The sequence below is a fragment of the Rhinolophus ferrumequinum genome, chromosome 11 (genome assembly GCF_004115265.2).
Source record: "Rhinolophus ferrumequinum isolate MPI-CBG mRhiFer1 chromosome 11, mRhiFer1_v1.p, whole genome shotgun sequence".
In the NCBI taxonomy this organism is placed as follows: Eukaryota; Metazoa; Chordata; class Mammalia; order Chiroptera; family Rhinolophidae; genus Rhinolophus; species Rhinolophus ferrumequinum.
The window spans coordinates 13,062,615-13,134,703 of NC_046294.1; the positions used below are offsets into that span (position 1 = coordinate 13,062,615).

The 72,089-nt window shown below is 35.8% G+C and overlaps 5 protein-coding genes and 1 non-coding gene across 6 annotated transcripts; 3 read left to right on the forward strand and 3 right to left on the reverse strand.

Moving 5' to 3' along the window:
• Positions 1-17,934: 17,934 nt before the first annotated feature.
• LOC117031171 (olfactory receptor 10AG1-like) lies at positions 17,935-18,879 on the forward strand. Its single transcript, XM_033121556.1, has one exon. The coding sequence runs from the start codon at positions 17,935-17,937 to the stop codon at positions 18,877-18,879; it is 945 nt and encodes a 314-aa protein (XP_032977447.1).
• Positions 18,880-30,550: 11,671 nt separating this feature from the next.
• Positions 30,551-31,336, forward strand: LOC117031040 (olfactory receptor 5W2). The gene has a single exon (XM_033121322.1). It carries the CDS (start codon positions 30,551-30,553, stop codon positions 31,334-31,336), a length of 786 nt encoding a protein of 261 aa, XP_032977213.1.
• A 12,877-nt stretch (positions 31,337-44,213) lies between these two features.
• LOC117029644 (olfactory receptor 4P4) lies at positions 44,214-45,152 on the reverse strand. Its single transcript, XM_033118868.1, has one exon. The coding sequence runs from the start codon at positions 45,150-45,152 to the stop codon at positions 44,214-44,216; it is 939 nt and encodes a 312-aa protein (XP_032974759.1).
• A 12,388-nt stretch (positions 45,153-57,540) lies between these two features.
• Positions 57,541-58,503, forward strand: LOC117029645 (olfactory receptor 4S2). The gene has a single exon (XM_033118869.1). It carries the CDS (start codon positions 57,556-57,558, stop codon positions 58,501-58,503), a length of 948 nt encoding a protein of 315 aa, XP_032974760.1. The 5' UTR covers positions 57,541-57,555.
• A 3,877-nt stretch (positions 58,504-62,380) lies between these two features.
• On the reverse strand, positions 62,381-62,509 carry LOC117031372 (small nucleolar RNA SNORA18). Its single transcript, XR_004424519.1, has one exon. It is a non-coding gene; the product is annotated as a small nucleolar RNA SNORA18 (small nucleolar RNA).
• A 2,422-nt stretch (positions 62,510-64,931) lies between these two features.
• Positions 64,932-65,864, reverse strand: LOC117031228 (olfactory receptor 4C16). Its single transcript, XM_033121655.1, has one exon. The coding sequence runs from the start codon at positions 65,862-65,864 to the stop codon at positions 64,932-64,934; it is 933 nt and encodes a 310-aa protein (XP_032977546.1).
• Between the last annotated feature and the right edge of the window lie 6,225 nt (positions 65,865-72,089).

A 72,089-nucleotide genomic window follows, 5' to 3' on the forward strand; every position in this document is an offset into this window, starting at 1 on the left:
CTCCGTCGGTACTGGGGCCGTCATGGAAACTCCCCTAGGAGACAGCATCGCAGTCAGCAAGACCTCAGGTTCTGGGGCCAATTCCATGGGACTGACACCCAGCTCTGCCACACCCCAGCGGAATGGCATTTGGCAACTAACTTGACCTCTCAGAAACTCGGTTTCCTCATATTCAGATGGAGCTAATAATTCATATCATCTAGGATGGCTGTTGTGGGATCATGTAAGAGTACAGTCATGCATCGCTTAACGATCGGGATACATTCTGAGGAATGTGTCATTAGGCGATCCCATCATTGTACGGACATACAGACTGCAATCATACAAACCTAGATACCTAGGCTACGGGTAGAGCCTACTGCTTAGGCTATAAGCTTGTACAGCATGTTACTGGACAAAATAACATGAGATTAAGTCAAGAGCAAGAGAAAATGATGCCATCAAGGGAGCAGTGAACACGAGACGTATGAGGCTGCTGCCAGCGGCACGCTGTTCTATAGCAGACTTTTGCTTTGTAAGTAGAAAGAGTACACTCTAAAATAGCAATAAAACGTATAATAGAGTGAATACATAAATCAGTAACATAGTCATTTATTATCATTATCAAGTATTATGTATTGTACATAATTCTGTGTTATACTTTTATAAGACTGGCAGCACAGGAGTTTTGGTTACACCAGAATCACCACAAAATGACTAATATGTTACACTAATGTTAGAATGGCTACAATGTCACTAGCTGATAAGAATTTTTCAGCTCCATTATAATCTTACATGATCAGTGTCATATATGCAATTCGTCATCGACTAAAACACTTATGCAGTGCGTGACTGTACGCGTATGTAGCACACTACCTGGCACTTAGTAGGTGCTCAGTACGTATCAAGTATTATTAGATCTCCATAGTTGCATGGCAGACTCAAGTGGGAGATTGGTTTACAAGGGCAATGCCATAGGATTTATTTCCAAAGTTATTTTTCATTTCTGTTCATTTCAAACATTTTTTATTAAATTTCAAGTACAAAGAATCATAAGACTTGGGATACCAAATGGGCACAATGTTCAGCCACTTGCTCATAGAGCCAATCCCTCTAATGATAAAGAGGGAACAACATGGTGGGTGCTCCAGTCAAGACTTATTCTCCCTTCCCGTCCATTCATGAGATTCTATTCTGACCCAGACTCTCACAGAGAAAATCATCATCATAATTTGCATTTTAATTTTTATGATTTGTATTACAAAACAATACCTACCTTGTGTTACTTGATCCTCAAAACATTCCCATTATATATTTATTATTTTTATCCCCATTTTACAGATAAGGAAAGTGAGATTCAGAGAGATTAAGTAATTTATCCAAATTCATACATACGCATTAGAGATACTTTGGAAAGTGGAAAAAAAAATGCAGTGAGAAATTAGAAATCATTAATATAATGGTGAATTTCTTTCCATTGTTTCCTTTCAATCATGCAAACATTTCTTATAAATCTCAATGAAATATATACATAATTTCATATTCAGCTTTTTTCTCTTAAATCTTTATTTAAGAATTTCCCCCAAGGTGATAATCTTTAACAGATGTTATTAATGATGCATTTTTTTTAAAGTACCATAATTCATTTGATCATTTCTCTATTTATGAGCTTTTATGTTACTCCCTATTTGTAAATGGGAGTAACTATAGTAAATAATATAATAAGTTTTCCTCTATAAATACTGGACAATTTTCCTTAAGTCAATTCCTTAAACTGGGATGGCTGAGGTAAAGGGCTTGAACATCTTTTAGGGTCCAGACAGAATCTCATGCAATATGAAGACAATGTCATTTCCTCTTCCAGGAATTAGGGAAGACACTGATAAAACAAGGATGATCATTAACTCTCAATCCAGACTACTTTTCTCCAACCTAAATATCTTCAAACACCTGCAAACTCTCTTCTATGGACCCATCCCTGTCCTTATTTCCTCCTCTCATTCTGTACAAATTCTTCACATCATCCTTAGGCCATGAACATGCCATTGGACCTCATGATCTGTGAGGACCTGAACAAGACTGAATTGAGTGCTAAAGGGACTTCCCACTTCCTACAGCTCATGATGCTACCATGTTTCCCCGAAAATAAGACCTAGCCGGACAATCAGCTCTAATGCATCTTCTGGAGCAAAAATTAATGTAAGACCCGGTATTATATTATATTACATTATATCATATCATATTATATTACATAAGACCCAGTTTTATATTATAGTAAAATAAGACCAGGTCTTACATTAATTTTTGCTCCAAAAGACACATTAGAGCTGATGGTCCTTCTAGGTCTTATTTTCGGGGAAACAGGGTATCACCAAGTGGAGCTGCCGTGGGTCAGGCACTGTTCATGAGCTTCACACATTATCCTAGTTCACTCATCACAACCCTCTATGATAACTGTTAATATCCTCACTTTAGAGATGAGGAAAAGGAAGCTCAAAACATTTAGTGTTTAAGTGACTCACTCAAAGTCACAGATAGCAAGCCCTATAACAGGAGTTACAACCCAATCTAGGAGGCATTGCATATATCACTGTCAGAGAGTTTTCTCCATTGCAGTAGTCCTTTACTACTATTTCCCCTACCTCCTCCCCTCACAAGGCTTATTTGCTACACCCTCCTACTTTCTCTAGTCTCACATTACTGTAAAACTTAATATTGGACTTGACATTACCCAAAGAAAGCAGCATGACACCATGAAAAGGGCACTGGTCTGGAAGCCAAAACACCTCAGTTTTACTCCCAACTTTGTCACTTGTATCTCAGTGACTCAAACAATTGCCTCCATCTGCTTGGTGCTGTATTTCTCCATCTACACAAAATGATGGTTGGAGTAAGCGCTGTGATTCTAAGCTGGAAAAGTAGAAATACACCCCAAAAATTAATTTCACTGATAATGATAATCAAGACTTGATGAATTTAAAAATAACTAGAAAGCAAATAAGTAGCTTTACAGCATTACTAAGTCTATTCACTGCTTTGCCTGAGGACTGATACAGGGGACTGAGGTTCACATGACATTTGTCATGCGAACTGAATTTGATCTCTTACCAGTTTTCAGATACAGTCTGTCTTGAAAGAGAAATTGGTAGTGCAACTAGGAACACTTCTACCTTAAAAGATTAAAATGTAAATAAGTTTTTTAAGAGTCTTTCAAGCTTCAGATATCAGAGGATTGATTCATTTAGATGAAACAAGGCCTTGTCAGGTGGACCTGGGCTTTGGGGAAAGGGTACCATGATCACACCTCAGTGAAATCCACTCTGGAATTGCTCTAATTTCCAAAATGTTAAGGTGGTGTCAGGGCCTACCTACCAGGACAGCTCATGGGAAAAGCTGGGGAACTCAGCAGCCCTCAGCCATGATCTGGGCATTCATGTAACAAGCCTCTAAATAATAACATAGGTGTGAAAACGCTCTCTGAGCCTGAACAGCTCCACAGGTTAAAGGAACAGTAACCACAGCAGTGCAACAGGTGCTTGCATTTATTCAGCAATGCTGTATGCCAGGCCCCATGCAGAACAGTTTAAATGCATCGTTTCACTTAATCCATTCAACATCACTTCAAAGAAGCTACTATGATTGTTCCTATTTTTCAGATGAGGAAAACGAGGATTAGAGCAAATGAGTGACTTGGCCAAATTCTCACACCAGTAATGGTTAGAGCCAGAAATGCAAGCCAGTGTGTCCAGCTTCAAAGGTGTGCTCTTAATCACTATAGGACACTCCTGATGAGGGAAGTAGGATCATCTGATCACCCAAAGAGGGCATGGCCTCAGCAGCTAAAGGGTGAGCAAGAAAATGGCTGAAGGAAGATTCTAGTGATGCCATGGGAATCTGGATTAAAAAAAAAAATCAACTCCCATGATGCATTTGAAGGCAGGAACCTGAGAAAGACTCAGATACTGTGTGGCAGGACTTTCATCTGGGCACTGAGCACAAGACAGAGAGAGCAAAGTAAGTGAGGACATCTATTTTCTATAAGGGTCCTCGGTCAGTTCTGGTTTATCCTAGCCAGAGATTCCCCAGTAGACCAAGACTACAGGAGAACTGACCTGAGGGAGCTCTACCCTCCTCAGGTGAGTGGTGAAAGTCAAAAAGTCCGGCCAGGAGACGTTCAAGCACAGAGGGTTCAGGGAAATTCATACGGAATCACCCCAGCCAACGCCATTGCCAGACGTGAACACCTCTGCTTTGGGAAGCTGGAGCACATTCATGGTAACCAAAAGTACCTTGACGCTTGCTAATGAGACCCCAGGAGCACTACATCCCAATTAAAGGAGTGGGCCATAGGGACAGCCGTACTGTCTTGGCATATTAACTTAGTGGTTCAGACAAACTTTACAAAACAAGGAAGCCACTGTTTTTATCCTGACTTTGGATTTCTATACTGAATCATCCCAAACACATTCCTTCAACAATAGTTATTAAGCGGCTACTATATAAAGTTTTGTGCCATCTATTTGGTGAAATAGCTGCTGTCAAATAGCTGTGGATTTTTTTTTGGTAGCAAAGACAAGTTTGAACAGAACTAGTGCTTTGATTACTACCTTATGTTAACATAGCACTTGGAAGTGTTTCCACCTGTGAAGAGGGTAAGACAGACAAGAGGCATAATATGGTGATTAAAAACATGAATTAAGGCTGACTTAGCCACCTGGTAGATACCTAACCTTTAACAAGTGGCTTAACATCTCGGGATACCATTTTCTTTCTCAGGTTTAAAGAAATCAATACACAATTCCACAATAATAGTTAGAGACACTAATACCACCACCACCTTCCAGCAAGTGGGAGTATGATTCAATTTTAAAAATTAGTAAAGACACAGATTTGAACAACATATGAACCACCTTAACCTAACTGATATTTATAAAGCATTACACTTTAAAATTAAAAAACATATTCTTTCAAGCATACGTGGCACATTCACCAAGATAGACCTCCTATCAGGCCATGAAACAAGTTTCATAAATGTAAAAGGAATGACATAATTCATAATGGAATTAAATTAGAAGTCAATAACAATAAGATATCAAAGAAAAAACAAACATTTTTAAAATGAACAACACACTTATAAACAATGCATTTGTCACGCAGGGCGGCCTGCGGGGTCTCTGCTCCCGCTCCCCACATAAGAACGCAGGACATGGTGAGGCCAAAAAGGAGCCATAAGTAGGGAAGTCATATCTCTATACTCTCGCTGGCGGCTGGGTTGGAGAAACAGGAAACAGGAGCCACACAATTCTCAACTCTCACTGTGCCGCTTGCAGGCTCAGCCACCATCTTCTTGCTAGATCCCATTTTTTGCTAGCGTAGCCACGACAGTTACATTAGTTGCTAATGGCTCACTGGTTACAGCTGACGGCCAACTAGCCACAGCTGATGGCCATCCAATCACAGTTGATGGCCATTTACTACCTGAGCCAGCACGTTTCCATGTGAGGCTGAGAGCCTGGAAACTGCACTCATGGCTTTGTCCCCACAGCATTGGTCAAAGAAATCATTTTAAAAATTAGAATACATTTTAACTGAATAATAATGAAAATACATGTGGAATTCTATGGGATACTGCTAAAATATTGCTTAAAGAAACTTTACAGTTTTAAATTCTTATACTGTAAGTGAAGAAAGTGCTAAAATTTATGAACTAAGTTTACACCTTAAGAAATAGAAAAAAATAAAGAGTAAATTTAAATACAATCAAAGTAGAAGGAAGGGCATAAGAAAGATAACAGAAATTAATTACATAGAAAACAAAAACTGAGGAAAAAAATCTGGACAAAAACCAGACTTTTATGAGACATAATGAGTGAATATTATGATCAACCTTAATTTTTAATATTAATGTCTCTTGTTGACCTAAAGTTATCAAATTCTACAATTTAGGTAAAAAGTGCAAATTTATAGAAAAATACAACTTACATAATTGACCCAAAAATGAAACAGGCAATCTGAATAGCCCTCTATTTATTAAACAAATTGAATTTATAGCTTACAAACATTACACACACCAAAAAACTCCAAGCCAAGATGGTTTCACTGGTTTCATCAAATATTTAAAAATAAAGAAAGAAAGAACACCAAATTTACACAAACGTTTTCAAAAACAGAAAACTTCCCAGCATAACTCTGCCACCAAACCCTGACAAAAAAAAAAAACTAAAAGAAAATCACGAACAATACTCATGAACACAGACGCAATAAAATCCTTAATAAAACATAGTTAAATCAAATGTATACAAAGGATAATATATCATGACCAAGTGGGCTTATCCTAAGAAAGCAAGGTTGTTTTAATGTTAAAAAATCAGAGGCGACTCAAGATGGCAACATAGGACCAGCCTGAACTCCCCTCCTCTCATGGACACACTGAATCTACAGTTCCCTATGGAACAATTTCCTCTGAAAACTAACTGAGCAACTCCTTCACAGGAGGAAAACGAGAAAAAGTTCACGTGCAAGCCGATAGGAAAGCGACACACTCCACATAAACCTCACCCCGGCGCAGGGACCCATGTTTAGCAGGGAACTCACAAACCAAGCGCTTCTCCCTAAGGAGCAAAGGGTTCATGCCCCACGTTAGGCACCCCGACTTTGAAGACCTGCACCTGAGAGACAGGCCCCCAAAACATCTGGCTTTGAAAACCAACAGGACTCATGTCCCTGAGACCCAAAGGGCTGTAACAAACTGAGATAAGGCTCTTACAGAGCCCGCATGCAGACTCACCGCCCCAGGGCCCAGCGCAGAAGCAGCTCTCTCAAAAGCTCCCAGACTTCACCTGAAAGGGAGTCACCTGCTGCTCTTATAGCATCTGCGGAGGGGCGGGGCCCTGCTGGGAGACTCTGGGTAAGGAGGCCGGTGGGGGACCAGTTTCCTGCTCTCCCTCTGCCCAGCTCCAGGGCCCAACCAGTAAGGGGAGGAGGGAGAGTTTACACACATCCGGTGCCCACGTTTTTGCAGCTCAGGGGAAACTCCTTGAAGATTTTATATTGAATAAAACGTGGAATATTAAGTGACTTTCAGGTGCACTAAAGATTTTTAAAGAGGTTTCTACTCTGAAAGGAAGATGTGAATTTGATTCCCTGATGGTGCAAGTGTTGGGTATGAAGAACATGCCTTCCAGAATTAAACAATTGTAAGAGCAAGTCTCCACGCTATCTATGTATTCTGTGATTTAAGCCAACATTATCTCAGTATTAGCTGAATCCGTGTAAAATAGGGGTCGTTAACACCTTCCCGAGGGCCCCTGAGACATGCTGCCCTGTCTGTGATAGCTATGACTATGCCAGCTCTAACACTGTGTATGAGTCTACAGGGTGGGTTTTCACCCACACACAAGAAAGCCATTTCCAGAAGGTACACCATGATAACTACTTATGTTAGTCATTCCATTGCAACACCTGGCTTCTCAGACTTTTCCAGAGAAGCCATATCTCTACCTGATGTCTCTGCTTTCCAGAAATGCCACTGAGTGTGGAGGCTGAGCAAAGATAAGAAGTGAGAGAACCATGATGATGTCTCTGGACATGGCTTCTCAGACTGCTGAACAGTCTTAACACCCGGAATTCTCGGAATTATTTAGGAATAATATAACTTTCACCCAATTCTTTTGATATTAAATTTACATATAAATATCAAAGCACAGAACTAGTTCTGTACAAGTCACACATTTTTTTAAAAAATTATACAGAAGATTCTGAATGATGCAAGCCTCATGGCACAGTGTGCAATCATAATAAAAATATGTCAGAGAGACATAATGCCAAAAGGTGAGGCAATTTCAGAGCGAGCTGTGTCAACATTGCACATTCAAGGGCGTTCACCCCAATTGGACAAGCTACATTTTCTGAGGCATGTCTTCACTCTGATTGAAGAAGTTCCTGCCATGACTCTCTGACTTGAACTTTAGAAGAAGTCTTGGCTCTGCTTCCCCTTCTCAGAATGAAGGTCATTTCCTAAAGTCTCCATAACCGAGCCACACCTGGCTATGACCAATCAAGAAAGAAGCGTAAACATAGTATATTGTAGTCGCTTTTGAACTTTCTTTAGAATTTGAATACCTTTTATCAACATAAACATATAAAAAAGATTTTAAAAAGGAGATAATCAGTTGTTTTGAAGTCCCATACATGTGTGTTTGGCTGCCTCCTGGCCTCTCCTGCTCTTCCTGCCCCAGTCCCTGAGGTCCCTGAAGAATTCTGGACTCCAAGTCATAGTTCGCAAACAACTGATATAGCACAAACATGGGGCTTTGATCAGTACTTGATCTTCAGTTTCCTCAGCTGCAAAGTGAGCAGCATTGTCCTGAGATTTAATTTTAGGAAATTTATTGCTGGATGCTCAATTCGTATTAGTCTACTTCTCATTAGCCTCTTACTTCGTATTAGCCTCCTACTTCTCATTTTATGATCTGAACGGTGTTCTCAAGAATGCTGCCATTTTCAATATTATGTCACTAAAAAAAAAAAAAAAAAAAAAAAAAAAAAAAAAAAAAAAACCTTTTCTTGTGCAACACACTGAATTTTGATCCCACGCATTAGGTATCCCTTGCAGCTCATGTCCAGGTTTTGCCTACATAAAAGAGGAGCCAGAGCTGAAGTAGCATATCTTCCTGCTTTCCTATCCTCCAATTCCAGATCTGGCATCTCAGGTTTTCGAGGACCCAGGAATACCTGTGAACACCCATAAGGCAGTTCATGCTATTTATATTTTTAAACTTTCCCTTTACTTTGAAGTCATTCCAGAGGGAAGTACCTGACAATAAGGAGATTATCAGGCCTCCGATTTAGAATTCAGAGACTTAGATGTATTTACGTTCTGTTGATCTTTAGAGAGAAGCAGAGGAATGCACAGAGAAGTCAGGGGCTTAGCAATCAGGCAGACCTAGGTTTACACTCAGGCTCTGTGAGTTACTATGTGACCTTGATCAAGACACTGACTTATCAAGATTCAGTCTCTTCATCTATAAAACAGAGATCTCGTACCAACCTCACCAGAGTGTGTTAGGATCAAATGAGGTAAAATATATGAAATCTCTTGGTTAATAGTAAAATATACACACATATACATCCTCCTTATTTCTTTATAAATATCAGTCTCGTGAAACAATATCAAGAGTGCTTACTGTGTTTTCTTAAGTGGTGTAACATTGGTATATTATTTAATAACTGAGATGAAAATAGAGATATAACAACAACAATGACTTCAGAAACTTAATCAATATTTATTGTTTTACTATATGTCATTTAGAGCAAGGTACAAAGATGAGTAAGATTTAGACCATATTCTCAAGAGAGTGACAGTCTTGGGGGGCAGGGAGGGAAATAAACACTGAAATACAGGTAGTAATGCTTCTTATGTTCTTATTGTGCAGGGTGTTAGTGCTGGGATGTTGTCATTCTGAAAATTCACATGCTTTTTAAAAAATTGAGAAATATATGTACGTGACATCAAAAGATACGTATTATATACATATATATAACTTTGAAAGCTTTTCTACAAAGATTACTTTCTATCAGATTGTAAGTAACTTCAGGATTTCATTATTTTTTAGATCTCTAGCAGTTTGTTTTACATGTCTTCATATTTGTTTGTAAAATTAATAAAGCATACAACATAAACAGAATATTGAATTAAATGACTATCTTTTATTTTGCTAAAATACTATGTTGCTTATAAAACAGAGATAGTTTTAGCAACCCACAAGCCCTACTTTTCTTGTTTCTGGTGACAGGGACACTTACTAAACCAGGTTATTTTTGGCAGCATCATCATATGTGATAATGGTCCAGGCTTTGGGGCAGACACCATTTTCCAGCAGAAGGAGTTTATAAGAAGACAGTTGCTCACTAAGTATTATGCTACGGATACCAGTGATACCAGAAAAGCCAAATTAACAAATAAATTAACAGATTTGTTAATTTATATAATTGAAGTACATGTACATGGATAGCAGGGATTGCAATAAAGTGTAAATATTGACTGAGTAGGTGGTTAGATATTTTTTATTGTTGTAAACTTCTAACCTATTCTTTCATGTATTTTAAATACATATATTCATTTTTAGAGGAAAACATATTTTTTGATGTGTCTATAGGAACAGATATTTAGGCCAAGCGTTTGAAAACCTGCCTATTTATCACTAGATTATTATTCATTCATATATTCTTTATTTTTCACCTACTTTCAACTCCACTTCCTTTATGTTCCCACAGAACTAAGGAGGTCACATATGATACCGTGTTTCCCCGAAAATAAGACCGGGTCTTATATTAATTTTTGCTCCAAAAGACGCGTAGGGTTTATGTTCAAGGGATGTCAGCCTGAAAAATCATGCTAGAGCTTATTTTCCGGTTAGATCTTATTTTCGGGGAAACATGGTAGTTGCCTTTCTCTTGCTATTATATGATCCAGCAATCCCACTTCTGGGTATACATTCAAAGGAAATGAAATCTCTTAGCTCTTACTCAAATGTTGCAGGAAATGATTCTGCTTGACCTATGTTTGGCATATCATTCACTGCTGAACCAATCAGCTGTGGTCAGGTGTGTGCAGTCATGTGATATACAATGACCATTTGAAACATGGTGGATGAGCGAAGAAAGTTCTTAGATAATTCATATAAGGGTGAGTAGAAAAACTAGACTAACCGAGGGGATTACTGCATAAATTATACAAATATCTAATTGCCAAGCTGTACACCTGAAACTGATATAAAATAATACTGAATGTCAACTGTAACTAAAAACGAGAATTAAAAATAATTATTTAAAAAAAAGTCATACTAAATATGTTAATCTAAGTGAAGAATAAGAAATCCTTATGACACTAAAATCTGAGGCCTTTAAAGAATTATCTAGGACAGGATCCCTGGTTTAGTGTGAGGCTCACTTCTAAACAATCATTCAGAGACAGGTGGCTTTGACATTTTCTGCTGGTGACTTCCATGGTTGCTGTGGTTATTCCAGGCCGGCCAGCCAAAGTATGAAGTAGAATTCCAGGAGACGTCCTCATAAGCAAGTGTAAAAGTGTAAATTAGCACACATTGTTTTCTCTCCTATTTCATTGCCATGAACTAAATCACATGATCATGCAAGTTTCAGGAGAGACTGGAAACACATCCTGGCTACTATAGAAATTAAAAAATGAAATAAAGGAGAACTGAATTTGGGAGACACATTTATCAGTCGTTAGTATGGTGCATAGTACAGTCATGAGAACCAAGGAGAGCCAGTGAAGGAAATTAAGGAGAAAAATGCCATGATTTGATTTATATCTTAGTAAAACATGATCCTTGAATTAAGAAAGAGAATAGTGATGAAAGCACAATAGTACTGAAAATGTAGAATATTTTTAATGTCAATTTAAAAAGATTATAAAGGTATGAACTTAGGAAGTTCCCATGAAAACAGAAATGAATGGAATTGATAGAAGACAGAGTTAGCATGATTTTGGTAACTGACTAGACATGTGGGTAAAAAAGATGGAGAAATGATAGATACATCATATTTTCTAATGTGGCCTGGCTTGTTACCACGAGTACACATCACTATTCAGCCCATAGTGTTGCAATTTGGCTAATTCCTTTTGGATGCCTCTTTCTTTACTATCATTAAGTGATCTGAGAGGTAAGGACTGTGACTGTTTTTCTATTTGGGAACAATATAGATCTTAGAAAATGCCTGAACACCTACTATAGTGCTTAGCATTTGATTCTATTTTTTTAATTAAAATTTATTGGGATGACAATGATTAGTAAATTTACATAGGTTTCTAGGATACAATTCTGTAAGTCTTTTGGGAATTCTATATTTTATTGTGAAATGTCCCTTCTCAGTAGGAACTTTTGATGAGGATTGATGTAATAGATTCAATTGTAATGTAGTGCGTTATATCACATACTGGAAACCATGTCATTCATCTGCATAGAGTTGTAACAGTCATTTTTAAAACCAGGTTGATAATGGATATTAATTAAAATTATGTGTACATTTAGACCTAGCAATGACTCTATAGAGAAATCATTTCTTAGAGAAAAATCACCTTTCATTGGGAATCTAATTTATAAATGATGATAGTACAATGATAGATGACAGTGAAAAAGAGTAGAAAGAAATAAAATTAGTTAATTAGAAACATTTCTAGAGGTTTGGAAATCAATTGATGAGAAGCAAGAAGAAAATAGAAACATTAGAAAATAAGTGATCTATGGAGAACCAATATAACATTCAACTATGTCCCATGTCTCCAAACAGCAGCAGGCTCTGAAAGTCCAGGAAGGTAGCAGACATTTATTCAAACATATCATGAGAAGCCAAGGCAGAAGGCACTCCACTCAAAGGGTTAAAAAGGCAGGGATTCCACTCCTAGGTATCTATCCGGAGAAATCCAAAACTCCAATTCAAAAATCTTTATGCACTCCTATGTTTATTGCAGCACTATACACAATAGCTAAGACATGGAAACAACCTAAATGCCCATCGGTAGATGACTGGATTAAGAAACTGTGGTACATTTATACAATGGAGTATTACGCAGCCATAAAGAAGAAAGAAATCTTACCATTTGCAACAACATGGATGGACCTAGAGAACATTAGGTTAAGTGAAATAAGTCAGACAGAGAAAGATAAGTACCATATGATCTCACTTATATGCGGAATCTAAAGAAAAGAATAAGTGAATGAACTAATCAGAAACAGTTTTGGAGACAAAGAGGAAAAACTGAGGGTTGCTAGAATGGGCGGGTGGGGGTGGGGGTAAGGGGGAAGGTGAGGGGATTAGAAAACAATCAGTAACCACAAGATGGCCACAGGGTTTGAAAATTAATCTGGGGAACGTAATTTAGTGGTTACCAGAGGGTAAGGGGGTTGGGGGTGGGAGATGAGGGTAAGGGGGATCAAATATATGGTGATGGAAGGAGAACTGACTCTGGGTGGTGAACACATAATGTAATTTATAGATGATGTGACACAGAATAGCACACCTGAAATCTATGTAATTTTACTAACTATTGTCACCCCAATAAATTTAAAAAAATAATAATAAAATAAAAAATAAATAAATAAATAAATAAATAAATAAGGCAGGGAAATTTGAAAATTGTTATAAAAGGATTTACATTAACATTGTTTAAATTTTAAAAAGTCATCATTTAAATGAGTAGCCTTCATTCTATGAAAAACCAGATTTCGTCAAATGCATCCTTCTCCAACATTCTTGCATTTTCCAATAAGACTCTTTGGATCCAAGATCATGATTTTATTTTCATAATATCGCTATGACATATTTAACGATAGTAGGTATTATTACATTTTATAGACAGAGAAATTGATACAAAAGAAGATTGGAGATACTCAAGAATGCATTTTACAATAAATTAGAAATAAAAATCAATTAATAAAAATGTATTTTCATATATTGTCTCTGTACTACATCTTCCCAACTCTTGTTATTGACTCTTTTTTATTATAGTCATTCTATTGAGTGTGAAGTTGTATTACATTGCAGTTTTAATTTGATTTTCCATAATGAACTGTGGTTTTGCTTATTTTTGTGTGTATACTTGTGATCTTTTTTGGTGTCATACCTATTCAAATCTTTTGCATACATTAAGTGGGGTTGTCTTTTACTACTGAGTTGGAAGGATTCTTTATATACTCTGCATACAAATCCTTTACCAAATATATGATATGCAAATATTTTCTGTCTGTGTCTTCTCTTTCACTTTCTTAATGGTTTAGTTTGGAATACAAAGGTTTTAAGATTTGAGGTATTTTATTTTATTTTATGGATTGTCGCTTGCTCCCCCACCCCTTTCTGTGGTCTGGGAGATGATGAGTCCTGCCTGGCTGACATGAATGTGCAGAAGAAAGAGTGAGTCATGTTGAAGATGACATTATCGCTCCAACAGTCCTAGACTTATTTCTTTTGCATTTTAATGACAGAGAAATAAATTTCTCTCTATATTAAGACACTACACATTTGTATTTTAAAACATATTAGTTTACATCAGAAGTCACATGTAATTATAAATTTCTGATTTTCAATCCTATATTTTTTAATAATCACAAAAAAGAGAGGTAGAGAATTTAGAGAAGGAGTCATATGGCAAAAGTAGGTGTTTGGTTGTTGTACCAAACTCTTTGAGTGTCAGGCAGAATGGTTTAATTCAGTTGGGAAATTACCTGATCTCGAGGGTAAAAAATATTTCCTACTTAAAGAGCGCTATTTGTTATGACCATAGAATATGTTTTAGAAGGTGATTGACCTCTGTGTCAAAAAAATGTAAATTATCTAATCTAAAAAAAAATAAAAAGAACCCAAAACAGTTTTTTTTTTTCTCATGTTCTCTCTACCTTGTAATTCAGTCAGTAAAGGTAAGTATTATATTTAACGTCAATCCAAACAGGTCAGTGTGAATTATTCTTGTCCAATTTACTTTTACATTTAACTGTATTTATTTCCGCATGGGCAAAGAACATTTATTTATAGAAATTTTTTAAAAGAATCTTTGTTATTATTGCTTAGTGTTAAAAACACTGATTTAGGTAGATTTTGTACTTTTTTGACTCATTATTATAACATCAAATGAGAAAATACCAATTGCATTTAATATAATGGGCCAATATATCAAAATTACTGTCATTGTCATTGCAATCATCATAAAAATCATGGTTATCATCATCTTAGGTGCTAATGTCTATTGATTACATGTGCTAAGCATATATTTAAGTATTTTGCATGAATTAAATCTGGGGATCACCTAAGAATTTAATTATATATAATTAAGGAGGAGCAAGATAGCGAATGCACTTTACTGCAATGGTGTTGTATCCTATTAGTAGCAGAAGGATTCCTTGTTTGTTAATAGTTAAGTTCCAGGATAGATGAATCTGAAAATATTAAAGAGATTAGCATGTTTTCATTTTTATCTTCAGAGACTTCTAGAGAAAAAAGCCTTCAAATTGCATTCACCAATTTCTGATTTCTATTTCCTATCTTCAATTTGATTTTATAATCTTGTTCTGAATATAAGCATTATATTCATTGGAATGATAGTTTGTGTAATTGATATCACAATCTCCACATCAAAAGAAGTAATTATTTCAGTGGAATACCAGAGAAATACTCAGAAAATATTTGAATAAAAACAAGAGTGGCTACATTTAATTGAATTATATAGCAGTTTTCTTTCTAAGGTGTATAAATAGAAGCACCTAAAAGCCTGTATATTTCAAGATTTGAGGAAGCTTTTTCTGGTGAGAATGTTTTTAGAAGATTAGTACGATTTGGATAGGATTTGAATAATTACATTATTTGTTTTACAAATGGTTTTATATTGCGAATTCTATTGAATATTCATAAAATTGTCACTATTTTACAAATAAATATTTAAGGCCAAAAAACAGATATAGTAGATGCAGAACACTATATTTTTTATTGCAAGTTCTGTTGCTGCTTTTTGTTGCAAATTAGTTTTGGCACCTAAGTTTCAGTTTGCTCTTTAAATATATTCCCCATTTGAACAGTAGAGAATAATGTAGAGAGAGAGAGAGAGAGAGAGAGAGAGAGAGAGAGAGAGAGAGAGAGAGAGAGAGAGAGAGAGAGTTGAAGAATGAGAGAAGAGATTACATAAAAAGCAGATCCAATAAAGAGAATAAAGAGGATCACAGTTTCTGAGAGCAACGGTTAGCTCATCAAATGTGGGTGTGTGATGCATGCTAGCCAAGAAAGATGGAGTGATTCATTCAATATACAATGTTAATCATCGCCCAAGTATTAGATGCTATATTGAATTAAATAGGTGAATAAAACATGGCTAAGAGTGTGTAGGATGGTGTAGTGAAAAAAAAAACATACTGTGTAGTCTTTCTTCTACACATGAAATCATCTTAGTAATGTCACCTATCAGCTGCTAGTTTCTGACCATCTTAGAGACTCAGTTACAGCATTTTTACATTTTCTACAATCAAATTTTCATCGAGAGAATTGTAAAATTATGGAGGAAGGTTTAACTACTTGTAGTACTTTAATAGGTAATCTGGAATATTGCAGTTGGTGAAATAAATTGTTACTTAACTTTCCTTTTCTCAGTCACAGAAAATCCTTAGGATGCCCAAGTTTTGTATAGGGTGTTGCTCCTGACCCACTTGTGTCTATATTTTTGTGGTACGTGAAATCTTAACTATTGTCCGCACTTAACACCCTAGAATAGGGTTATAAATGTGTCTCTTCTTTGTGGAAAGTTGGTCTCTATTGACTTTCAAATTAGTTAACGCATAATATGGAAGTTACCTAGCACATACTGAAAACAATGAAGTAATGTGCTACTGATTCAAACAGTGAATGACAGACAAGAGTATAATTCTGAGAGACAGAGAGAGAGAGAAAGAGGAGAGGAAAGGAGAGGGGAGGGGAGGGGAGGGAAGGAAAGGAGGAGATATGCTAGATCTACACCAGGAGAAAGGGGGTGGAGGTTCAGCATTTTGAGTAGGAACCCATGCTTACACCTTGGGGACCATTCCAAAGAAGCAACCAATTTGACTCAATTGTAATTTATTTAAGAAGTTAGTTAATTTTTCACTTAAGTCCACATATACTTCTATAAGAACGTGACTTGTAATAAAGGGTTATCAAAAAGTTAGTAAATCATATTTTGTAGAACTAATATACTATGCATTGCATAGAAAGATGTACAGAATATCAGAAGCTTATAATCTAGTTATAACAATAAGAAATGTATATAATAAAGATGGGCAAACACACCAAACACACTCACATGCAGGAACACACACGTGCCTGCAAGAAAAAGATGGAATGGATGAAATGAGTTCAGCAGAATGGCAGCAATTAATGAGAATGTGGGTGATTTAGGAAAATCTCAGAGATGAGTTGTGGTTGATGTCTGTTATATAATACGTATGTGTGGGGTGCACATTTTAGTCAGAACTGCTTTTCTGAAGATAAATGCTAGACGAGCCTTCCTCTTTACCTCTTGAACCTTCCTGGACAGAAAGAGAGTTCCCTTTCTTCCTGTTGCAAAATATGAATGAAAATTGTGAGTGCTGATATCATAGATCTTACATTGAAATACACGATATTAAAGATTAAATAGGGGGTGGTCAGTTAGCTCAGGTGGTTAGAGCATGGTGCTCTTAACAACAAGGTTGCCGGTTCGATCCCCACATGGGTCACTGTGAGCTGTGCCCTCCACAACTAGATTGAGACAACTACTTGACTTGGAGCTGATGGGTCCTGGAAAAAGATTCTTAAAATAAATAAAACTTTTTTTAAAAAAAGAAAAAAAAGATTTAAAAACATCCCATACTATTTAATGGCCAGTTTATCAATTTTTTTTGTAATAAAATAGCCTGAATATCAAAGCTAAACAAGACTTTAAAAATACCACCAGAAAACCATCACTGTAAAAAATTAACTCTGCTCATTCCTAAACATTATTTTAGATGACCTACAATGTATTATTTCTGTAATGAAATTTAACATTGGATTCATAATAATCAGAAACAGAACTAAAAGGAGAGGAGAAAAACATGTCAGGAATCATTGTTACAATTAAACATAAATTCAGATTTTGAATTTTTAGGTGTCCAGATGAATGGTAAAATTATAATCACATATCTCATCAACAGAATAAAAAAATATAATAACCCATAGCAGAAACAAAAAGAAAAAGGGGATTTACTTTCTTACAGATACATTTAATAATAATAAAAATACACTTCAGCACACTTTTTACAGCACCTGGCAGTTATAGGTTCTGTTTTTACAGGCAATGGGAACAATCAGAAGGCATGACATTCTCATTTTATAAATAAGAAAACAAAAGCCAAGGAAAGTGGTGTAACTTGTACTTCCGATTAAATCATTCCGCAGATGAACTATAAAGAGAGGAAAGCAGAAGACAATGTGTCCACAGTGATGCAATTTGTACTCCTGGGATTTTCTGACCTTCCACAGCTCCAAGGGTTACTATTTGTGCTGTTCTCCATCATTTACATGATTATCTTAATTGGAAATAGTCTCATAATAATAATAACCAGGCTGGACATTGCACTACAGAAACCCATGTATTTTTTCCTGGCAAATTTTTTCTTCTTGGAAATCTGTTACGTGTCCGTCACTCTCCCTAGGATTCTGGTGAACCTTTGGACTCAGGATAGAATCATTTCTGTGCTGGACTGTGCCATCCAAATGTGCTTTGTCCTTATGCTGGGAGCCACTGAATGTTTCCTCCTGATGGTGATGGCCTATGACCGCTACGTGGCCGTTTGTAACCCTCTGCACTATCCTCTCGTCATGAACCAAAAGATGTGTACCAAATTGGCTGTTGGCTCCTGGATCAGTGGAATTCCAGTCCAGATAGGACAAACGTGCCAAATTTTTTCTCTACATTTCTGCGATTGCAATCAAATTAACCACTTCTTCTGTGACATACCCCCCATTCTCAAGCTAGCTTGTGGGGACACTTCTGTGCATGAGGTGTCGGTCTATGTCGTAGCTATTTTATTCGTTGCAGTCCCTTTTGTGTTGATACTTGCCTCTTACAGCAAAATCATTTTCACCATTCTGAGGTTGCCCACAGCCAGAGGACGGGCCAAAGTCTTCTCCACATGTTCTTCCCACCTGCTAGTTGTGGTTTTATTCTTTGGATCTGCTACCATTACCTACTTAAGGCCGAAATCCGATCATTCTGCAGGAATGGACAAACTGCTCTCTCTTTTCTATACCATAGTGACTCCCATGTTTAATCCCATGATATACAGCCTTAGGAACAAGGATGTTATTGCAGCTCTGAGAAAATTATTACTTAAAAAATAATGTGATGCGTGTAACTATAATTGTTGTAAATGCTTGCCACAGAGTTATCAGAGAAACATTTCAAATCTCTATATTCCCCTTTTAAGATGTTAACCGCTTCCAGCTTATGATGTACTTTTGCATACTTTTAAACACTAACCTACAATTTACTGTGCCTGGATATATATATATAGTAGGCCAATTTATCTAGCTGCAGTGCTCTATGTCTAAGGAAGAAGAATCCTGCCTCATGAGTAAAATAATAATGTGCGTCACATTTTCCATATAAAAACCAAAAACAGAATTCAATCTGTTAAGATTTTGGCTTAAATATACTAAGAAGTGTACAAGACTATTTACCTGAATGATTTCCTATATCTTCACACGTGTATTTGTTAGTGTTCTCGCATTCTATGGCACAGACACTGGCCAATAGCAGCTGAGTAATGAATGTTTGAATGAGTAATTACATGAGTGAATGGATAAATGAATATTGCTATGCCCTACCTCAGACTCCTGCCAAAACCTAGAGATTTTAGAGCATCCGTAAACATCAGGAGCATATTTATTTAACCTACTATGCATCCATGTGAAATTACTCCAATCATAATAGCTAAAGAAAAGCTTACATGACTTAGTTTTCTTCCTAATAACTTCCTGCAAAAACACATGATACAACAGAACATTCCTACGTGTCTCAGCCAGTTTGCTTGGCACATATTTCTATGTTCTCATTAGCAATTATGATCCTAAAGTAATTTGCTTTAAGTTATTTTATCTCTTTCCTAACTGTGCTTCAAACAACTACTCCCATGCCAAGTCATAGTTTTAAAAGGAAACATCATGAGCTTAAAAGTGAAGACAAATGTTAGAAGTTGTTTTCCAGATACCCAAAGCCCAGCACAGTTGCATATACATCGGGGTGCCTAAGCTTCCATGTCTGTAACCTTTTCTAATGTGTTTGAAATTATCAAACCTTTGCATGGTGTTATCAGGGAAAGTGAACATCTGTCAGCAGAACATTAATGCCTACCCTCCCAATTCCAGGTTCTCGAATCAGCAACTCACATTAAGAGATTGTTTAGTGCATCTGTCTCTGGGAACTTTCGTTAGCAGTTTTCTTGACACTTCTGCTGTTCTGTAGTTTTAGATAAATTGTACACCTGTGGATAAAACAATGTTGGCTCCTGCTGTATGTTTCACTTCATCAACCCATTACACCATCGATCATCTAACATGATTGACTACATTTATTTACTTATATATTTTATTCATGAAAGTATATAGGTGTATATTCCTTTACATTTAAGGTTTCATATAAGACTTTTATACCTGGTCATGATGAAGACCATCATGATGATGAGAAAAGTGATGATAAAGATTATGGTTATGATGGAGATAGTAATGGCAGCAGTTTATGTTTCTGAAATTTAGTAAAGCAGGAATCACAATGTTATAAAAACAGTCTGTCCCACGAGTTCAGATACCTGATTTTTCATCTTCTTTTTACCAAGTTCCTGAACAAGTCATCTAGTTACTTTCCTCACAGGGTTCTACAGGCAGATTACCTAACTAACACTGACGAGGTGATTCTTGATTGACAGATTTAAGGTTCCATTTCTGGAAGACCCAAAACTGTAACTAAGTTAAGTTTAAATTTAGTTATTTGGGAATTAGCATAAGCCACTCCATTTGGGGCCTCTTGTCTTTAACAATTCACAATTAATAAAATGGTGAAACCATAGTTTTTCTTGGGAAGTCTGGGATTATTACAAGGGTCAATTAATATCCACCTAGTATGGAGAAGCATTTGAAAAAGTTTAAAGGACCAGAAATTGAAGTGTTGGCTGGATTTCAGTATAATTCTTGGTGGAATGACTGGGTCTATTGTATTTTATATTCAGATTCGTAGAGATAATAATTATAGTGCTATTTTTGAGGAAAGAGACATTTCACAATATCAATTACCTAGAGGGGAAAACTTATTTGTTTACACATTAGAATTATTTTCTTTTCACTAATGTTTTATGTTTAGTTTTTTTTTAATGTGCTACTCAAATTTTTGCTCATCTAAATAGGAACTATGAACAGAGAAAAACCTTTGCTAATATTAAAGAAAATATTAATAATATGTATATCATTATAAAATCCACGGCAATTAACCTGTGTTAGGAGTATGACTTTATTTTTACAAATTTCCTTGAGATATTTGTATTTTCTTTTTTTAGTTCTCTATCCCTTACCTTCCCAATCTTTTAATTCACAAAGAATTAGAGTCTAGAAATTACTCTCTGGACTCATTTATCTGCTCTCCATTACCAGCAAATATAATTGAGGCTGACTGGAAAAAAACCTGTGACATGGTTTATAAAAACAGTCATCTGACTTTACATATAATTCTTGGGCTAGTCCATGGTTGCCAGCTAGGACTCCAGACATTTCTTGAAGTAAAGATTAAATATTATTCTCATGTATTTTTCTTTTTTCTGATGTTTATATTATATCAGTGTTCTGCATAGCAGCATTTTCTGTCTTCTGGCCACCGAATATATGGGAGATATGACTTGGTGAGCCATTACTGAAGACTTGCATTCTCTGTTATGTCAAAGTAGTGGTTTTAAAACATATATCATCAACTTATATATCTAATGAGAAAGAGAATATGGAATATTCCTGTCTGGATTCATTCTGCAGGAGCGGTGTCTCTTTCCTACCTTTCTCTGAGGCTATTGACATGTCATTTCCTTAATAATAGTAACACCTTTGGCATAATGTCCTCCTAAAGAAAATACTTGTGAAAATTAAGCAGAATTATCCATAAGAATGTAGTAGTGATTATATTTTACAAAAGCTTACTTCATCAAATAATTTTATGAGATGAAAAATGTTGTCCTTAGAGGATACAGAAAAGATTTTAACATAGTGACACTAAGCTATAAAATAGCATGAGAGCTGTTTTCTCTGAAATACAATTCCTAACACCCCCTCTATCCTGATTGTCTCATTCAATAAATCACCCTCTGCCAAAGGTGTAGTACATTTTAGAAATAAGAATTTAAGTTGTGGTAAATATATTCATAGTTCTTTTCAGAATTCTTGCTAGTGACTTGGAAGAGGGCCACATTAAATAGAGTTGTAAAAGAAGACTGGTTCTTAAGTGAAGATAAAAAGTACCATGTAAGCTAAAAAGTGGTAACGGCCACTGCTTTAGATGAACAATTTTATATATATATATATATAATTTTCATTACAATTATGTAGATATATAGCTATATAGATATAGCTTACATTATGTTACATATATACCATAGTATATCAAAATGTATACATACCATAGATCATCATATATAATATGATGCTATTATATATAATCATATATAATGCAGTGCTTATTTTGACATGATGGAGAATTTACACTAATGACAAGACCCATTCCCAAACAACACCAATTAAACGTCAAATCCACTTGAAACCATTTTCTTATTCACTTTGAATGGATTTTTGCTAGTGTAAAGCAGTAGTTCAGTATTTGTCATGTGCCTTGGTTGTCACAAATTATTGCTTGCTTCTGACCCACTAAGATCAGTGGATTCCATTTGATAATGTTTCATGAAATTTATTAAATCTTCAACTCATGTGTCCTATGTACATGTCACTTGATTTATGTCACTAAGGACCAATGGATTAGACAAGACAAAGTGAACATCTCCATTCACATAAAATGATCTGAGAGATGTAAACCAGCTCAGTATATACCAATCTACATCTTTGATCCCATAACCAACTAACTTTAGAGTTTGGGGATTTGAAATACTCAGCTTGTCAGCCTCCCTTCCAACTGAGTAGATGACTCAGTTCTTCCTAATGAGATTAATGTGGATGTCAGCAAGTGCTGTGTCTTTTTCTTCCATTTCCATTCATTCTTGGAAGGTTACAGAAGTCAAATCTAAGAACGGAAAAGTAAGAAAACCTAAGAAACTTGGGTGTCTGATGTCATTATTTTAAAAGCCCTGACTATCTACCCCATCTTCTGAATTGCTCAGACTACAAACGGCCATCTCAGTGCTGGTTTGTGTGAACAATAATCAGTCCATTTTCACTTCTTATATAGACTCTTGGACCATTGTCAGTGGTCTGTCTGGTGTGCATAATGACAATAATTCCTTATCTAAGGTTGTCTCTTTGGGGTTAAAAAAAAAATCATGGTTGTTTCATAAATACCCAAAATATAAATCAAAATCAAACATATATCTGAGCATACTAAAGCTACAGTACAAGACCTCACCAAGACAATTCTTATCTCTTTCAAAGTTTCAGATATTATTGATAGTGATAAAGTCATTTCACTTCTAAGAATACATAGTACTGGACTCTTCAAAAAGGCACTCACAGAAACTTCTATCTCCATTACCAATTTCAGGGTGCAGGCCTCAAAGAGCACCATAGTGATTTACTTAAACAAGTTCCAATTCAATTAAGTGAAACATGTTTCATTTCCATCATCAGTCAAACATGAAGGTGAATGGTAGGAAAGGGTCTGACTCCATTTTTGATGTTTGACTGATCACAGTCCCACCCCATCCTCTTCTGCTTCTGCTCATCTGGGCAAGTGCAAAGAAAAAAGAGAAAGAAAAAAGTGCTCTTCTTTTGGCCCACAGGTAGAGTGTTGTGAGCTGAATAATGGCCACAAAAGATATCAAGTCACAATTTCTGGAACATAAAAATATTACAAGAAAAGTTTCCTTGCAGATATTATTAAATTAAGTTCTTGAGATGGGAAGCTTATCCTCAATTGGGTGGGTTTTAAATGCAATTACAAATACCCTTATAAGAGGTAACTGGAGGGAGATTTAACACACACAGAAGAGGAGAATGCATGTAATTATGGAGGCAGAAATGCAAATGATGCAGATACAAGCCAAGGAATGCCAGCAATCACCAGAAGTTGGAAGAAGCAATGAATATATCCTCTCCTGGAGCCTCTGGAAGCAACACAGTCCTGCCAACAACTTGACTTTAGCCCCGTAAAACTGATTTCCACTTCCATCCTCCAGGCCCATAAGATAATAAAAGCAGGTGTTGCCTTAGCATTAAGTTCCGTGACAGCAGCCATGGGAAACTAATGCACATGGCAACCCTCATTCCAGCTCTACCCCCACCCTAACTACTATGAAAACCACAAGCCAATCTCTTTCCTTTGCTCTTTCAAACCATTTTTGAGCTTCTTCTCTCCCCAGAGAAGGGTGGCTCCTTCTTGGCATGTGCGATTTCATCAGTCTCAACATCCGAAACAAATTTTATGTACTAGGCAGGATCCATCTGACTCTGTGACTCGATCTCACAAAAAAGATGACTCAGCGGACGTTGGGACCAAGAGTCCAGTGGGTGGAACTGAGAGCCAAAAAAAGTTATTCCCTTGGAAACTGGGGATTTGCTTGGTTGTACTTCACAATTGCTATGGACCTCTTTACATCTTCCATTTTTAACATGTCTTAGCAAAATATCCTCTTTGTTTTGTTGGTTTTGATGAAGCAAATAGAGATGTCGGGATCCAATGTGGCAAGGAACTGAGGACAGCCTCTAGGAGGTGAGGGGACAGTCCTCCAGCTAATAACCAGCAAGGAAATGATGCCCTTCTTCTTAGAATAGCAAAGAAATGAATTTTGCCAACAACTTGAGTGTCCATGGAAATGAATCCTTCCCCAGTCAAGCATTCAGACGATACCCAGCCTCAGCCAAGGCTTTGATTGCAGCCTTGTGGAGGATCCAGCTAAACAGTACTCACACTTAACTGTACCCACAGACTGTAAGATGATAAATGTGTATGATTTAACCCTTTAAGTTTTTGGTAATTTATTATGCAGCAATAGATAGCTAATATAGATATCCTTTATCTGCTTGAGAAAGTTTCCTTTTCTTTTCTAATTCAATTAAATATTTTATTTTTAATGTGTATTGAATTTGTCACATAGTTTTTCGGCATCTATTCAGATAATCTTATGACTTTTCTTCTTTAATCTGTTAATATGTTTAAATAAATTTATTGATTTTCAAATATTAACCAACGTTGACTTTTGAAATAAATCCATCTTGGTGATATCATAAAGTCTTGACTATTCCTGTGTTTAGTGATTTGTTTATTGTTTGCTATATAGTGACTATATGAGAGAAGTTCCAGATGATTTCTCCCACCAAAGAGGGTCGGTCAATCATTCCTGTGATGAAGTTAAGGCTGATAAACTCAATCCAAGCATAAGCTGATCTGGGTAGGACCTTCTTTATGATTTTGGCAAGAAGCAGTGGACCTCCAGTTTACCCCTATTCCAAAGGCATGGCAACCCAGGGCTTTCACTTAAGAACTTGGGCTCTCTTTGTCTGTTCAACAAGAAGAGAACCATATAACTTCACTTACATGTGGGATATGGAACTGAAAGCAACACACAAACAAGACAAACAAACAAAAACTCATAGACACAGACAATAGTTTAGCAGTTAACAGAAGGTAAGGGGAGGGTGGTAGAAGAGGCTAAAGGGGGTCAAATATAAGGTGATAGAAGACCTGACTCTGGGTGGTGAACACACAATGCAATATACAGATGATGTACTATAGAAATGTATATTTGAAACCTATATAATTTTACTATCCAATGTCACCCCAATAAATTTAACAAAAATTTTTTTAAAAAGAAGAGAGTGTAAACATTTCCACTCTTGTGTTTCCGTGGTTTCTGGCTTATATCTTTCATCTTCTACCCCAAGCAAGTTTAGAAATTAGTAAATGTTGTGAAAGGAATTTTGCTGTGTGTTTCAGCCACACAAGTCTCCAATTTTGATACTCCAATCCTGTACAATCATCAAAATTACTGCAAGTTTCTCTGAGCTCAGCTGAAGCCCTCTTCCACAAGCCATACGTGTATTCTTTGATGCCAGATTGCCTCGATTTTCAGAGAAATGTGGTCAATGATTGTCAACGTCAAATATATACATGTATATAAAATCTCAAAAGGTTATTCTTCTACTGTATATACCAACACAACCAGTTGATAAGACAAAGCTGAGTTTGTTACTTACCTTAGTAAGGGAGAACACCACTTCACAGAGTATTGGCTGTTTCTAGGGAGAAGGGCAGGAGGCAAGGAAAGAATTTAAGAATTGAAAGTTTGGTTTAAGGTGGATCTTTCAAAGCAAGGGTTTGATTAAGATTAGCTAGAGATCAAGAGACAGCAGTCCTGGCTGGTGGAAACAAGAAGACAAGGATATTGTGGTGAGACATTCAAAGAATTTAGTAAACTGTCTGTTGATGTTTTCTGTTGAAGAGTCCAGGGATTGTTCAGGAAATTTCTGTAATGAGCAATCAAAACATTTCCCAGGGAAAAACAAAAACAAAAAAAAAACCTCCTGGTGAAAATTAAGTCATGCTAATGAAAACAGAATAATAGCGAAGTCATGTTAATGTAGACAGCAAGGTATGGTTTTAGTTCTTAGTTTCTTGCTTGAAAATGGAAGTTAACAGTTTCTATTGTATGTGATAACTGCAATTTACATTTTGTTTCTCTTAGAAGTTCTCAGTGGGAGCAAAAAACTGCTAATAGTCATCACATTCTACCTCAAGTGGAAGGTTTTTGGACAGTTGATGTTTTCAAAGTAAGTAACAGAGGCTATTAAATTGTGTGTGTATATATATATATAATTTCTTTCATCTCTCAGCAGCATCCATACATGGGAGATGTCTAATCAGTTGTCTACAAAGTTTTGTAGTTTTTCTGATATCAGATAATATAAAATCAGATGTAGAAAAGCAATTTCTTCTGCAGTGCAATCTTTGTAAATTCAAATCTAGAACTGACAGCCAATATCACACTTGCCATATACCAGCTGATCTGGTGTTAAAAAGTTAAATTTCAACTGTATGTGTATGCCTCACAGCTGTGCTTTTCTAGAACACTTGAATAATGAGTACAGTTAGCTAATTCTGTTAAGAGAGGTCCCCTTCATCCTGTCTTGCCGCCCACCTCTCCTGGATACCACCAGGGACATTCTGAATCACACTAAAGAGTGGAGCAAAGTCCCAGGAAGTATGCAAAGATTGAAAGTGATCTTCCACAGATGCAATGGTACTGTAACTGGGGAGAATAGTCCCTTTTTACAACAGACTTAGAGGTTTGAACCCCTCTGCCCACAGGTTGTGAGATCATTCAATTAGTGGTAGGTTATTACTTGCCTCTCTGAAGACTAGGAGTAGGGGAAGAGAATGGGTATTTTTAATATTTAGTGGGAGAAATTCTAAATAAATGTATTTTTAAATGTAAATTGTAAAGGAAACATATTCAGAAAATTAGTTTTATGTAGTAAAGTTTTCAAACATTTCTCAAATTATTTCATTACCATCATTAACATAGTAAGCAAAAAATTTGTTAAATTCTCAGTATGACCATATTATGCTAAAATGACTCATTTTTGCTAAAAGAGTTAACTTGCATTTCACCAACTCTGTCCTTAAACTGTCCTAAATGACAAAATAAGTTCACTCTTGTGTGCATGCAGGTAGAAGGAACACACTGCAAATCAAGGGGAAAAAGAAATTGAGATTGGAGCTCATTGTAATGGAGAGTTCCTGAATATTTATAACTTCCACAGTGGATTGAAGAGAAATTCTTGCCCTTAGAAATAAAACTGAAGTTGTCTGATCATTTTTCAGTCTTGACTTAAGAGTGGATCTTTGCATTGGATATAATTTGTAACAAGATTCCCTCTAAGATTCTGCGAATATGGGAGTCATTAATTTTATGCAGTGCAGAACAAAATGTAGAGTCTATAATTAGTGGAGTGCCACAAATTATAACTAACCCTTAAATGTCATTGTTTTAGTGAAACTGTCACACACAGTATATATAGGACTAATTATGTTGATGATGAGAACTTGTGTTTACTAACCGGGATGGCTCTGCCATTCCCTTGCTGCTCTCTGACATAAGATGCTCATCTGTAAGTCCTTCCATCTTCGCAGAGCACCTGCTGATACCAACTCCTACAGAACCCTCCACAGGGCTCATCCTTCAATACCATGAGGAAAAAAAATTTTGAAATAATTTAAATGGCAATAATTACATTTTTAAATATTTGAGTTATTTGCAAGGAACCTCCACAACAAAGGAGGTCCTTTGCAGGATTCCAAGTGTCATTAAAAACAACCCCAACATTACTGAGAGTGAAAACTGCCTCTTCAAATTAACATTAACAGCACTTCTATTATAATTACCAATGTGATTTTAGAAAACAATTCACAATGGCAATAACCCTGCTAATTATTCCCCAGGTGTCCATTGGAAATGAGCATGTTTGGTGGGATTCTTCAAATGTTTGGTCCCCAAATGACATGAGAATGCATAAAACTTATTAATTATATTGGTGAAATTCTCATCTAGGTAAGTGGAAAACAGTCCTTTCTTTGGTAAGTAGTTTCTGTAGTTACTAGACTGGCTTTAATGGTACAAAAATAGGCTTTTATTGATATTAGAGCAAGACCTATTGATTTGTATCTAAGTAGCTGAGAAATGACATTTATCAGTTAGTATTATACCCACAAAGCAATCTATGTCATGTCACACTTTCTTATATACTTTCTACAGGGATTTAAAACACTTTTTGTTTAAACAAGCTTTTTTGTTACAGGTAAGAGAACTGAAGCATGGCTGGCTACCTGATAGTTTCAATTAATTTATTTTCTACCCTAGGATTGTTTTTTGTTATATATTTGGGAAGAATTTAGTGAATCATAGTATTTTGATTGGATCTTTTTGTTCATTCTTTTTTAAAGCAAGAATGCAAAATTAGGGTGAAGGAGAATGTTACAAAATAAGAAGACACAAAAAGAATGAATAAAGAAGTTGGAAGTAGTTGAGGAGAAGTCTATTTGAGTTTTATTAGATTTTCTCATGGACTAGGCAATATAGATTCAAGGTAACTGAGGTATACCTTAAAAATAGTTTGCAGTTTTCTTCCTGCCATAGATCAATCTGGTAACAACAGTGAAGCATTAAAGCTCATCTTTTGCTAAAGTTGTTTCTGTATTCTTGGGGGAATGTACAGAATCAGAAATAGAATTAATGACATGTATGCGTAACACCAAAATCTAAAGGCAATACCTTCAGAGATTTAAGTCCCAAATGCTACCTGGTAAAATAACTATGCCATCTGCCCATTGTTCAGTTACCGAAGACCTACTCACCTCAGGTAGGTTTCTAGGGCCAAATTTAAGACTTCAAGGAAGAAAAACTTACCTTTTAAGAAAAAAAAAGATTTGTAAATGAATTATTTTACTCTTGCTTACTCAATTTAATGACCTCAGCAATTTAATGGCCAAAAATATTTTCTTCTCATAACTGGAAAATCTGTCTGAATTTATTAGGATTCACAACATAGCATTTTAATTATTTTATTTTGGTTCCCAGGAAAGCATTTACACCTTTTTATCATTGGGCAAGTATAGGAGAGTTTAAGGAGAGTTACCTTTAAGGAAAGTTTTCTTTTATTTTCCTTTTGATTTATTTCAAAAATAACGTAGGTACCACGTTACAAATAACAACATGTGCATATTCATGTTCATATGAAACATATGCCATATTTACTTAGGTTTAAAAAAAGCCATTACCTATGTTCTTTTCTCATAAATCAATAGAAACAAACATACATGCAAACTCACACCATACACATAAATACACACACACACACACATACACACACACACGGAGAGAAGCCTATACAGCTCAGAAGCATTCATTGCCCATCACCCCATTTACTTTTTAAAATATAGAAGTCCATTTAAAATCCAAAGGGACGCAGATTTATGTTAATTTCTGTTGCTTTTACTTCTTCTTAGCTCTTTGACTGTTCAAGAGACTCCTCTTTTGGCACCAGATCATCCACGAATAGGTGATGAGTATTTTGGCAAAAGTATAATGAATTTCCAGAGAAAAATTCAATAATACTGATTTCATGATTACTAAATACTGAAGAGAACACAGACCAGAATCAGTAGCATAATTTTCATTATTATTAGTGTGTGATATGCTTATTGTTTCTAAAACTGATACAAAAATCTTTTAAACCAATCATATTTTTTGAGAAACATAAAAAATGATCATTTTTTGTGTCCACGTGAATACTTATAATAACAGAAAATATTAGAGTAATAATAGAAAAGACTTAGTCCTATATATAACAGCGTTGTGTCTCTAACACTGATATTTGTTCATATTATTATGAAGACTTAATGAGATATCATTTTATCCAAATCTCTTCCTTGATACAAGGTAAGTAATGGTCTTACCAGAGAAACTAAAGAGCTCGCAGAAAGTGACAAACGTCCTGAGTGACATAGAGATTTAGATCCCCAGTTTATCAGATGCCTATACAAGATATCTTTTTTATTATTGCCATAGAGATAACAATGCCTCTTTAAAGAGTGACACAGGACCACGTAATTTTCTATGAAAAGATAATTTCAGAAATAAATTATGTTCTTCTTTGCAGATATTTTGTGGCTGTCAGAAGAGTTACACATGCATCTATCATTTTCTCAGAAGTTTAGACAATAAAGTAGAAAAATGGATAAAGGAAATTGCTCCTCCTTGACTGGATTCATTTTCGTGGGAATTACTAATGACCCTGGGATGAAAGTGTCCCTATTACCATGTTTCTGGTTGTTTATGTCATCAGTCGTCTGGCCAATCTTGGAATGATCATTCTAATTAGAATGGATTCCCAGCTGCACACACCAATGTACTACTTCCTCAGCCACCTCTCCTTCAGTGACCCCTGCTATTCCACAGCCATTGGGCCTAAGATGCTGGTGGACCTATTTGCCGAGAGCAAATCAATCCCCTTCTCTGGCTGTGTTCTGCAATTTTTTATTTTCTGTGCCTTTGCAGATTCGGAGTGTCTGCTGCTGGCGGTGATGGCCTTTGATCGGTACAAAGCCATCAGCGACCCGTTGCTCTACGCGGTCAACATGTCCAGCAGGAGGTGCTCCCTGCTCATGACTGGGGTTTACATGATGGGGATGGCAGATGCTCTGGTCCACACGACATTAGCATTCCGCTTATGTTTCTGTGGGTCGAATGAGATTAACCATTTCTTCTGCGATGTCCCACCTCTCCTTTTGCTATCTTGCTCAGATACTGAAGTCAACGAATTGGTGATATTCACCATTTTTGGCTTCATTGAACTGAGCTCCATTTCAGGAGTTCTTGTGTCTTATTGTTATATTATTCTATCAGTTTTGAAGATTCACTCCGCTGAGGGGAGGTTCAAAGCTTTCTCCACCTGCACCTCTCACTTAACTGCTGTGGCAATTTTCCATGGAACTCTGCTTTTCATGTATTTCAGGCCAAGTTCTGCCTACTCCCTAGATCAAGACAAAAATGACCTCATTGTTCTACACCCTTGTGATTCCCATGTTAAACCCTCTGATCTATAGCCTACGGAACAAGGACATGAAAAAGGTGCTGGAAAAACTGAAAACTAAAAGGTGTTCTTAAATATTTGTACTATACATGCACACACACTGATACACATGCAGTGTTTGTTGTTTTTGTAAAATTATATTGCATGATACAAGAGAAACAAAGTTGTCTCAAATACTTTATTTTAATAAATGAGCATTTGTTCTAAAGTTCAATGTTAAGAAATGTTGCTGTTCCTCCAAACATGTCATGTTTCATTATGTCAAGAGTTTCTATATGGCACTTCCTCTTTGTGGATCACTTTCCTGACTTTTCTAATTTTGCTTAATTTTTATTTGTTCATTCTTTCATTCAAACATTATTGTGTTTACACTAAGAGTCATTGCATGTTTACTGAGAGATCTTTGAGCATTTAGGTCCTTTATATTTTATTTTACATCTGGTAGCTTCTATATGAATGAATTCTATAGTCTAATGCTAATAATAGATATTAATGAACTAAGCAGTCAAATGATTCATAATAAGCTTCAAAATCACCTTGAAGTAAAGATTAAGGGTTACAAATTTATAGCAAATATCTAAATCTAGTGTAAGAGAAAGGTTTCTTTTGATAGAGATATACAGTCTCAGCTCCAAAAAGATAATTTGGGAGAGGAAAGGATAACAGGCAGAGAGAGGATCTCACAGTTACAGAGGTCTTGAGGTGGACAAGTCCATGACTTTTCAGAATGAAGAAGCCATGGTTGCCAGGACATGGAAGAATCTTGAGCTCATGATGCTAATTTAAATAAGTCAGACTGAGAGAAGTACTGTATAATCTCACATATACATGGAATTTTAAAAAAATCAAACTCATAGAAACAGAACAGATTTGTGGTTGCTGGAGATGGGGGATGAAGAGCAGGGGAAAAGTGGGTGAACATAGTGAAAAGGTACAAACTTCCAGCTAGAAAATAAATAAGTCCTGGGGGTGTAATACACAGCATGGTGAATAACCCTGGTCCTCTGCAAAAGGTGAAGAGCAATGGCAGCGACCACCACCACAGCTGGTCGTGCTTCGACAGCTCCCTACCCTTTGCCGGAACTAGTTGTGCTGTGAATCTGTGTCAGCGGACCACAGTTCTCAGAACTGCAAATATTCTGTTCTTTTGATCTGACTCTGCTACTATTCCACTTCTAGCACTGGGCAGGTGGGGGCGGGGTGAGCTCGGGGAGGGTAGGTTGGGGCGGCTGTCTCAGAGCCTAAGGCTTCCGTTCTCTGCCCAGCAGTGAGGGTTTAAACCAGTTTTCAGCCTTCTTCTTTGCTCCGAGGTCTCTGCCGTGAGCGTTGGGTTCAGTTGTGTTATATGCTGTCCCCTCAACCCTGTGGGCCATAAATGGAGCCCTAGCAGTCCGAGTTCTCCCCTCTCCCGCAGCTGCGGTAGTTCCGGGATGCAGTGAGCTCAAAGCACTCAGCTAGGTCTGCATCCTGTGCCTGCCTGGCCTCATTTCCACACTTCTCCCTTCCTTCCTCCCCTGCTTACACAATTTGCCCACTGTTAGGTGAATTCAGTAGTGAGCCTCTTCATCCTGCCTTCTGCTGTCTTTGGAGTCCTTTGTGGAGTTACAGTTGTTCGATTTGTTGTCCAGTTGCATTTCTATACACTAACAATGATGAATCAGAAAGAGAAACAAGAAACAATAAACAATCTCATTTACGATAGCACCGAGAGGAAGAAAATACTTAGGAATAAATTTAACCAAGGAGGTGAAAGAAATGTACACTGAAAACTATAAGATATTGATGAAAGAAAGTGAAGAAGACACAAATAAATGGGAAGAAATCCCAAGCTCATGCATCAAAATTAATATTCTTAGTTTGAAATGAGGAAGTGTGATGTCCCCAGTTATATTTTGTTTTCTCAAGACTGCTTTGAGTATTAGGGGTCCTTTGTGGTTCCCTACAAATTTTAGATTGTTTTCCTATTTCTCTGTTAAACACCATTGGAATTTTGATGTGGATTTCATTGAATATATAAATTGCTTTAGGTAGTATGGATATTTTAACAATATTTGGAGAGGACAAAAAAATTACATTCCAGTCCTTCTCAACTTTGTAAAAATTGCAGTAAATACAAGCAAACTAAATTATTTATAAATAAAGAGAATCTTGGTTTTCCTGAAAGCCTCTTCCATGCACATGTGCATATATGATCTATATTAGTTGAAACAGTCCCCGAAATCCTCTATATTTCTACTATTGTCCATCACCCACTAGTCTATCTACTTAAATATTTAAGAAGAAATATTAAATTAGACATTACTTGTGCTAGTCCTGGTACTAGGGCTGCAGAATATATAGAAATTAGCCAAACACTGCTATTATTTCTAAGGAACTTACAATGTAGTAAAAGACACAAAGCTGAATAAAATAAACATCATTCAAGAAAAAGTATGTTAAATATAGTGGATGTTATAGTCATAAAATAATTGAAATCCAGTTGGATGACATGTAGTTGGAGAAATGGAATCACACATGCTTAATTAAAATAAAGAATATTTAAACATTGGAGAATTGTTATACTTCTCAGTGGGAAGGTAAAGGAGTTTGTTTCAGAAATGAAGGAACTAGGATAAACATAATTAAGGATAATAATAATTAACAAATAAAATAATTATTTTACTTAATAAATTTATTAACTCAATAAATTTATTAAGATAAATAAGAATTGAGATTAAATAAATCAAAAGGGAGTACATTTGAGTTTCTTCAGCTGTGTGATTTGACTAGAGGAAGGTGGCATAGACTCAGGGTACAATGAAACACACTATAAAAATCAGTTTACCTGATGTTGATCAATTTGGTGTAAGTGTGAAAAATTAAGTTTCGCCTTTGCTAAAGTTGTTGCAACATTCTCTGGGGAAAATACAGAACTAGAAATCTAATTAATCACATGTTTGCATAATACAGAGTGGGAGAGCAGAGGCTTTAGAGATTTAAGTCCCAAATGTCACTAAGTAAAAGTAATACATGATTGGCTTACATTGTTCAGCTACTGGAGCCCATCACAGAAAGACTTGCTCATCACAGGTAGGTTTCTGAGTTGCCAAATATAAAGAATCAGAACACCGCCCACATTCAAATTTTTTATGTATCAACAGACACATAATGTAATGCATACATAGAAACAAGACAGAATCCTCTATATCTCAAGAACATTTATTGTTCTTATATCTACTTTCATTTCAATGGAGAAGAGAGCTTAAAATGAAAAGATGTGCAAGTTGGCGTTATGTAGTCTATTGTTTTCACCTCTTTTATCAGGTCTCTCTCTGGAAAAAGGATTTGTCATTCAGCAAAGGTCAGTGATACAAATAGGTTATAAACGTGGCCTCAAACCAGTGAAGATGAGTGATGGAACAGGTCTATAAAATGTGTTTCATGTTTTAGTAAACAGTAAAGTTGTCATACACCAAAACAGTATCATAAAAATTTTCACTTATTAACTTATATGAAATACCATTGTCAGTGACAAAAATCAATGTTTTGCTTTAGTAAAAACACACAAAATTATCATGTTGGATATCTATTTGTGTTAAGGGTCAAGGACTGTTGCTGAAATGCTGAAATGTATGTTGTTATTGTCCAAGGTGTTAGTGCAGGGATGTTTTCATTCTGCAAATTCACATGCTTTTTAAAAAATTGAGAAATATATGTATGTGACTTCAAAAGATATATATTATATACATATATATAACTTTAAAAGGTTTTCTACAAAGATTACTTACTATCAGATTGTAAATAACTGCAGGATTTCATTATTTTTTAGATCTTTAGCAGTTTATTTTGCATGTCTTCATATTTGTTTGTAAAATTAATAAAGCATACAACATAAACAGAATATTGAATTAAATGACTATCTTTTATTTTGCTAAAATACTATGTTGCTTATAGAACAGAAATATTTTTAGCAACCCTCAAGCCCTACTTTTCTTGTTTCTGGTAAAAGGGACACTTACTAAACCAAGTTTTTTTTGGTAGCATCGTCATGTGTGGTAATGGTCCAGGCCTTGGGGCAGACACCATTTTCCGGAAGAAGGTGTTTATAAGAAGACAGTTGCTCACTTAGTATTATGCTACAGATACCAGTGATACCAGAAAAGCTTGTGTCAAGCATGTTAACGGTATTCTCAGACATTGAGATCATTGAATGTTGTCCAAGATTTTTCCTGACTGGCAAAATCATAATGCAACTTTGAACTTTGGGCCAAACTACAATGTTAAGAAAGATTACAGGAACAAGAAAACAAAACACTTTTTAAGCAGAGAAGACAGTCTGAGCCAAGGTAGGAATTTGGATATTCATGTTTCTACCAATTAGAAGTAGGGTTTTTGCAGGTAGCAGTATGAGAGAAGGTTAGAGAATCAGAGGAACCAAACTGTGTAAGAAATGCGTTTCAGATTAGTGTCGTTGTTGAACCTTGTAATAGGGCTCAATGTCAACATGACAAGCATGGAATAATGAAGACTATGTTGCTGTAAAAAGGTATAGGTACAGGTAGAGGCAAATGAATTGATTTAATTCTAATATTATAATCACGGCATTCAATGTGGATGCATTAATAGTTTATATAGAAGAAAGAGGTAACTTCCATTCTCGTTTTAGTTTGGAAGGGAGCATTATATTATTGAAAGCATCTCATTGTAGGTAAGCCGATGGTTCCCAGTAACACATGATAATTGTATAGGTACCTTGCAATGTCAACTAATCAACAGTGACATTATATATGGGAAGTAGAGCACCTAACTTCTAATAAACCAATCAAGGGCCTGAAGATGTCTGCAATACAGAAGAAAAACAAAAGGGAACACTGACTAATGTCTTCCAATATTTCAAGGCTAAAGTGTGAAAAGCTGGAGTTGTTTTCTGCGTCTTCAAAAAAGAAAATTAATTCTATTATTTTAAAAAACACAGGAAAACCAATTTCAGAATAAAAAAAGAACCTTCTCTCCAGAGTGTCCAAAACCAAAATAGAATAAATGACTCTTAGAGTCCCTGGGTTGCTCAGTTTCATGAATCAGATATAAGAAAGGGATATACAGATATAAACTTCAATATAAGTAAAAGGAAGCGGATGACTCTTGAGAAAGAATGCAGAAACAATAAAACTCCACAGTGCCTCTATGCATTTCCCATTCTCTATGCATGGTCCCATATTTTGGGACTAATCCTCATATTTGAATACAGCTCTCAATCAGATCACTTCATTTTTGGTCTTCTCAAAATACTCTGTTGTTTGTAAGTTATCTTTGTGTTTCTCAAAACCCAGAATGTATGCATATCTAACAGGTTGGTTTAATTTCCCATCCAATAAAAGTAACTATGATAGTAATAAAAGTCATATTCTAACCTTGCGAACCAGTAAGGAGTTGGATCAATTCAAGATTTATTAATTTGTGCCTGTAAATGAGACCATTAATGCAAGCATATAAAGGTATATAAATATAACATACTATGAGAAATAAGAAATGCAATTCAAAATGGCCTCCCAAATCCAGTATGATAGATGATGGATAACAGTTAGACGCAGACGCAGATGTAGATATAGATACCTTTGAGAATGGAAAGTATCAAGTATATGACCATGACTAGTGCTCTATGTTTAGGATAATTCTCAATTAATGTGATTACAGGAATTTTCTTTATCTTTCTCTGACCTAAGCTGGGTATCCTGAATGACACAATGTTCAGAAAGGATTAAAGAGTTAAGGTAAATCTGATACGGATATCTTAATTTCCAGTCTCATATTATTTCCTATTACCCATGAGGCAACTTTTTGTTTGTTTGTTTGTTTGTTTGTTTAAATTTATCCTAGCTTGACATAATGAAAAAAAAGTTTGTGTTTTTTAATTAATTTTATTGGGGTGACGTTGGTTATTAAAATTATATAGGTTTAATTGTACAATTCTATAATACATTATCTACATATTGCGTTGTGTGTTCACCACCCAGTCAGTTCTCCTACCATTACCGTATACTTGACCCTTTTAACCCTCTTCTATTACCACCTTCTCCCTTACCCCCTGGAAACCACTAAATTGTTGTCTGTGCCTATGATCTTTTGTTTCTTTGTCTTGTTCGTTTGTTGCTTCCAGTTTTATAACCAACTTATGAGAGAAATCATATGGTTCTCGATTTGTTCTTATTTTGCTTAGCATGATAACCTCAAGGTCAATCCATTTGATTTATCTGTGAAGTTATATGTACGCCGATGTTCATTGCATGCATGTGGCCAAGGCATGGAAACAACCAAAGAGTCCTTTGATCGATGATTGGATAAAAGAAGGTGTGATACATATATACAATGTAATATTACTCAGCCATTAGAAAAGATGAAAAATGTTGGTTTTAATTTCCCTCAATATTGCAACTTAGGTGCTCATCTATTTGTAGTCTTATTCTCAACTGAATTACATACTAATTAGTAAGTTTTTTTCATATGGTGCAGTACAAAATCCCTCCACAAAAATCATAGCAGTCTCAATCTGTCTTTCCAAGTAAAACAAATAGGATATCCACTAGATGGAAGTGAGATACCATAATTTAAATGAAGACACTAAAATCTCAGTATCTTAATTGCTTTAAAGAAAGTAATCGAGAGACAAATGGAAAACAAAATGTTTTGGTCATAGTTTGAATTTTTATTCATTCCACACCCTTTTCTTTCAGAGATAAGGGAACAAACGTTCAAAGATAGTAAATTACTTGACCACATTCAAGCATCAACTGACCTTTAATTTTTATCTTCGTTTTCTTTTTTATCAATATTGAGCTAGGAGTAATGTGTAGTAATGTTGGCTCTTGGTAACTTACACAATCCCACATTTTGGGAAATAAAGAGTATTAACAGTTTATTTTCATTTATTTATAACAAGTAAGTGCACAAAACAAATAGAGAGAGAAGTTAGTATAAAGATAATAGCCTTTCCAAAAATGCAAACCTCCCTAAAAGGAAAAAGCAAGCAAACTAAATGGTGAAAAGCCATTTATCTATTTATACAACAAACATGTAAGTGCCATATATACATATATGTATATACATGCATGTATAGATGCAATATATCATATATAGACATAATATATCACAGAACTGAAATGGAACATATTGATCACACTAATAGATTTAATGACAAAGTTAATCCAACATTGTGCTATATACATGAGAAACTCATCAACAACAAAGAGATACAGCAAAGTTAAAATTAAAGAATAAGTTAGTGATTTCATCACTAATCATCAGAGAAATGCAAATAAAACCTACAAAGAGACATCAAGCCACACCAGATAGAATGACTATCATCAAGGCAAATAATAACAAGCGTTGGAGAGGCTGTGGGGAAAAGGGAATCCTCATACACTGTTGGTGGGAATGCAGATTGGTGCAGCCTCTATGGAAGGCAGCGTGGAGGTTCCTCAAAAAATTAAGAATAGAATTATGATATGGCCCAGTAATCCCTCTCCTGCGTATCTACCGAAAAAATCTGAAAACATTTATCCGTAAAGATATATGAGCTCAGATATTCAATGCAGCTTTATTTAAAGTGGGGAAGACATGGAAACAACCAAAGTGTCCTTCAGTAGATGATTGGATGAAGAAGATGTGGTATATATACATAATGGAATACTATTCTGCCACAAGAAAAGATGAAATAGTGCCATTTGCGACAACACGCATGGATCTTGAAATTATGCTACCATGTTTCCCCGAAAATAAGACCTAGCCAGACAATCAGTTCTAATGTGTCTTTTGGAGCAAAACTTAATATAAGACTTGGTCTTATTTTACTATAAGACCGGGTCTTATAATATAATGTAATAATATAATATAATATAATATAATATAATATAATATAATATAATATAATATAATATAATATAACAATATAATGCCGAGTCGTATGTTAATTTTTGCTCCAAAAGACGCATTAGAACTAATTGTCTGACTAGGTCTTATTTTCAAGGAAACAGGTTAAGTGAAATAAGTCAGAAAGAAAAAGTCGAGAACCATATGATTTCACTGATATGTGGGATAAGAAACTGAAAGCAACAAAAGAACAAGACAAACAAATGAAGAAACAAAAACTCACAGACACAGACAATAGTTTAGTGGTTACCATAGGATAAGGGTTGAGGAAGGTGGTAGATGAGGGTAAAGGGGATTAAATACACGGTGATGGAAAGAGAACTGACTCTGGGAGTAGAACGCAAAATGTGATATATAGATGATATATTACAGAATTGTACACCTGAAATCTATGTAACTTTACTAACAATTATCACCCCTAATAAACTTTAATTTAAAAAAAAGAATAAGTTAGTGATTTCTAAATTAAATTCATTCTTGTCACAGAAAATATTCTGAATGATTTGAGTCCTTTGAAACTTGTCGTGGCTTGCTTTATAATCCAGCAAATGATTAACTGTGATAAATTTTCTATGGGCACTGGAAAACATGTGCATGCTGGTTTTATTGAAAGTTACATTCTATAGAAATGTTAAGTAGCTCAAATACGAGGTGTGATCAAAAAACATGGTGAATGTCTAAATTTTTTAAAAAATTATTACATTAAAAGGTACTTGCCATTAATCTTCCTCAAAATACTCCCCATCCCTTCAGACACACTTATCCCATCGTTCTTGCCACTTTCTGAAGCATTTCTGGAGGTCCTCTTTCTTGAGTGTCTTTAGTTGCACTGTTGTGGCTGCCTCAATGTCCTGAATCGAATCAAAATATTTACCTTTCATGGTTATTTTGACTTCGAGGAAGAGCCAGAAGTCACACAGTGCCAGATTCAGTGAACAAGGTGGATGAGGACACACCATAATGTTTTTATTTGACAGAAATTGCCGTACCAGAAGCGATGTGTGACATAGAGCCTTTGTGTTGTGATCAAACAATTTGGTGAATGCTGTTGCCATCCAACAGAAGGGCAGGGATCTTCATTCAGGAAGCAGTGCATCAACCTAGTAACAGTGTGAGATAAGTTTCAACTTGTTTTGTGCAGTCAGTCGGGTGTGAGCTACAGTTGAAAGGAGGTGTGTTATAAAGTTGCCATAAATCATCCTCCATCATAACAACACTCGGTGTTACACATCACTTCTGGTATAGGGCAATTTCTGTGAAATAAAAACATTATGGTGTGTCCTCATCCTCCTTATTCACCGGATCTGGCACCATGCAATTTCTGGCTCTTCCCCAAAGTCAAAATGATTCAGGACATCGAGGCAGCCACGACAGTGCAATGGAAGACACTCACAAAAGAGGACTTCCAGAACTGCTTCAGAAAGTGGCAAGAACGATGAGATAAGTGTGTTTGAAGTGAGTAGTATTTTGAGAAGGATTAATGGCAATGTGTCTTTTACTGTAATAATTTTTTTTATTTAAACATTCATTGTATCTTTTGAACATACCTCGTATGTTAACTATACCATGTAGAACTTCTGTATCCTTAGACATTCTATTGTATTGCTTCTGTACTCATCAATTAAGCAAGTATGGTAAAGTCTCAGAAATTATGTTTCTGAATAAAGTGTTATAGGAGGAATATTTTTATAACTGGTTAAGCTTCTTAATACAAAAAAATCCTAAAGACTACAAACACAAACATGCGCGCACACACACACACACACACACATACGCACACACTATTAAAAACAATAAACAAAGACAGTAAAGTTGCAGGATACCAAATCAATGTACATAAATCCATTGTGTTCCTATAGATTAACAATGAAATTTCAAAAAAAGAAATGAAAAAAAATTTTTTGCAGTTGCAACATAAAGAATAAAATACCTAGGAATAAATGTAACAAAAGATATGAAGGACTTACACACTGAAAACTATAAGACACTGTCACCACGCAACAGCTTAACCATTTGTACCTGCCCCCCAAAGAAAGAAGAGTCTGTAAGACCCATCCTTTCAGGGACTTTGCTAAACCTTTGTGTTTGCACCTTATGCCTCCCTGTTTGGTCCCAGAAAGATGACTGGACAGTCAATGACGAGTAAGATTTCTCACAGAAGGAACAACTCAAGCCAAACGCAGTCGCATGGAGACCAACAGGAGAACCCACGGGGTTCACAGAGGTGGGCACAGGCCCCCACCTTCCTCAGGCTAAGCAAAGCCTCAGCCTCTGTGGCTGCATTCCTTCCCAGAACCTGCAAGGAAAGTGATTCAATGAGGTGCTCTCCATCTATTCATATGCATATAGGTTTTGTCCCTTGGGAAAGTTGAGACTTACGGGTCCAGCAGTCTGCAGGCAAGGGTGATTGACTTAAATTGGTTTCCTATTATGATGTATAGGATTCACAGATCTTGAAATTTACAAGCTTTATCTCCTTTACTTCCCCACCGAACTAATAAAAGCTGATGCAAGGCTCCATTCGGGGCTTCCAGTCCTTGAGATTGGGGGTCCCTTGGTCTGCTTAAACTCTATTCATGACTATTGTCTTTTCTTAACACTGCACTGCCCTCCTTGCTCCCCATAACTCTCGTTGCGCAGGACGCAACAAGACACTTTTAAAAATTGAAGAAGACACAAAAAATGGAAAGACATCCATATTCATGGATTGGAAAAATCAACATAGTTAAAATGGCCGCATTACCCAAAGCAATATACAGTAGTAATGCAATCCCATCCCAATGGCATTTTTTAAAGAAATAGAACAAAAAACATCAGATTTGTATGGAATCACATAAGACCTAAAACGGCCAAAGCAATCCTGAGAAAAAAGGACAAGGCTGGAGGTATCACAAACCCTGACTTCAATTTATACTATAAAGTGACAATAATCAAAACATCATCGTATTAGCAGGAAAACAGACACACAGACCAGTGGAACAGATGAGAAATAAACCCACATATATGTGGGCAGATAATTTTTGACAAAGGAGCTAAAAACATACAATGAAGAAAAGACAGCCTCTTCAATAAATGGTACTAGAAAATTGGAGAGCCACGTGCAAAAGAATAAAACTATTCTTTTATTGCCATCAATATACCAAAATTAACTCAAAGTGGACCAAAGACCTAAACATAAGACCTGAAAGAATAGACTGCATAGAAGAAAACATAGGTGCTAAACTTATGGACCTTGGGTTCAGAGAGGATTTTATGAATTTGACCACAAAGGCAAGGAAAATAAAAACAAAACTAAATGAATGGGACTATATAAAACTAAAAAGCTTTTGCACAGCAAAAGAAACCATCAACAAAAGAAAGAGGTAACCAACCAAATGGGAGAAGGTATTTGCCAACAGTGCGTCCAATAAGGGGCTAACATCCAAAATATATAAGGAACTCATACAACTCAACAACAACAAAAAGAAACAATCCAATTTAAAAATGGGCAGAGGACCTGAGCAGATATTTCTCCCAATAACATATGAACAGCAAACAGATACATGAAAATATCCTCAACTTAACTAGCAAAATTATTAATATATAGGTTTCAAGTGTACAGTTCTATAATACATCATCTATATATTGAATTGTGTGTTCACCACCCAGAGTCAGTTCTCCTTCCATCACCATATATTTGACCCCCTCTACCCTGGGTGTAGTGGTGAGCACAGCTGCCTTCCAAACATGGTTCTTTTAAGGATAAGTCTCCAATTATATTTCTGCATTTGAACTTCTCAAAAAATTTGCATCATACACTGTGCTATGACATTTATTTTTCCTTTCCATTTATGTATTCATTTATGTATTCAGTCTGTGTTCACTTTTTCTCCTTCACCTGTGCAATTCAATGACTTACTCTATTCCATCTTGATTTATGGCGTCCAATGAGTCTTATTTTATTAAATAATTAATAAAAGTTTGATTTAATCTATTATTTGAAGACTTCAATTCTATGGCTATCTAGATGCACAGAAGTTCTATACAAACAAGAGATTTGTAGTTCTCATTTTGATGGTAATGGGAAAAAATAAATTTAAGCATACTCTCGATCAAGTAATTTCAGCACCAGCATTTACATTTGTTTTTACAATCCCACTGGCTCCAAGTACTAGTAAGTGAAGATTCTACAACGCTGTAGTTCTCAGACATTTCAAAGTAGCCAGACATCTTACTCTTCTTATACAATCCCATTTAATGTCTATTATTTTTATATAATTATAAGTACACCCCCTCTTTTATACTCTAGTGTGGCAAAGTTTGGACAATAAATTATATGGCTACCCTATTTATTACCAATACTATCACTTTGTTACTATAGAAAGAGGATTTTTCTGGCAAATTTGTCTATAATTATTAAAACGTATTTTAACATGATTTTATTAAAATCAATAGAAAAACTCTTCCAATTTTCATAACCATTATTTATTACATAAATATTTTTATTGTTTAGACCCCACAGAGACAACTTTCGCTTTTTAAATTGTTGTGATGAATGTAGATAGTCATGAACTGTGTGAATTTCTGATACTCCTTTTTGATGAGAAACGCAGGGAGGATAACAAGGTTATATGGACCCTCTAGGTCTAGGAGGATCAATATGAGTATAGCTTACGTACATTTGGAGACTTATTCATGGAACAGGAATACAAGTAGATTAAAAAGATGAGCTCCAGTTAGAAATTTATGCATAAATCTAAAGGGAAAAAAATCAAAGAAAATTGCAACAGAACTTGAACAAGGAAATGATGTCTCAACTTATTAGAGGAAGCTGTAAATAAGAAACACAGATCAAAAAAGAAAGTCTGTTAAAGTAAATTATAATATTAATGAACTTACACCAATGTCTATGATTATTTTTATTACAGCTAAGTTCCTGGTTTAGTAAACTTAAATCAAGTAAATGTCATTTGAATAGGGTATGCAATGAAGAGGGAAAGGGACTTTCAGTTGATTTGCCTTCCAATCAAAAATGGTTTCTGGCACCATACTTTCCTCAAAGCATTCTTCATCTCCATGTTTCTGAGTGTGTAGATTAGAGGGTTGAACAAGGGAGCAATGATGGTGTAGAAAAGAGCGAACACCTTATCTTCTGGAAAAGTTGTGGCTGGTCTAATATAAATAAAGAAGACAGGCACAAAAAACAGGACCACAACTGTGAGGTGAGAACTGCAAGTGGAAAGAGCTTTGGTACGGCACTCTGCAGGGTAAGCCCTGATGGTGTAAAATATCATAAAATAAGACACCATCAAAATCACAAAAATCACCAGAGCAATGAGACCTGAATTAACAGTTACCAAGACACCAATTCTGTATGTGTCGGTGCATGCCAATTTCAGCAAAGGATACACATCGCAGAAGTAATGATCTATCTCATTGGGGCCACAGAATGGTAAAAAGATGGTGAGAAGACACAGACCTGCAGAGTGTATAAATCCCCCAGTACAACAAGCTATGATAATCATATTACAATTTTGCTTGTTCATGATGACCGCATAGTGCAGTGGCTTGCAGATGGCCACATAGCGGTCATAGGCCATCCCCGTGAGGATAAAGATCTCTATGCCACCAAGGAAGTGAAGGATGAAAAGCTGTGTCATGCAGTTATTGTAGGAAATGGTCTTCCTTTTTTTCAGTAAATCAGTCATTAGTTTGGGCATCACTGTTGATGTATAGCAAAGGTCGGCGAGTGAAAGGTAATTAAGGAAGAAATACATGGGTTGGTCAATCAGCAGACTGCATGTGATAGAAATCATTATGAGCAAATTTCCCATCCAAATAGCAATGTAGCAAAGTAAAAATAATACAAAACAAAGAATTTCAATGTCCTTGTTTTGAGATAGTCCCAAGAGAATAAACACAGTGACATTACTCCTATTTTCCATGGTCCAGGGCAGTAAAAATGCATTAACAGTTCTCTGAAAAGACATAATGCATAAGTCAATGTCAGAAATGTTCATGAAGAATATTGATGATAATACTAACATCATGAAGTTACATTTAATGGACATAATTTCCCAAATTAATATTCAATTTTAATAATTCTTTTTTCTAAATAGTCTCACAATGATTTGTATGTTGGTCTTTCAGGGCATTATATTCAATCTTGACATTAATAAAAATGAATGCATTCAATCAATCAAAAGATGAAAGTGCCATTTCCGACAAGATGGTTGGATCTTGAGATTGTCATGCTAAATGAAATAAGTCACACAGAAAATGTCGAGAACCGTGTGGTTTCACTGATATGTGGGATATAAAACTGAAAGCAACAAAGCAACAAGAGAAACAAATAAAGAACCAAAAGTCATAGACATACACAATAGTTTAGTGGTTACCAGAGGGTAAGGGGGGAGGGGGGTGGTAGATGAGGGTAAACAGGATCAAATATATGGTGATGGAAGGAGAACAGACTCTGAGTGGTGTACACACAACGTGATATGTAAAATTGTACAATTGAAACCTATGTAATTTTACTAATCATTGTCAGTCCCATAAATTTTAATTTAAAAAAATATGTGTTTTTTTAATTATAGTTAGCTGCCAAATATTTTCCAATTCTAAAGGAATATACAACTAAGTCCTTGGAAAGGACATTACTCTGGATCCTTTCAAACTCAGATTTGTTAAAGACACGAGTATAAGTCATACAAACGTTTTTGTTCAATGATATAGAAATGAATATAAAACTTAACAGCCATCACTAGTGGAATACACACAATCTCAAAATAATTTTAGAATGATATAGAAAACTATTCAAAGATTTATAAAATGATACATCTATATTTATATAGTGGAAGGTAAAATGTTTCTGCAAGAAGCCCACGCAATTGGTCTGCATAATTTTTTGATTGCTTATGTACTTTTTTCTAAGTGATTTGTGACAGTAAAATGCTGATATTTTATAACATAAGTATAATATTTCTATAGGGACGTCAATAAAAATCATATGCTTAAATGAATGGCAGAATAAAGCAGTAGTTAAAATTTAAAAAGAGGATCAGATGGCAGTTATACCTTCATGGTTTTGCTTTTGACTCGCTGTATCATATTATGCAAGTCAATTTCTTCTTAGTGGTTTGAATCAAAGTTTGAATTTCTTTTCTATATATGTCCAATTTATGCCTTTTTCCAAACCCATAAAGAATCTTGACATGCATGATTCATAGAAAAAGTTTATGGGAAGTATGTGGGAAAAGGTTTATGTGAAGACAAACAGTGGGGACCCAAGTTCTATTACTTATTATACCAGTGTGTGAATCAGAGTACCAATCACTTTATTTCTTTGAATTCAAGTTATCTCATTTGTGAAATGAGGAAACCTTCCAGGACTTTGTCACAAAATGGTCATGAAATTCAAACAAATCAATAAATGGTCATTGATTTATTAACCACAGAAGTATCCATTGCTCATTTTCTCTTAAGGTCAGTGTTACCAAATCAGTAATCTAAAGTTGTCAATGAAAGTCAACTAAATATGACTCCCATATAGGAAATGCAATTATTCAATTTTTTTTTTTGCAATTATTTTTTAAAATTTTTTTAAGGAGAGCGCAGCTCACAGTGGCCCACGCAGGTAACCAACCAGCAACTTGGTGTTACCAGCACCACAATCTAACCAACTGAGCTAACCAGCCACCCCAGAAAATGCAATTTTAAAATCATAAAATTATTTTGAACAGAAAGCAAACTTTAAGATCTACTAGTCAAAACCCTAGTTCTAAAGAGAGGTATTTTAATTAAAAGTATATAGATAATGTATAGAATAATAAGGGTAGTTTGAATTTCTTTACTATTTACTAATTATATTAAACCAACAGGACTTGATGTATTAAAATGTAGTCAATTCAGTAGGGAATTGATCATAGCTTCTACTAATTTAGCTTGCGTCTCAGTGCTGATGAAAAAATAATGCAAAACTGGTAACCACATGGTCCAATTCTCTTTACTATAATTTTTGATCCCAAGTTCTATCAGTAATACTCATCACACTTTCTTAAAACTTGTGATATATCTCTGCCCTAATCTTGTAGCTATATTATCTCATCAATTGATTTTTAAATTCTCTCCTGATCACTCTTTTACAGATTAATTGTGTCACCTTCCAAATAAAACATTCCATTGCAATAGAGCTTTAAAACAAATGAAAATTATCTCTATTTTAAGATTTAGTATTAGCGTCTAGAGAAGCCACTGAAATGTCAGGTTTCATACCTCCAATTATACCATGTAACTATTTCCTTACTTATAAATAAATAGACTATTTTTTAAATAATATTTAAAATATTGGTTTTAAAATTTACTCTTAAAGTAATTGCTTTTTCATTTGAATGGACATAAACAAAACCATTATTTTAATCATGTAAATGGAAATAACACCCACCTGAGTTGTTTTCCCTTCCTCCTCCTCCAAAATGAAACAAGAGAATTTTGATTCATACATTAAATTAGGCCCCTGAAGAAACTAAGGTTGTTAGAATACTCAGGCAAAGCCAGTCATTCTGTCTTCATTTGACACAAAATTAATTTTCTTGAGAATTAAATGTGGTCAGATCTTCTAACCAAACAATTTTGCTAAATACGTGTTTGAATCTCCAATTTTCTCCATTCTCGGGACCACAGATAATGCTTTATTTCCCTTCTTGTCAATCTCCTCTTTTTCATTTCAGCTTCCCCATACACTTGTGGTTCACCATGTATGAACTACCACCTATGTTTCTAGCTTCTCAATTTTAGAGTGTGAGCAGATCTCTACTTTCTATTCTTGACTCAGTCATCAATTTTAAATGTGAACTGCTAACTTTATATCTTTCAACACTTTTCTTTATCTAAAATATAGAGAAATAATTTCTCTCCTAAGTAAATCACAGTTACGAATTTCAAATTTAAAAATGTATGAAGATATTTAAAAATATAAAATGTATGCAAATGAGTACGGTATTTAGTTAAGAGTAATAATACTTTAGAGAGGGAAAAAGTAGTTGAGGTTTTTCTGATAAAGTATATGTAGAACACCTAACTGGTATTTAGTAAACCAGGATTTGAAAGCAGAGTCTATGTAGAGTCAAAGCAACAGAATAAATTTATGTTAACAATTCCACTTTTTCACAGTTACCTAATTATATCATGGAAAACCAGATAACCTCTAAAGTTACTGCCCTTGAACCATTTCAGCCATTCTAATTTTGATATGCAAATGACAAAGTGATAACAAATTAAGCCAAACTCTAAGTCTATAAAAATAATGGGTCATAATCAAACAAAACTGTGTTAACTCAATCTGTTTGTCTCTTCTACATATGGAACCCCTTCATAAAGAGTAAAAAAGTTACACTCACACACAGGAATAAATTATACTGAATCTCCTCACGCTCTCAGGCAGGAGGGATGCCACTGCTGCCACAAACAGTCCCTCTGGAAGAACAACGGCTAGAAAAAAAGAGATGGTAATTTATTCTCTGCTATAGCTCTATATTCACTTTAGGGACTCGTATGCACTTATTCTAGTGTTTCTATCTTTAAAATGATAAATCTAGTCTTGATGATTTATAAAATATGGTTCAGTTAAGATTTTGCATAACCCTTGGACTCTCCTCTATTGTTAAAAGATTTGAAAAACCTGGAACATAATGAAATGAAATTGCTTCGGTTTATATTCGAGTTTTGTTCTGAATGATCACATGACGTCAGTAGGTTACTTAACTACACTATCAGTAGGTCTAATCATTCTCATATTAGCTTACAATTTCAGCATTCTCATGTGCCTAACATTCGTCTAAATAGCTTATAGGCATTAACTTTTTTCTAATCCTCACAATAATACTAAGAAGTAAACATTAATAGTAAATCCATTTTACAAAAGAAGAGAGTCATAAAGAAATTAATTAACCCAAGAAGTAATAGTCAAGATCTAAAATCATATACCTCTCACGTAGCAAAACGTTACGCCCTTAGCACAGTTTCTGATGCACAGTGTGTACTCAATAAAGATTTCATACTATTAGTACTTAAAACAATGGGTCTCACTGACTTCAGTGTTTCACTTGTTAATCTATGCCAAAGCAAACTCTGTACACCCTTAATTTGCACGAACCTAAATTCCACAAAGGTAGAGAGACTGTCTTATGTTCTGCCTTGAAATATTAAGAAACTCTTACACAAATTTAATTTTGAATTCTAGCCACTTCTCCCTGATCTGTGTGATTTTGGGCAAGTATTATCTTTTCTCAAATCGTCATATTGCTGATGAGTACATCTATCTCCCACTGCTGTTGGGAGAATCAACTAGATAAAGTGTATGTACATGATAGTACATGATAGAGGCGCAAAAACTATTTCCAATTAGTTTACCTTTATTCCACCTTTTGTCAAATACAGGCTACCATTCTTTTAATCAATAATCAGTAAATGTTTGTTGAATGATTGAAATAAATCACTGCGATGATTTCAAATGATATATAAATAAAACATTCGATAATCAAAATCATTACCATCACAATTATTACAGGCAACAAAGTAAATAGAGATAAGGTAAACAGAGACTCAAGATTTGAGATACTTCCAGTTGATTTCTAGTGACCTGCATAGATAGGGTCCTTGGTTAACTTAACTCTTGAGCCAACTTTTTTTTGGAGAAGAAAATAGTGAGCATGGTACTGGTTACTGCAGGGAGCTTATTTGTCCTTTCAATTTGGGTTGTCTCACTTTCTTGGTAACTAGTGAATCGCTGTTATACTTAATCAATGCTTTGTTAATTTTTTACAAATTTCAGATAATGATTTCTTTTTATTTGAAATTTGCTATTTAGTTAGGCATCATTTCTCTGTCACTATCTGCCTGTCCCTTTAGAATGTCATATCATAGACCCACTGCCGACTCCTTGAATTTATCGTGCCCTAATCTCAAAACAAAGTAGTCTATGAAATTCAGAGAAGATGCTTGTATTTACTTTAACTGGTAGCAAATCTGGTATTTATACAATGAAGGCAAAAATATATTCAACTGATATCACACATTCAGGCAGGAAATTGGAAAGGAAGGAGAAATAGTTCACACATGGGCTTCCATTTCAATTGTTAATGTATTCCTATTCCTTCCTTTCAGTGTTGTCTCTCTTTCCTCATTGAAATTCTGGTCCTTCACCTGTTATTCAGAATATGTTATTTCAGCTTCTTGAATTCACATTTCACTCAGCATAGTTTCATAGCCATTCATAGGGAAAACATCAAAAACAAACAAACAAAAACCCTTGTATCATTTTGATAACTGACACCTGTCACTCAACCAACGTTCACATAAGCAATGAGAGTCTTATGCTCAGAGCAACAGTTTCAAGACAAGTGGAATAATTTTAATATTCAAACAAGTCAAATCACAATCTATATTTTCAGCACTAAAATTATTCTTAGAGATGTCCAGGCTCACATGATTAGCTACATAGCAACTTCATTGTAGAGAGAATACATTGTAAAGCTGCATTTTATTCTAGAGCATTGACTATTCCTTGCAAGATGTTTGGAATAAACTTCCCAAATCATAAGCTCACCAACTGGATTTCCTTTAGATCCAAGTTATCAGAACGGCATTCTGCTAGGATAGAATCTAGATTATAAATAGTATGCAAGCCACAATTGACTTTGCTTGCGATTTAGGAATCTTAGTCATTAGACACTCCTCCTGGGCTCCAGTGACTGAATTCCCCTGAAGTTTACTCAGAGAGTTTTGTGATGAAGACAAATTTGAGGTGCTTTTGCTTTAAAAACCTTACCCTTTTTATAACCTCTATAAACTAAATGAGGAGTAAAAAACAGACCTAATCCTTACGGTAGCCAGTGGCCTTCATCTCTCCTCCAAAAATGTCTTTATTGCATTCTCTGAGATAATTTAAAAGAGTTTTAGTTTATTTCTAAGTATTAGGTAGATTTCACAAACAATAATAAACTCAAAATGTTTAATAGTATTTTGTATGGATTTAGAAAATTTTTCAAAAAATTATTTGAAAAAGAAAAGTTTCAGTTTATTGTGTTTTAATCCCCCCAAGTACTTATAGCATTTCTGTACGGCTTTCTTCCTTTCCTCTTGTCACACATACATATCCAAAGATTGAGATAATTTCCATGTACTGTGTGAGCAAAATAAATCCTAATGCATGCATACTGAGGGTTTGCTATGGATCATATATGAAGTGTTCTCCTTTAATCTTCACAAGGATCCGATGGGATGGACATTGGGTCCTTATTTTACCCATGAGAAAACTCTGTAACTAACAAGATAGATATATACTAAGCCTAAGGTACCAGAACGGCTGATATTACCAATAAAGGTCAATAGGATAACTCATTCTAGGGGAAGGGAAGGAGTGAGGACAGGAAGTGACATATCTTCGATTTTGTAGGTGATGGCAGTGTTCTATATCTTGATTCATGTGCAGATTACAAGGATATTCCCATTGTAGCATTCTCTCTCTCTCTCTCTCCCCCTCCTCCTCCCACCCTCTACCCTCCCCCGCACCCACCATAGGAAAGACCACGTGAGTACACAGCGACAAGGTGGCCATCTATAAGCCAAAGAGAGAGTCCTCACTAGAAACCAACCTTGCTGGCACTTTGATCTTGTACATTCAAAGTGCAAGTCTTCTTATCATCTTTTTGATGACAGTCATGCTAACAGGCCTGAGGTATTATCTCATTACAGTTCTGATTTGTATTTCCCTAATGATTAGCGATTTTGAGCACGTTTTTATGTACCTTTGTTGTCATTTGTATGTCTTTAGAAAAATGTCTGTTTAGTACCTTAGCCTATTTTGAATTAGGTTATTTGCTTTTTGGTACTGAATCATATAAGTTCTTTATATATTTTGGATATTAACCTCTTATCAAATAGATGGTTTGCAAATATTTCCTCTCATTCAATAAGTCGACTTCTCATTCTGTTCATTTGTTGTGCCAAAGCTTTATAGTTTGATATAGTCCTACTTGTTGCTTTTGCTTTTGTTGCTTGTGCCTTTGATGTCATGTCCAAAAACTTATTGCTAAGACTGATGCAAGGAGTCTTTCCCTGTTACTTCCAGGAATTTTATGGTTTCAGGTCTTCCATTTAGTTTTAAATATATTCTGAGTTAACTTTTGTGACTGGTGTAAAATAAGGATCCATTTTATTCTTCTGCACGCGTTTATACAGCATCTTTCTTTTGCCCATTGAGTAGTCCTGAATCCTTTGTCAACTATTAGTTGACCATATGTTTCAGGGTTTATTTCTGGGCCCTTCATTCTGCTCCATTAAGTTATGTTTCTATTTTTATGCCAGCCCCATACTTTTGTTTTGTGATTTTAAACTACTAACTTTTGAATAAAATTTTGTGGTTATAAGCCATTAATTTTTGGCTTAGTGCTATTTGTCAGTATACAGTATTGCATAACTTATATCCTACTCAGTTCACACAAGGCAGACAGTGGAAGATAAACTGTGAAATTTCAGGAGACTGTCACAGGGTGGAGTTCTTAGGAGTCCTGTGTCTAGGGGATGCAGAGACTTCCTGAAGAACAACAACAAAAAGTTTTCTATTCACATCTCTTACCAGTAGGCAACAGACACAACACTTGATGGGAGATAACATATACCATATGTGAGGGTGCTACTCCAAATCATTTATTATGTGATGGTAGAAACTGCTAGTCTTCAGTAGGATTCACTGACAAGGGCAAAGCAAGGAAGAGTCAAATCCCTTTGAGGTGGAGGTGAGTGTCACCTAAGCACTTATGCAACTGAGAGCAACTGAGGGAGATCAAGCCCAGATGACTGGAGGAGTAAGTTGATGAGTATCTGTTATCGCCCTGAGAACAGCTGCAGCAGTAGGAAACACAGCTTGCATTTCTAACCTACTGTAAGACTTCTCAGGAAACTAGAAATGGCCAGTGCCTTTTTTTTTTTTTTTTTAAAGGAGGGCGCAGTTCACAATGGCCCATGTAGGAGGATCAAACTGGCAACCTTGGTGTTATTAGCACCATGCTCTAACCAACTGAGCTAACCGGCCACCCCGCCACTGCCTTGAAAAAGTTGACTTGTACCTCTGATTTCCTCACCGTTCATGGAAGAAGGTAATGTATTTCATTCTCCAATAAGACCCCATATCATTAGAAAATACAATCTTGAGATTATCATGCTAAACAAATAAGACAGAGAAAGTCGAGAACGCTATGATTTAACTCATATTTGGGATTAAAACTGAAAGCAACAAACGAACAAACAAAAACTCATAATCACAGACAACAGTTTAGTGGTTACCAGAGGGTAAGGGGGGGCAGTGGTAGAACAGGGAAAAGGGGGTCAAACATAAGTTGATGAAAAGAGAATTGACTTGGAGTGGTGAACACAAAATGTAATATACAGATGATATATTCTAGAATTGTACACTTGAAACCTATATAATTTTATTAACCAATGTCACCCCAATATATTTAATTTAAAAAAGAAAATACATATAGGTATAAGTGGTGAACTAGATTGGACTTCATTACATGTCACCCAGGTTTCTGTACTTGCCTTGCTTATAGCCAGACCTGCCCTAGCAATGGCCTGCACTTCACCATGATACAAAGAGAACACAGATAAAGACATGGGAACTATTCTCCATCTTTAGGTCAAGCAGGGGCCTGACTTGATAGGACCTTGGCTTACACCCATGTGGGCACTTCTGGAATCCTTCCCCCAGAGATTCTCTATTGTTGCTGAGGTGGCAGATACTGTGTGCCAAGATTGTAACCTAGATATGGCTTTCTATCTGGCTTTCTATGGATTGTAACCCAATGGCTTTCCCTTGAAGCTGGCCTCCTGCTATAAATGCCCTGATACTAATTTGGACTCTGTCTTCTCCTGTAACTGCAGGAAGGATCCAGTGACATGGCCAGAAACCAGAGAAAATGGCCCACTGGGAGGTGAACTTTGGCTAGTGGAATAGACGGGAATAGATGGATACATTTTCCCCTCTTCTTAGCTATTTACAGATTGTTTGGAAAACAAATACTTAATCTCTCTTAAAAGGTCCAGTGAGATCAAGAAATCAGCGATGCTTACTACCATGTGGTAGGAATCTCATATGTTCCCTCTAACAGTTTCAACAAGTAAGAGTATGCATTTGGATATTGTATGAAAAAGGAAGAAGGAGATGATATGAAGGTAGGTAGGAAGGAAAAAGAAAGAAAAGCAAGAATGAAAAGAAAGGGTGCAGTAAGAATAGGAAATGAATAAGAAAGAATATTGGTGGTCAAGAGTCAAACTTAAAGGTTAACAAACAGAAAGTAAAAGAATAAAAGCCTACACTACTCTTCACCCCAGGTATAGGCTGGACGTGAACTTCCCACCTATTTCTCCAGAAATCAGCAGAGATTAAATTAAAGAAAAGCAGTGAACTCCAAGAGCATTATTGAATCCACTATTTTCCAATAAAATAGACCTTTCAAAAGAGTAGGACAATTAAAATTCAATAGAGTAATACCCCAAAAAGAGATATTTTAATATGTTATACTAAATATCTTATAATTTTATGTATATTTAAGCATATTAATTCAATGAACAAAATAGCAATCATAAAACAATTCTGTTTACCAAAATGCTTTGAATTAGTGTTATGGTCCTAAATGCAAGAATTCATTGGGTTTCCAATATAGCAAATGAAGAAAAATTTTAAATATTTTTTAACAAATTGAAAGGGCATATGGAAATTAAAACTCATTGTTAGTTCTCTGATGTGGTTCTGCTTAAGGAGAGAAACTAGTGGAAAGGCTCTCCCCAAGGTCATTAACAGTTTGCATCATTCTCTTTAAAGAGACGTTATAAAAAATAGAGAAAAGACCATTCGATGCCAAAGATACTGTGAAATGGCAAACTTCAGTAGGTGAGAGACAGAACCTGAACAACGAAGACTTGATTTGTACCTACCTTTGAGTTTTTAGGATCGGCGATTCTCTGGTATTAATTATTCGCAAAGCATCATTCTTACTTTATTTTGGACAGCTGTACTCAAATTATGTCAGGAGAGAGGAAAATAAAGTAAAACCCAATCCCTGGACAAGACTGGTGGGCTTTCTTTTTCTTCTAAAACTAATAGAAAGGTTTGTGAAAAAGGGAATTCAAACAAAATGCTGTATTTTGAAAACCTGTAATATAATTGCAAGACCCTGTTCTCAGAAATAAAGGGAGAATAAAATTATTAGGATGATAAGATAATAAAGTGTATCTAGACATGTCTGAGATAGCATAGCATGATTGTGATTAAGAAATATGAATAATTTCAAAGGAACTTGAGACATTATCATGTTTGAAATGGTCAGAAAATGGAGGAAGGAATTCTTTGAGACGGGTCTTGATTCAAGGAGAAGGAAAAATTTTTCTAGAAGCTTATGGTATGGACAACGGAGCCACAATTCCCAGGCTTGTGTTTAAATGCCCAGTTCCATCTAGATGAAAACAAGCAATACAATTCACAGCTGTCAAAAACTACTATGATTTGAGCTCTCTTAAATTGAGGGGTTCCCTCTGAAAAATAGTACTTTTTTTTTTTTAATTCAGGAGGAAAATCCAAAGGAGAATGAGCATGTAAAAGCAGGGGGATGTGCTTGAGTCTGCATTTGAATTGTTATTATTGCAATTATCATTATTATTATTGTCACTACTTTGTATTGTGTAAGAAAGGTATACTTGTAATGACTTTCTATCAACTCTAATATACAGACCTGAGGAAACACAGAGCCACAGTTTCCCAAAGCTAGACGTGCCAGGCACAATATTGCTGCAAAAGGAGAGCTGAGAGCACAGAGTTCAGTAGGTGTTATAAGCACTGAACTTGCCAGAGCTTGAAGGGATGCGCTCTCAGGTGGACAAAATTCCTAATTAATACCTAGACACTGTGTAATCCTATTCAAACTTAGAACTAAAAGTATCATGTACATCTGTGACTTGGTTTGATGAATACCTTGTAAAGCCCTTTTAATCAAAACTATTTCACATACCCCTTTCCACACATAGTGACCTCACTAGAGTGCCTGAAATTTCACCACTAAAGATTCATCCATTTAAGTTAAATGTTGTCCTCTTCCTAAACCCATTTAAAGTATCTTTCAATGATGACCTCTTCCAGAAATATTCAATTCATCCTAAGTGGGAGACCTAATACAAACTAGCATAAAACTTGAACAATTAAAAGGATTCATGAAGGAACGGTGAGATGAAGGGCAGAGTCCTTCCTTTTTGTCTTTGTCTTTTTCTTTTTTTCAGTTATCAGATAAACGTTTAGAATACAAAAGCAAAGTATTTCCTGGGGAATCCTCAAACACTGAGTTTGAAGATGGAGAAATTACCAGCGACATCACTTCCCCTCCTTTCAAATCAATCAGGTCTCAATGTGTGCCCAGAGGTTTCTTTTATAGCTTTGTCCTCTCTTATCTCTGCCTCCTTACCAGGGTTTTAAGGCTATTCCAGGCCAACAGAATCTATTTAATTTCATTGTAGAAATAATTGTTAAAATGATAGATGACAGTGAAATTAAAACCTCCTCATTTCACAAATGGGAGAACAGAAGCCCCATGAAGCTAAATGAGGTATCTGGAGTTGTAGCACCATTTTCTCAGAACCCGGTTTGTATAATGCTGGTCCTTTTTCTACTACAGCACACAACCTCTTGCTATAAGAACTTGCTATCAACTAGAGGACCATAAATTCATGTACACGAAGATCAGAGTTTCAGAAGTTTCAGAACCTGCAGAGTTCACCCAGGCCCAACTACTTGAACACTCCTGGCAATATTCAAAAGGGAAAATGTGAGTAGATGTTTTTGTTTCTGTGTCAAAAAGAAGGAACTTTTCCAGATGTTACAATATCCCCAAACACAGAAGTTGTTTCAAATTAGGTTGAGTGCATTATACAGAATAAGAACTAAGTAAATCTTTAGAGACAGATGAAAAAACCTTACTGAAAAAGTGAGGGAGGTAAGACTCTTGAATAGATATATGACTAAGAGTTGAATAGATATATGACAAAGTTCTCTCTCTGGACTTTGTCACCTCATTGGAGGTGAATGAATGAACTATCATACTGAGGTAAGATGATCAGAATATGCGTCCTTCAATGGCTTTAAGAGTGTAAGCCAACCTACAGTAAATACTTGTTTTTTCTATTTTCAACTACTGTGATTAGGCATTTGTTTTGAGTTAGAAATAAATGTTGGTCTTTGTTATGTTTTCCTTTCAGATAATTTAATTATGTCTTGAGAACTTGGCCGGCTATACAAATTCCATGGAAAACACAAACAATGTAACAGAATTTGTTTTCTGGGGTCTTTCTGAGAACCTAGTGGTTGAAGAAGTGTGTTTTGTGGTGTTCTCTTTCTTCTACACAGTCATTCTTCTGGGAAACCTTCTCATCATGCTGACAGTTCACACCGGCAACCTTTTCAAGTCTCCTATGTATTTCTTTCTCAACTACTTGTCTTTTGTGGACATTTGTTACTCTTCAGTCACAGCTCCTAAGATGATTGTTGACCTGTTAGCCAAGAGCAAAACTATCTCCTATGAGGGGTGCATGTTGCAACTCTTTGGGGTGCATTTCTTTGGCTGCACTGAGATTTTCATCCTTACTGTAATGGCCTATGATCGTTATGTCGCTATCTGTAGACCTCTACATTATATGACCATCATGGACCGGGACAAATGCAATAAAATGCTACTGGGGACCTGGGTAGGTGGGTTCTTACACTCCATTATCCAGGTCGCTTTGGTAGTCCAACTACCCTTTTGTGGACCCAATGAGATCGATCACTACTTCTGTGATGTCCACCCTGTGCTGAAACTTGCCTGCACAGATACATATGTTGTTGGTGTTGTGGTGACAGCCAACAGTGGTACCATTGCTCTGGGGAGCTTTGTTATCTTGCTAATCTCCTATACTGTCATCCTAGTGTCCCTAAGAAAACAGTCACCAGACGGCAGGCGCAAAGCTCTCTCCACCTGTGGCTCCCACATCGCTGTGGTCATCATCTTTTTTGGTCCCTGTACTTTCATGTATATGCGCCCTGACACTACCTTTTCAGAAGATAAGATGGTGGCTGTATTTTACACCATTATCACCCCCATGTTAAATCCCCTGATTTATACAATGAGAAATGCAGAAGTAAAGACTGCAATGAAGAAACTGTGGGTCAGGAAGGTTTTCTCTGAGAAGTTAATGATAAATAATTGGAAGTAACAATAATTACTGGATAATCTTAAATGTTCTCATCTGTACAAAGAAGACAATACCAACAACCTCACAGGGTTTCATGGGAGGAACAAATGGGAGAATAATAAATTCTACAGGAGAAAGGTATTATTTATCATCACCATTATTAGTATATTTGTTCTAATGAGATCAAAGAGATCATTTGTTCAGAATGAGATCATTTTCTGAAATATCTAGGGCAGAAAACTCTTATTAAACTCAGAAGCTCAGCATGACCATACTCAGCACCATTATTTTCTCCTCCCTATTTTTGCCTTTTTGCCATTTTCTTCCAAGAATGAGAGTACTGTGAAGTGCTTAAGGCTGTATTCTCGTGTTTAGAACTGTGACTGGTATATCTTACGTGCTTGCTATGTATATGTTGTATGAACAAAAGGATAACAGCGATCAGAACTAAAGCATTTCGATAAAAGTCCTTCAAAACAGAGTGAAAATTAAACCCAGCAAAGTTAGAATGGAAGAAGTGTGCGCAGAATGTGAAAGAGACAAAACACAGGTTTAAAAAATAAAGGACTTGTTCTCATCCTCTGCTCTTGGGGGAAAAAAAGGTTTTCCTTTCTCTAGGACACGGTTTGTTTTTTTGGTTTTTTTTTTTTGACCCAAACAATAAGGAAATTGAAAAAAAAAATTGCCTCTAAGATCCCCCTTTTAATTGTACCGTCCCATTAACATGCTTCTGCTAAAGCTAATCTTATAGTTTGTAGCCTGCCATTCCTATTAATGTAAAGCAATTAATAGGAAAAACTAAAGAAACTGATTGAAAATAAATCCATCTGTGGTTAATAGGTGACTATGACTCAATCAACAGAGTAAATACAATTTGCTGAAATGCATGGTTGGGAACCGTATTTCCTCCAATGTTTCAACCAAGCCGCTCTGCTGAATACAGGGAGCTATTTGTCACCATTCCCTTGACTAACCTAACCTGATTTCCAGCTGTGCATTCCAGAAAGACTCATTCTGAACAAACAAACATGCCTTTCTAATGTGAACTGATATTTGCCCTGGTGATACTCTTCTCTTTCATTTCATACAATCTGAGCTTTATTTTTCTATAGCAAATGAACACGGCACTGATTACTTCTCTGCAATTGCTCCATTATCTTTTCCACAAATATGATTATTTAAGTTACTGCCTTTAGTTACTCAAGTTACTTCCAAGTTACTGTGAGTGTGTGTGTGTGTGTGTGTGTGTGTGTGTGTGTGTGAACTCTATGTTAAGACCTGTACATAGTGCTTTAAAAACTTATCTCTGATATTGATGCAGACATGAAACTAAAGATAGGAAAGATCAAAAGACAGCAAGACATCTGGATTAGAAGTTATAATTAAGAAACCCTTGCCCTGGAACCATACAAATACATTTACTGGCCCAGCTTGTACTTATACTCACTGGCTCTCCATGGGCCTCCATTTGCTCAATATTAAAATAATGACATCAGTGCTTCTCAAACTTGGCTGGTCATTGGCATCATCTTGAGAGATTTTTGAAGATAATAGTACGTATTCTAAGAGTTTCCAATCCATCAAACCAGAGATACGAGGTATACAAAATCTGTATTTGCAGGAAGGTCCTCTGGCAATTTTTATAGCCAATGGCACGTGTGAGAACTTCAATTTGGAAACACTGGGACTAAATAATACTTGATGTTCTTAGAGTACAAGAAGCCTATGAGTCAATAAAACACCAAAGCCCTACCTTTGGATATACCCCCATCTGTTCTGCTAACCAACACAAAGGGAGCTAAACTTGAACTGAATTTAGAAAACTGGGAAACAAATAAATGTAATCCATTTGATAATTTTTTTTTCTCCACAATACTCTTTCCTTTATGTCTTTGCACTAAAGTCTTGATTATCCAGGAATTTTAGTGATATTAGAGGTCTGAAGTCCCTAAGAATGTAAAAGCTGGCAGGTTCATGACTCTCAAAGACCAAGTGGAATATATGAAAAAGTATTCAAGTTTCCACCAGTGACTTTATAAACTTATTCTTATTCACAAAATTCCTCAGAGTCTATCCCAGTCAGAGGAGCTCAGAGAACCTCTTGTTTCTTTGTAAAAAAATGACCAAGAATCATGAGAAGTGAGATTCTCCCCAGTTTCAGTGCGGCTAAGTCTGGTTAACAACATCATTTTAATTCTTAGACGCATGATTACAACATTGTAGTTTTAAAACCTTGTAGTTTTGTAGTTTTAAAACCTTGTTACAAGATGGAAGATGTGTTCACCACCCAGAGTCAGTTCTTCTTCCATCACCATATATTTGAACCCATTTACCCTCATCTACCACCCAACCCCCACTTACCCTCTGACACAATGTGATATATAGATGATGTATTACAGCACTGTACACATGAAACCTACAGTGTTTCCCAGAAAATAAGACCAGGTCTTATATTAATTTTTGTTCCAAAAGACGCATTAGGGCTTATGTTCAGGGGATGTCATCCTGAAAAATGATGCTAGGGCTTATTTTGTGGTTAGGTCTTATTTTCGGGGAAACATATGTACCTTTAGTAACCACTCTATGTACCTTTAGTAACCATTGTCACCGCAATAAACTTTAATTACAAAAAAAAAAAGATGGAAGATGTGACTTTGCTTAGAGCCTTCACTGATGAAAATAAATGGCAACCCTTCTCATTTTCCAAATGAATAAATTAGTTTACTTCATAGTGGAAAATTAAAAATATGTCTCCCTGTATTTCTAACCAGTTGCATTTCTGTCCCCTGGTATAGCCTAAAATGTTTTGAATATGTTTCCATGCATTGCTCAATTAAATATGTAAAGATAGCTTTCTCATGCCTCCATAGGTCATCCTTTTTCTCATTTAAATATATCCAAGAGATTAAAACATTTCTCACATGTCCAAGGCACCCTACTTTTACACTTTTATAGTACCTGAGTGGGAATGACTCATTTTGACCATGTTCTGATATATCCAGTATTTGCATGGTGATCAGCTATCTTTTGTTTTGTTTTGTTTTGTTTTATTTTGTTTTGTTTTGTTTTGTTTTGTTTGAAGTACAATGAGACCTCACCATTTCATACAAATCTTCAAAATAGTCTTTATTCTACAATTTCAGTATAAAAAAATCCACAAAGTAGAGAAAGACATACAATACTGAACTTCCATAATAGTCAATGGTACAGTGAAACATCACATGTATAGAATATAAAATTTCAGTGTCAGCAAAGATTAAGATAACACTTCTGTTTTATCCATGAGAAAAACCAGAGCTACATGAAGTACATTGGAACCCACTGTTAGGTCTGAAATGAAGCTCAGTCAAGCCCAACCTAGACCAGATGAACCCCAGCTTACACAAAGATGCATGCACAGGAATTAAATGCTTATTGTATAGACCATGAATTTTGCAGTGGTCTTCTACATGGCATTATTAAACTGGCTGATCAGTGAATAGAACTTAATCCATTCTGTAATGCATGTAGAGAAGTAGCTAATGTTTCTAAAGTAATATCTTTCTGAAGATGTATGCTAGAAAAACAGACATTAAAATAAATAAAAATGCATGTCATATTGCTATGACATGACAATTGTCATGTCAGTCAGCTCACAATTCTTTTAGTTGGTCTTTTTTAAATCTCCACTGGAATATGGACATACTGATTATATATTTTTAAAAATCCCCAACTAGAAAATTTGGGATATAATTTCTTCATGCAATTTATGTTGGGAACCTTTAAATATGAATTAAATTCAAAATCATATTCACTCCTAAGCTACCATACCCAAGAATAGTACAGATTTTTAACATAGTGCCAATACCTAAGATAAAAAAAGAAAAATTGACTCCTAGGTCTTTCATACTTTTAGTAGCTCTGCCTTCTAGTTCATTCCACAGATTTAACACATAGTTCTGTGAGTAAAGCCATCAACAGAGTTTCTCAATGAGGCATTTCAAATGATTTGAGTCTACAGAAAAAGCCCTATGGGACAGACCTCAACTCCAGACATATTTTGCCACACCTTCAAGGTCCATTTTCATGGTCAAGTGCTCCCCTGGTTCACACTTGTCCACAGTAGGCACGTCCTGCAATTCCTTCATGTGCATCATTTCTTCCTAGAACAAGATTGAACTTGCCTGTGACTTGTCCTGGTTACGTGTTTGGAAGTGATAAGGATTAAAAGAAAGCTCATGAGGAGAACAAATATCATTGCATGACAACTTCTTCAAAGGAGGTGACAGCGTGGTGTCTAGGCTCGGGAAGACTGTTCTTTCCTCTCTTTCAAGGGAGAGGAAGCTACTTTTGACAACCATGAGAATGCAAGATGTGTGACTTCATGGTTCTCACTCTTCCCCACACAAATGTGTCTATTTTAGATCTCAGAGTCCTACTCTTTCCCTATCAGAACACTAACTTCAACAAAAAAATCCTGGTGAGATTGCACCTTCAGTCATCTGTGCAGCTTTATCATCTTTATTATAAAATTCTGGACCAGAATAAGATCATAATCCCCGTCTGGAAGAGATGTGGCCACATTAGCCATGGGATCTCTATATTAAAACATGTCCATAAGACATATTACATAGAGTGTATCTGGGGAGGCACCTAAATTGGATTCAATAGGCACTGCTTTTCATATTTCCTTGTCTTGAAATAGAAGAAAACTTCAACTAAAACTTTGCCTGCTAGATTCTACTACTGCGCAAACCTTGCAAAAGCAGAATACAACTGCAGCAGCCGTGATCAGTGATAAACTGTTTGATATGGATTAAACTTGAAATTTACAAAATCTGAAAAAAAGGGTGATGTATATATGTCACTAAACTCTGTGGAGTTCACAGGTTTCCATTCCTACACAGAGAAATAGATTACCTTTTCTCAAGCTAAAGAAATTCTAAAGTTCCTTGTAAAATAAATTTAATTAAATCTAGTCATCTTAATATAATTTAGTAATTTATAAATAGAAATAAAAGTGCCACTAGAGGGTAAGGGTGAAGGGCGTGGTAGATGAGGACAAAGGGGATCAAATATATGGTGATGGAAGGGGAACAGACTCTGGGTAGTAAACACAAAATGTGAGCTATATAGATGATGTAATTACAGAATTGTACAACTGAAATCTATGTAACTTTACTAACAGTTGTCACCCCAATAAACTTTAATTTAAAAAAAGAGATACAGAAGTGCCAAATTAAATATATATATATATATACATATATACATATATACGTGTATATATATATATATATATATATATATATATATATATATATATTGACTTTGGATAAATAAGAAAACAAATCAAAATCAGAAAGATTCTTAGTGATAATGTAATTAGAGACTGTGGTATTGACAGATGGTGACAAAAGGTAGTATCCAGCTCCATTGCATTAATATATTATTCATCCAAAATCTCAGTCTCTCTCAAGTTACTCTCTTTTCTGGATTGTTTCGAAACTTACTAAAATAATTCATAGATGTTATGTAACTGTTTCAAAGCTTAAAAATTATCTGACTTATAATATTTTTGTTGAATTAGTTATTATTTTTAAATTCCCTACCATCAACTATTGTACTTTTATTTCTAGCCCACATAAATATATCTACCTTAATTTGGGCCATCTATGCCATAATCATAACTCAATATTATAGATAAGTTATTCTAATTGGTATGATTCAAAAAAACATAATACTTCCCCAAAATTTGAAGGAATCATTTTAGAAGAAAAAGGGAATTTTTACAAAAAGAATATTGAGTATGACCACAATAGTCAAAAACCTTCCTAAAATAAAAAAAGACTCCCTCAAAACGGTGAATTTTCTCACTGTGTTCTGTCACTGTTCTAGAAGCATCTAGGTAAACATGGAAATAATTCAAAGTGTAATCCCAAGAAATAGAAGGGAGATTACCTAGATTATGTACATTGATCCTTAAACTATAAAGATCCTACTATTATTGAATTTGGTGCATTCTCCTGAGTCAGGAAGAACAACCAACTTGAAGGTCCATGGTCAGACATTATGAAAACATAGTGTCTAATAAATAAATCATTAGGAAGGAAAAACTGCCAGGCTGTGGATATAAGCATACAGAAGTGTAACTATAAACAGAGTACACCAGACGTCAACATGAAGAAGGGCAGTGAAAACACCAGATCAAAACCACAGTGATACTAGGCAGGCAAGAGAGGCAGAGACGCAGCGGTGGTTTTTACTTGGCTGTTTGTACCTGGTGCTGTATCTTCTTCTACTTAAAAAATGACTCGACACTACCTAGTGAATGTGTTCACACCACCTATTTTCCTGAAGAAATTAATTCTCATGCCCAAGCTAGGACTATATTACCTCCACAATATGAAGATAATATTCTCTATGGACTTCTAGATCAATCCAAACTCTGAAGAAATACTGGAAACTTCCATTCATTGTGTGTCATCTGAGATCAAGTTCTTGCTCCATAGCTTCCTCATGGCATTTTTCACTTCTGCGTTCCTCAGCATATAAATCAGAGGGTTGAGCAAAGGTGTTCCAAGGGTATAAAACACAGCTATCATCTTATCCATGGAGAAAGTGGTTGCGGGCCGTGTGTATATAAATATGCAAGGACCAAAGAACAAGATGACCATGATGATGTGGGAGATGCATGTGGAGAGGGCTTTTCTCCTTCCTTCAGCAGTGTGGTTTCTCAGAGAATGCCAGACGATAATATAGGACAACATCAGCATGACAAAACTCACTGTATAAATGGTCGCACTGTTGGACACCAAGAATAGATTGATCATGTAGGTGTCTATACAAGCAAGTTGCAGCAAGGGCTGCAAGGCACATAAATAGTGATCGATTACATTGGGACCACAGAAAGGTAAACTTAAGGCCAGAAAAATCTGAGCTAAAGAATGCACACAGGATCCCACCCAGGCCACAGCCACCAACGCACCACAGACCCGCTGACTCATGATGGCCATGTAGTGAAGGGGCTTACAGATGGCCACATAGCGGTCAAGGGCCATGAGCATCAGGATGAAGATCTCCAGGCAGCCAAAGAAATGGAATGAAAAAACCTGGACTATGCACTCACTGAAAGAGACAGTGGTATTCTTGAAAAGGGCGTCCACAATCATTCTCGGGGCTATGGAAGTAGAGAAGCAGGTATCAGATAAGGAGAAATGGAAAAGGAAGAAGTACATTGGACTTCCAAGTGTCTGGCTGGTCTTGATAGTAATAATGATCAGAACGTTACCCAACAACATCCCCAAATAGAAAAGCAAGAAAGTGACAAACACTATTTTTTTCCTAAGAGAACCCTGGGTCAACCCAAGCAGAATGAACTCAGTCACATTATTATTCAGCTGCATGATTTCATGAATGAGGAGAAGGGGTGAGAGTGAAATTATTTATCTGCAAAACATTAAGGAATTAATTCATGGTGTGATATGTGATTTTATGAAACATTTTTAACAAAAATAAGTATTCCCCATCTGGACATTTCAGCAGGAACATTTGTGACAACATGGTTGGATCTTGAGAGTATAATGCTAAGCGAAATAAGTCAGACAGAAAAAGCAGAGAACCATATGATTTCACTGATATGTGGTATATAAACCAAAAAACAACAAAAGAACAAGACAAACAAATGAGAAACAAAAACTCATAGACACAGACAGTAGTTTAGTGGTTACCAGAGGGTAACGAGGCTGGGGGGTGGGAAATGAGGGTAAGGGGGATCAAATATATGGTGATGGAAGGAGAACTGACTCAGCTGTGGTTTCTTAATTATTCATATCAACTCTTTTTTTTCTGGCTTGTTTGTATTTTTTAATTAAATTAATTCAGGTGACATTAGTTAGTAAAATTATATAGGTTTCAAGAGTACAATTATACAATACATTATCTGTATATTGCATTGTGTGTTCACCAGCCAAAGGCAAATCTCTTTCACTCACCATGTATTTGACCCCCTTTACCTTCTTCTACCATCCCCCCTCTTACCCTCTGGTAACCACTTAGCTGTTGTGTGTGTCTGTGAGCTTTTATTTGTCTTGTTCGTTTGTTGCTTTTAGTTTTACATCTCACACATGAGTGAAATCATATGGCTCTCAATTTTTTCCATCTGACTTATTTCACTTAGCATGATAATCTCAACATACATCTATGTCGCAAATGTCAGTATTTTATCTTTTCTTGTCGCAGAGTAATATTCTATTGTGTATATGTGCCAATGTTCTTCATCCAATCATCTCTCAAAGGACACTTGGGTTGTTTCCATATGTTGGTCACCATGAATAGTGCTGCAATCAACAGTAGGGTACATATATCTTTACAAGTAAATGTTTTCATGACCACTTTGCAGGGTCCTTAGGAGTCGCAAATAAGCTTGTCAATGTTATACTTTCCTATAGCCACTCTTCAAATACAAATCTCCTCTGGTAGCCTTTGGTGATTACTTTGTGATAAAAGAAATTCTCTTACAGGCTTCCTTTGTAACTTTTCTTATAATGTTATATACTATACTTAAATTCAAATATATGTGTGTTTCCTTTAGCTTCCTTTTTGGAGTAAGAATCTTTGAAAACTACGTATTTTCAGTATTTTATTCTCAGTAGTCCCAAACCCAATGCCTTGTACAATGTAGGGGCTTAAGAGTGTTTTCAAATTGAACTTTCTCTTAAAATATATTTAACTGATTGTTTTAGTACTATTCTGATTACAAAACACATTCACATCATTAATCTACTGGGGTCTTCTATCTATTATGTATGGTAGACCAACAAACATGCTCCCAATTTATAAATCCAAAAAAAAAAAAAACCCAAAACCTGAGATCAATTTTAAATATCGTAGTAAATCATCACCACAAACTTGAGTAAAAGATGTACTCTGAGTAGCATCACATGACCATGAAAGACTTGGGGACTTGACACCCACAGAAATGATTATCGTAAGCATTTGGCATTTTTACATGAGTCCTTATCCTTTACAACAATGTGAGGAGAGCCTTGACATTTTTCCTATCCTCCCAAAACTGATGCCCATCTTACTGCATGACCACATGTCCCCGTTTTCCAGAGTCGTGTTAATTTATTATTAAATTTATTGGGGGTGACAATGGTTAGTAAAATTACGTATGTTTCAAGTGCACAATTCTATAAACTATATAAAGAAGGTGAAAGATAATGTGTCACATATGTGGGAGAGAGTTCCCCACTTTCATCATCGGGTTCTCAAAGGAATTTGTCACGAAAATGGGTAACAACGATCTGAAGACAATAAAATGCACTAGTAAAATAGCACATCTTCTAAGTTCTGTACTTACCTCAACTTTTCAAACCAGTTTAGCCAACTTTAGAATGCCTAAATGTGTCAAAACGATAATAAACAGACAATGTGTTGGGTTGGGAGGTAACGGAGAAGAGCTGAAAGAAAAGCAGATGGGAAAAAGTGGAGAATAGGTGAGGGTGCACTACAGAGTGTTACGCAGATGTTTCCATTCTGAAAATCAGTTTTACTGCAGCAGCCACAGTGAGAATCATTGCTTTCCTTAAGGACTGTCTGTGGAAATACCCAACCCTCCCTGATTCAGTTACACTAAACTTCTATCGTTGGGAGAATCCCTACATTCATGTTACATAATAGAAAATTTACCACTCTCTGAGGGAAAGTTCACAGATTATATACCAAGGTTTTTTATCCCTCAAAAGCCCAATTAAAGAATCATATAAACTCTCTCCCACATATGTGACACATTATCTTTCACCTTCTTTATATAGTTTATAGAAATGTGCACTTGAAACATACGTAATTTTACTACCATTGTCACCCCCAACAAATTTAATAATAAAAAAAGCCTCCAGATTATATTTCCTCTGAACTTTTCATGACAAGTAGTTATTCAGATTTTCAAATTAAATCTCAGATGTGTGTCAACTCCAAATTACATTCTTATGGCATCATTTTAGAAATTTGCAAAGAGTAATAATTATAGACTGTGATATACAGCATTCTGTTTAAAGCTGTCACTTGGAGATGGAAAAGGCGGCATTCTCCAGAAGCTATGTCAGAGTCACTACCTCTATTAATCTTTGCTCTAATTTCTGACCAGGTATAACCTCTTCTAACTTTTAATTCCCATAATGAGGACTTATCTTGCTCAGCTACCGTACATGGAAAGCACCTGTGAACTTTTCTACACTGTCATCTCAAGAAACTTCAGTAAACCTCAGGACATGGAATGCATTTTTCTCACCACACAGTGACGGTTTTTCACATGCCTTGTATTCATAAAATATATTTTGAGTTCAAAAGATTGTTTTATTCCAAATCTTATTTTCATTCTATTTATTGCCATATTAACAGTAAAGTTTTTAAAACATTGTTCTTTTTTTCTGTTCCTTTCTCAGAGGAAGCAGGATCGATATAGTCATCTGACATAGGGAAATATGTTTTTAAATTGTGTTGGATTATTCTGTAATGATACCTCTTCTGAGTACAAAGAGGAAAGCAATCTGTCACTTACCTCTAAGAACACTCTAAATTAGTATCAAGTGTTTCCATCCCTTTTTCAAAGCAGCCTTCCATAAAATACTGGGGAAAAAAAATCTCTTTCTGTATTTCCAGTGCAATATTTTAAGACATAATGACATAAGATATTAGCATCCTAATTCCCTAACATGTCCCTTCCTTTGCTAATCAGATACATCCTAGATGTTGTAGTAAATTTAACTTTGGTTTTATCCATTTAGTCGACAGAAGAATTAAGTTAATCCTTCTCATACTCAGTAACGAAACACAAAGATTGAGAGGTACTCAGTGCCTCAGGATGACCGAAGATATCATGAAATAAGAGGAAAATACGAAGAGATGACAGACTAGATGATAGAGAACAGAAAAAAAACAAGCAGTCTTTAGTAAAAGAGGAAGTGAATCTCTAAGAAACTATTCTGTTCCCACCCAGTGCCTTAAATTGCCCCTCCATGCATTGGGAGACAAAAAGTTTTCAGTTCTTGTATTTTATTTGCAAGAACAATCCAGGGAAAACAGTAAGAGGCCTAAAACCAGAAGTTCAATTTTTAGCTGATTTTTCTGTATTGTATTTGGAGTAAAAATTTTTGAACACTAAAACAGATGGGTGTCTCGTGAAGGAAACAGAGTTTCTTTGAAGCAGAAAGACTTCCCCTTATTTATTAAATATTATTAAAATATGATCTAGAAAGTTAGATTTGAGGTATATGATTATGCTTCTATTACTGAGAAGCATATTTATAAGAACATTTCCATCTACTCCTACATACCTATGTTAACTAAAGGTGACTTGCAGAGGTTAGGAGAGGCATGATAATAAAGGATCTTAGAGTATTGCGTGATATCCTAAAGTTTTTTGTTCCCCAGAATTTAGTCTGGGCTCAAAAGCCTAGCCAAGGAAAATAAGATCTTCTCTTTATAAAATGATAGCGAGCTACATCATCTTCACTCTCTTAATGATTTATTACAGAGCTCTGTAAGTACATGAACTTCCCGAATCTTGAGTCCTAAGTGGACCTGGTACCTTCTAGTGGAAGACTATCTGCACGTACTTTAGCCTGTAAGGAAATTCCTTAAAAGTGGACATACTTTATTTTAGTCTATAAGGAAATTCCTTAAAAGTGAAGAACTCAAAAAAATGACCTAATTAAAAATATATTTACCTTCATCCTGTTTCATAATATAAAAACCCAATAAAAAGATGAGAAGGGGGACAGATGAACAGGTGAAGCACAGAGGATTTTTAGGGCAGTGAAAACACTCTATAGGATATCCTAATGATGGATATATTACTGTATATTTGTCCAAACCCATAGAACGTACAGCACCAAGAAAGAACCCCAAGGTAAACGATGGACTTTGGGGAATTATGATGTATCAATCTAGGTTCACTAGTGTAACTATGTACCGCTGAGATAGGGGACGTTGGCAATGGGGAAGGCTATGCACGTGTGGGGCAGGGGGTATATGGGAAACTCTGGAACTTCCTCTCCAGAGTTTGTGCTGCTAAACTTAAAACTGCTCATAAAATTAAGTCTTTAACTTAAACAATCCAATATCATTTATTAGCTGATGTATAGACTTTTACACACATATGCCAACTATTTCCTTAAGGTGTAACTTCTTAGGGTCATGAGCTATGTTAGGGTAATGATAATGATGTATGCTTTAGTCCAGCCTCAGTTACAGATGCCTTTGACTCAAGCCTCTGCCTTTGGCTCATGAAGCAGGGAAGGAAAAAGTGTATTCCCTGAGGTACAGGGCAAACTGGGGTCAATATCTCCTTCCAACATGGTCTCTTGGTCTCTAACGCTGATGCAATGTCTTAATTATTCACAATGCTTGGTGCCAAAACCACTTCGACACTTAACAGACACTTTTGTTTACCCATTCCCCTGTGATAACTTCTTCTAGCAACCAGTGATTTCTTGGTAAGAAGTTTTGGCAATGAATCCTACTACTGAGCTACTGAAAATGACCCCTCCTAGCAGAGCCCAATTCCCCCAACAAAGTAAGAGTCTCTGAAGACATTACCTCAGCCATCTTGAATGGTGTCACTGTCTCCAGTGCCCTACTCAGTCACAAACTGTGATGGAGGCCTCTTTCCTTTCTCCCATCCATGAGTTCGTACCAACTCTCTGTCTTTACACAGAACATCTTCCTGAGATCACTCTCCTCGCCTTTCCCGCCATTCAGACCATGGGCACAGCGCCATCTTCACATTCAAGACTTGTGTGTCCCTTTGAGGTTTCCACTGTATATACATGGCTCCTATGGGTACCTTTTTTAATGTATGGACAATTGTTTCTCAAATTCGAGCATCTTGCAGACTTTTTTAATAGGAATGCTGACGTTCAGCCTCAGCCTTGGTATTCAGCCAAAATTATATATCAGCCTAGACTTCAGCATTTGAAAACAGTTTTTTTTTTGAGGAGCTAAGTGTCTACATCAGTGTTGTTTCTGACACTTCTGCCCATTAGGGATATGACTGCGTAGACTACCATCGTGTCCAGTCAGCGTAATGATACTAGTACAAATTAGTCATGACATTCAGATTCTTTGTTAACATATGATTATCTGCTCTCAAATATTGGTAATGAAGGTATATATAATAGGTAATATTGGTAATATATGAATATTTGCTCTTACAAAAAGTATAGGTATGACTTGGAGAGAATTTGTTTTATTGTGTGCACTTTGGTTTTCTTTTGGGTATGAAACATAGAGCAGATTGACATTCTTACAATATAAACTTCTTTTCCAAAATGAACACAGACACAACATCCACAGCAGCAACTGACAGTAAATCGCCTGAAGAATGAGCACAAATAAGATCACAAAGAAAAATGAAATTGTACCATTATTTCTTCATTTGTTTTTTTATCCTAACACACCTCATTGATAAAGAATGGAATCCTATCTTTTTTGCTTGCCTCAAGCTAATTAATTATCTGATAGGGCTTCCACAGTTCTATAATATTTAATTGGGTTTGGGAAACACACACACAAACACACACAAAATCCCTTAATGTGTACAAAATTTTTCTTTAAAAATTATTTTT

Coding starts and splice junctions, on each gene's coding strand:
- LOC117029645 (XM_033118869.1), top strand. CDS start 57,556: ATGGAAAACACAAACAATGTAACAGAATTTGTTTTCTGGGGTCTTTCT.
- LOC117031228 (XM_033121655.1), bottom strand. CDS start 65,864: ATGCAGCTGAATAATAATGTGACTGAGTTCATTCTGCTTGGGTTGACC.
- LOC117029644 (XM_033118868.1), bottom strand. CDS start 45,152: ATGGAAAATAGGAGTAATGTCACTGTGTTTATTCTCTTGGGACTATCT.
- LOC117031040 (XM_033121322.1), top strand. CDS start 30,551: ATGTTTCTGGTTGTTTATGTCATCAGTCGTCTGGCCAATCTTGGAATG.
- LOC117031171 (XM_033121556.1), top strand. CDS start 17,935: ATGAACTATAAAGAGAGGAAAGCAGAAGACAATGTGTCCACAGTGATG.